Source organism: Oncorhynchus tshawytscha, linkage group LG07 (assembly GCF_018296145.1).
Source record: "Oncorhynchus tshawytscha isolate Ot180627B linkage group LG07, Otsh_v2.0, whole genome shotgun sequence".
Lineage (NCBI taxonomy): Eukaryota > Metazoa > Chordata > Actinopteri > Salmoniformes > Salmonidae > Oncorhynchus > Oncorhynchus tshawytscha.
The window spans coordinates 48,833,869-48,891,319 of NC_056435.1; the positions used below are offsets into that span (position 1 = coordinate 48,833,869).

Genomic DNA, 57,451 nt, shown 5'->3' on the forward strand with positions numbered 1-57,451 from the left:
TGTACTCTATATCATCGACTGCATCCTTATGTAATACATGTATCACTAGCCACTTTAACTATGCCACTTGGTTTACATACTCATCTCATATGTATATACTGTACTCGATATCATCTACTGTATCTTGCCTATGCTGCTCTGTACCATCACTCATTCATATATCCTTATGTACATATTCTTTATCCCCTTTCACTGTGTATAAGACAGTAGTTTTTTTGGAATTGTTAGTTAGATTACTTGTTCGTTATTACTGCATTGTCGGAACTAGAAGCACAAGCATTTCGCTACACTCGCATTAACATCTGCTAACCATGTGTATGTGACAAATAAAATTTGATTTGATTTGATTTGGAATGATGTGCGTACACGCCTTACATACAGACATTGCAGAATGAAACACGCACGTGTAGGGGGACTGGGTTCAGAAATCTAATCAGAGCTCTTGAGAGAAGATCCGGGGGGTTACGAATCGGCCTAATTGCCACATAACTGCAAAATATGAGATCTGCAATAACACAAAGAGAGCAACTGGACGAGTCTGACAAGTCTGTATCTGAGTGATAAGGACTGGAGATTAGGATATCAGAAACAGAATCGTCTAACTGCCACACCAGTGGAGAGATGCCAGAGGGTGTGTTGCAGTGAGTGAGCTGTGGTCTCTCCTGTCTCTGTGTCTCTCATAGAGATGGTAGTCGAGGTGAATAGTGTCCGTGACATTTGGACAGATCCCATAACAAGGAGTGTAACCTGCTGTGAAGAAAGGCTAAATGACAACACAAGGTGGAGGGACAGAAGAGAGAGGATATGAGGTAAGACGGGGGCGGTGTGTGATGTGTGTGATGAAAGAAACAGTATAGGGAAGGTAAGGAGCATTTTTTAAATTTGTGAATTAGGGTGCAGGAGAGGGAGGAAGCTGTACCAAAACATGGTCTGCCTGTCTCCTTGAGGCAGGAAGTGGCTCTGCAGACAGACAGAGGAAATAGGGCCAACCATAGAAATAGAATCAAAGCAAACACGTGACTAGTAACACAGAGAGGAAGTGGCTTGATGTGCAATGCTGTAAGGATGAGGAAAGGCTACCATTTTTAAAGGTGCAATATGTAGAAATCGCTCCGTCATTTCCTCATTTGCTAAAATTCGAATAGTTAGCCTAATTTCAGTTCATGTGACAAAACAAGAAAAACAAGTGCAGAGAATCATTACAACATCTAAACCACTGTGAAATGTATTTTCCATAACCACTTTTTGTTTTCAGCTGTTTGAAGCTGGTGTGCAAAACTGAAACTTAACAGGAAGCATAGAAATAAAGCATAGAACAGATCTTGAAAAAAAAAAATGACGCCGGAGAAGAAGTCTGATGTTTTACCTGTCCCCAACTGATTATGTTTTTTGTTTGTTGATTTGCGTTGTTTGTAACTTATTTTGTAACTTATTTTTTTAATTTTACCTCCTATTTCGTGGTATCCAATTGTTAGTAATTACTATCTTGTCTCATCGCTACAACTCCCGTACGGGCTCGGGAGAGACGAAGGTCGAAAGCCATGCGTCCTCTGAAACACAACCCAACCAAGCCGCACTGCTTCTTAACATAGCGCGCATCCAACCCCGAAGCCAGCCGCACCAATGTGTCGGAGGAAACACTGTGCACCTGGCGACCTTGGTTAGCGTGCACTGCGCCCGGCCCGCCACAGGAGTCGCTGGTGCGCGATGAGACAAGGATATCCCTACCGGCCAAACCCTCCCTAACCCGGACAACGCTAGGCCAATTGTGCGTCGCCCCACGGACCTCCCGGTTGCGGCCAGCTGCGACAGAGCCTGGGCGCAAACCCAGAGTCTCTGGTGGCACAGCTAGCGCTGCGATGCAGTGCCCTAGACCAGGTGGAGAAAAAGGGGCCAGAGAGCGTGCTGCCTTCTGAGGATTCATAGGCGATCGGGAAAAAAACTCCACTTCCTTCCGTTCTGTTAGCAAATGTGCAATCTTTGGAGAATAAAATCGATGACCTACGTGGAAGATTAAACTAGCAACGGGACATTCAAATCTGTAATATCTTATGCTTCAAGTCGTGGCTGAAACAAAACACTATCAACATACAGCTGGCTAGTTACATGCTGTACCGGCAGGATAGAACAGCAGCGTCTGGTAAGACAAGGGGCGGCAGACTATGTATTTTTGTAAATAACAGCTGGTGCAGGATATCTAAGGAAGTCTAGAGCTATTGCTCGCCTGAGGTAGAGTATCTCATGATAAGCTGTAGACCACGCTATCTACCTAGAGAGTTTTCATCTGTTTTCATCTGTATTTATCATAGTCAGAGGCTGGCACTAAGACAGCATGGAATGAGCTGTATTACTCCACACACAGAGACGCATTGGTCAGATTTGCCAAATGAAGGGCGAGGGAGAGCTTTGTATGCGTCTCTGTGTGTGGAGTAAAGGTGGTCCAGAGTTTTTTCCCCCTCTGTTTGCACATTTAACATGCTGATAGAAATTTAGTAAAATGGATTTAAGTTTCCCTGCATTGAAGTCCCCGGCTACTAGGAGCGCCGTCTCTGGGTGAGCGTTTTTCTTGCTCTCGCAACACAGCTCATTCCATGCTGTCTTAGTGCCAGCCATGGATTACAGGCAACATCCGCACTGAGCTAAAGGCTAGAAATGCTGCTTTCAAGGAGCGGAGCTCTAACCCGGAAGCTTTTAAGAAATCCTGCTATGCCCTCCGACGAACCATCAAACGGGCAAAGTGTCAATACAGGACTAAGATCGAATCATACTACACCGGCTCTGACGCTCGTTGGATGTGGCAGGGCTTGCAAACCATTACAGACTACAAAGGGAAGGACAGCCGAGAGCTGCCCAGTGACACAAGCCTACCAGACGGGCTAAACTTCTTCTATGCTCGCTTCGAGGCAAATAACACTGAAACATGCATGAGAGCACCAGCTGTTCCGGATGACTGTGTGATCACGCTCTCCCCAGCCGATGTGAGTAAGACCTTTAAACAGGTCAACATTCACAAGGCTGCAGGGCCAGACGGATTACCAGGATGTGTACTGCGAGCGTGCACTGACCAACTGGCAAGTGCTTTCACTGACATTTTTAACCTCTCCCTGTCCGAGTCTGTAATACCATCATGTTTTATGCAGACCATCATAATGCCTGTGCCCAAGAACACTAAGGTAACTTACCTAAATGACTACCGACCCATAGCACTCACGTCTGTAGCCATGAGTACTTTGAAAGGCTGGTCATGGCTCACATCAACACCATCATCCCTAGACCCACTGGAATTTGCATACCACCCCAACAGATCCACAGATGATGCAATCTCTGTTATTATATGCTATTCATTGACTACAGCTCAGCGTTCAACACCATAGTGCCCTCAAAGCTCATCAATAAGCTAAGGACCCTGGGACTAAACACCTCCTCTGCAACCAGATCCTGGAATTCCTGATGGGTCGCCCCGAGGTGGTAAGGCTAGGTAACAACACATACGCCATGCTGATCCTCAACACAGGGGCCCCTCAGGACCTCTATACCAGGCGGTGTCAGAGGAAGGCCCTAAAAATTGTCAAAGACTCCAGCCACCCTTGTCACAGACTGTTCTCTCTGCTACTGCACGGCAAGCTGTACTGGAGTGCCAAGTCTAGATTCAAGAGGCTTCTAAACAGCTTCTACCCTCAAGCCTTAAGACTCCTGAACATCTAATCAAATGGCTACCCAGACGATTTGCATTGCCCCTCCCCCTCTTTTACACCGCTGCTACTCTCTGTTATCATCTATGCATAATCACTTTAATAATTCTACCTACATGTACATATTACCTCAACTAACCGGTGCCCCTGCACATTGACTCTGTATCGGTACCCTCTTGTATATAGTCTCGCTATTGTTATTTTACAGCTGCTCTTTAATTACTTGTTACTTTTATTTCTTATTCTTATCCATATTTTTTTTAACTGCATTGTTGGTTAGGGGCACATAAGTAAGCATTTCACTGTAAGGTATGCATCTGTTGAATTCGGCACATGTGACTAATAACATTTGATTCTATTTGATTTGATCTACCGCTTCTTAGACTTGTTATAGACAAATCTGTAACTCACATTTCTATGTGAAATTGGTCGGGTCGCCCAAAAAGTTACATATTGCAGCTTTAGCCAAAACAGCAGCAAAAATAAAGTAACAAAGACATTCTGTAAAGGAAGAGAGATATAAGGTGTTGTCTGCATTACTTGAAGGAACATGAATTTCTGTCAACACAGCAGGTTCACACTGAAACATCAGTGTCCCTCTATACCTACTGTCTGTTAGCAGTCCTGTCTCAGTTTCTACTGTAGCTGTCGCGTAGTGGGCTGACTGAGACGGGGCGTGACCAATGTTATTATAGTTTTGTGGTTTTATATTCATTTTTATTTCTGTTAGTTTTTCGATTTTTATTTCAAATTCAGTTTAGTCTCAATTAGTTTTCATAGATGATTTACTAATTTTTCTTTAGTTTGAGTTCTATAAAAATGTATATATTTAGTTTTTATATTATTTTGTTTCAGTTTTAGTGTTAGGGACACAAAGTAGTGGATGTCTTCCCTGTTAGCTGGTGATAACTAGTGATTGTGATACACAAGCTAGGCCTTTTTGAAACATCGACATCTCCTGTCATAATTTACCTGGCAGATTCAGAAGCTTGAAAGCCCCATTTGATTTTTGCCCAAAGTTTAGAAGAAAAAAAAGAAAAACATAATTCATGATGGTTTTTATTTTACTTTTGTTCTTTTTGGAGTCAAATATAATAGTTTCAAACAGGTCTGTTAATTATTTTATTTCAGTTTACATTTTTTTTTCATCTTTAGTTCAGTTTTAGTTTACTATAATAACCTTGGACCTGACACACACCTGGTTAGAAACTGAATCTGCATCCTATGGGCACTCTATTTTTTACATAGTGCACTACTTTGGACCTAGACCCTGGTCAAAAGTGGTGCACTATAAAGGGAATAGGGTGCCATTTGGGACATAGGCCTACAAAAATACTAAAATGTGGGCTTTGGGGTGAATACTGTGGGTTCATTGATCACTCGACCTCTGCAATTAGCATTCCATCTCTAACTCTCAATCTGTTTGGTCTCAAGTTGAACACACATCATACAGATACTTTATTAGAGTCAGATAAAAGGCAAGTATGTATTTCTCTATGGATACTGGGTGTGAACAGGAGCTGAGGCAGTTACAAAACCATTTTGGGTGGAGGTCAGCTAAGTAGAGTGAGCTCTAATATAGGACTTCCACTCTCAGCTGAAGTGAGGAGACAATGGGATAAAAAGAGAATCAGAGTGTTCAGACAAGCCTTGGGTCGTTCGGTCTCTGAGTCAAAATAGAATCTCAGTGATGAAGTATAAATAGAGAGTCTGAAGCTGCACTTCGGTGAAAACAGTCTAGACATCACTTCAATTTCAACAGATATTGATCAAGTATAACACAACAACAAATCATGTCCCAGTGCCTCATATTTATAATATACATTATGTGCATCCATATAAGGGTATGAATATTGGATGTGCATTTTCACATATGCGCACACACATTTTCTCATGTCATAGAAGCTATTAAAAATGAAAATGCTATTACCAGTAAAAAGTGAGTACAGTGGCCTATTTTAAAGAGGTTGTACAGGGTAACTTCCTTCCCTTTCTGTAATTTAGGCTCAGGCCTACATATTATGGGAAGAGTGATGCTGCAACCTCTCTCTGCCATTTGTAAATAGGTTCTCAAACACTTACTTCTTGCTCAGTTATCATAAGTTCTCTGAAATTACACCACATTCAATAGAAACTATGGAGGTTGTCGGTCATGGCAGGGACATGGGACATGACAACCCTAGCTTTCGAGAACCCATGGGGCCTGTCATGCCAAATAGTGTCCCCTCTACGTCACATTGTTATTCGATAAACTATTAGTGTCCGGTGTGACAACCTAATGATTCGAATTTTGGAGATCATTACAAACTATCATCGCTATGCAAACAAGGCTGATTTCCGAGACAATTTCGCTGTTTAAACAAGTTTGTTTAGCTAATAAAATGGAAACATTAATTTGAACTACTTGTGGGCACCTTGTTATCATTACAACATGAAATCCCTGTCTTAAACGTCGCTACGTTGCAGAAATGGCAAAGAAAACAATCTGCTTGACACATTAAAGTTACATACATTACAGATCATGAAGTCAGCTAATTTCCACTCTATTCATATGCAAATCCCTTTGATTCATACACTGGCTTGTCTGGCTGTCATGTTTTTATCTTAAACTGCACTGAAATAATATAATTTCAGTAGTCCTCTATTTTTTATATTATTAGTAGGTTCTAGGATTGTTAGGAAATTATGATTAATATGACTGAACAAATCATTTTAAATGGAACTGTAAGTAAACTTATACTCCGTTTTATTATATCTGATTAACAATATGAGTTCATAAGAAGGGATTGTGAGACACGGACAAGGAGTAATAAGTTAATGAACACCATTCCGACTAGGCAGAAACAAATGGGTTGTGGACTGTGTAAACACATAAGGTCGTTAGCCTATGGTTGACCCTACTGAAACTTAGCTCTGGGGTTTTTAGATAAGTCAGTGAGTGCATTCCTAGGTTTTCTGTTAATTAAAACTGTCAGTTCAGTGGTGATCGATAATGTTGAGGGGTCAAAAGTTACCTGGGAGTGTGTTAGTAAGTTAGAATGAACTTTTCACCTTACTTTGTCCTGGTCGAGAGGAGGGGATTCTGTTAAAGCAGTGAAATGACATCATGATCTGTATATAAACTGCTGCACATGTTTAAGTGGTAGCGCGCTCCGAGAATAAATTCTATTACCTATTATTTAAAGACTGGTCTGCGTCTATTTTATGCAAACAAGAAATCTTACAAATTCTCATAAAATAGATTAAGGGCTTTCAATTGATGAAAGCACATTGGCATAATTAAATTACAGTAACAAGGATACAACAATGAATAATGTGGAACAAATAAATACCATCAAAAGATACCTTACAACTTACAATAATGATGAAACTTTATAGTTTTTGGTAGTTATATCATTAATTTATTTCCACATATTTTTTGTACACTCACATGGCATTCATAGACTAAAATACTGAATTCTGGTGTGTGGAATTCTGCCTGTCACTTGTTCTCAACAGGCAGCGTCTCAGAAGGGGGACTTGAAGAGGGAGACAGCAAAGTCCAGGCACTGCTGCTCTCTTTGTTCTAAGTGTTTGCAGTGCTAGTGTTTTTAGTTCATCTGTGGATCTCACATATTATGTGCCCAGAATGATAAGAGCAAGAAAACTCTTAACAGATAATGACAACATGACAACAGTAGCTGTAGATGATGTAATGAAAAGTTGGAGGGTGGTTGGTAATGGAGGACATAAGGTGGATCCACATCTGGGTGTTGGGCAGAACCCCTAGGTACTGGAGAACAGGAGCAGAGTTAAAATGAAAAAGGTAGGAGACAGAGAAGTAAACAAGCAAACACACAGGTTCCACTTTACTTTGAGAAAATTTGATGGATTACTGCAGCGTTACAACATAAATTAACAGCGGGCAATCATTTTTCCTGGTCAAAAACCTCCACATCTGACACGAATCCCGCCGAAGATGGTGCCTCTTCCTGTTCGGGCGGGGCTCGGCGGTCGTCGTCGACAGGCCTACTAGCTGCCACCGATCCCCTTTTCTGTTTAATTTAGTTGTGTCTGATTAGTTGCACCTGTTTTGGGTTTAGGTTGTGATTGTGGGCTATTTAAACCCAGTAAGCCCGCCGGCTTTTGTGCGGGCTTGTTTCTCTGTTCGTTTTGTGGATGTGATATTTTCTGTATTTCTCCGGACTGTTTGTGTCCTGTTTTTGGGCCGGTCATTGTATGCGCCCGGTGTTTTGGCGTGACCTACTTTTCTCCGGAATAAATACAGTTGTCCTTTACCCTCTGCTCTCTGCGCCTGACTCCGCACCCACTACTCCTAGATGTCATAACAACATCCTTCTCAGTCTGAAGGTGGTACTCGAAGGCGTTCTAACCTGGATCGACAACTTCCACCACATCAGGTGGGGTTTCAGAGATCTGAAAGTAAGTTATACAAAAATAGCAATAGACAAACAACACTAAAAGTCACTCACAAATTTGAAAGACTACAGTATATGCAATAATTCTATATACAATTGCATTGTTTACCTTAGACAACAGCTGCGGCTCCCATCCATACTTGGCCTGGATGCTGTTGTGTGCAAAGAGAATTACCTTCAGGTTGTTCTCCCAGCCTTCCTGGTATCAAGGGACTTGAGGGTCTGGTTTGTCCATCCACCATACCCGGTGGAGGGGGTAGAAAAGCGATATCTATTGACAATGTAAGATATTAAAATATGTCTGATTATGTACCATGGAATAACAAATTGTAAATAACAAATAAAACAAACCATTGTTGACAAAATATAACATATTACATCCGTACCTTATTCCAGCGTTCATGACCTCGGTCACTCAAGATGACCTCAGGAGAACCGTGGGTGCTGAAGATAGTCCACTATCGCCTTGGAGGTGGTCTCGCTAGTCTCGTCCTTGATGGGTATCATACAAAACAAAAATCTATTTTTGGTTCCAAGCACCCTTTTAAATGGGTTACATTAGGGAATTTAGAGTTAAGCACATTCTCTTCCTTTACTGACCTTAATGGGCATTGCCTCCACCCACTTGGAAAGTGATCGGTCGCTGGAAGACACCAGCTGTTGTCATTCCTGGATTTCGTGAAGGGTCCAATGAGTTCCACCCCTAACATTTAAAAAGTGTTAGAGAGAAGATTACTTTATTCTTACCTGTATCTGTGTCATACAGTCTGCAGATTGTTGTATTTGTAAGGATACTGACACACACACTATAATATTGAACCATGCTGTGGTCAAAAAAATAAACCATTCCAAAACAACTTACCAGGGCAAAATTTGAATTGGGAGACTTACCGATCATGTGCCATGGTGAACCGATCATGTGCCATGGTGAAACAACTTTGATGGGCTTTATCTCCAGTGCCACAGTCTTCGCCCTCTCAAACTTCTGGCAGGCTAGACAGGGTACTGACCTTTAAGCAAAAAGTGACAAATGTAAAGATTGTGTGCTCTCTGATATGACATTAATTGAAATCATAATCATTTCAGATATAATAGAATGTGATTGATAAACAAAAGGTTATTTTACTTGCCCAGCTATCCACCTCCTTGACAATTTCACGTCAGAAGAAGAGTAGGTTGATTTTGGCATTCATGCGCTTCACTCCAAAAATGTCCACATGCATCTCTGTCAGGATGGCCTCCTTCTCCTCCTTAGTAAAAATCAACCTTCTGTGTGGCTGGCCATCCTTCCCCGTAGGTAGATATGATTGCCTAACAAGTTGGAAGAGAAGAGTTGTTGAAATACTCAAGTCTAAGTATATTTGCACTACTGTCTTTCTCTCTCTGTTTCTCTCTCTGTTTCTCTCTCTCCATCTGTCTTCCACTCTCACTCCCTCTCTCACTTTCATTTTCTTCCTCCCCCTCTCTGTCTGTCTAGTGAAGACACCAAGTTTAAACCTATCCATTTGATTGATCAGGTTTAACTTATAGCTAGACACCTCAATATGACATACAATATAACTATATCAGTGGAGGATGCTGAGGGGAGGATGGCTCATAATAATGTCTGGAATGGAGTCAATTGAATGGCATCATCCACATGGAAACCACGTGTTTGGTACCATTCCATTTACTCCATTCCAGACATTATTATGAGCCATCCTTCCCTCAGCAGCCTCCGCTGAACTATATGTATAGCTAACAACTACTATAGCTAACGTTAGATGGAAAATGGTTGTTGAAAAATGGTTATACATAGCTAAATATGTCCAGTTATCTAATTGAAGTTAACTGCTTAACGTTACCCTGAATTTCTCTGAATGTTGCGCCTCTTGTCGACATCAGTGGTGTCTTCATAGTACTTCCTCAGGTTGGAAAGAGAAAAGAAAATCTCCTCGAGGGATGGCATTGAAGTGCACGCTACATACAAACAGAAAGCTGCAATAACAGTTATAGTAGCTTGCTTGCTATCTAGCTAGCTAACGTTAGCTTAGCTAAATAAAACTGTCTGGCTAGGCATGCTGAGGTATAGAAGTACAGTAGCTAGCAACGTCGATCTATAAAAACAATAAATTATGTATTCCTATTTGACAATATGTACAAATACATGGTAAAGAAAGTGTTCTCTTTCCAGTCCTCTGAGGCAGCAGGTAGTCACCGTCAAATACACCATCCTTGGAGAGCAATTTTGAGGTAATAATTTTGCGCGGACTAAGCGAGCGTTTAAACGGTGAAATATAACACGAACTGCCCGCATCCCCTGCGAGGTCAAATAGAGCCAAGCAACCAGCATAGCAACCAGCATAGCAACGGACGCTATGGTTCATTACGTATTCCGGTCAGAATTTTGCAAGTTAATGCAATAGCCCTAGCAACAGAAGCTAGAATGTATCGAATCCTATTGTGACGTGAGGGGGACGCTATTTGGCATGACAGGCCCTCTTTTGGGTTCTCAGCTGAAAGTATGGACCACAGATGGTTCCAGGTGAATTACAATCCCCAGACTCTATTTGGAACTTAACTTTCATACCAGCGAGAACGAATCTTTCAAATACAAAAGATACACTTACTGTATGCAGTTTAACAAAGTTGCATCTGGCTATAACAGTCTCCTGCCGAGATATGACACATCTTCTCACCTTGTGCTGGCATTTCCATTGGACCATTCCATATTTCTGGTTGCAAAAACGTATTACTCAAAACACAGCCAGGTGCAACTTTGATAAACTGTTTACAGTAAGTGTATCTTCTGTATTTATAATTCATATGAAAGTTCCAAATATTTCCAAAACATTATCGCAAGGCGTATTTTAGTTTAGATCTAGCATTTTGGCAGCGTCGGGCATTTCCCTCACAAGGCTAAAGGGGACGTCCAATGACCCAATGTAATACAATGTAATTGGAGTCATGATATGAGCTAGCTAGACACCACCCTGGCTAAAGGAACAGATGCAATGCCATATCAAGCTGCCAGCACTTTTAAATGAAGTTTTAAATGGGTTCATTTTCGTTACAGGTAGGCTATAATTTAATGTCAATGTAAATGCACCCACGATTTTTGCGTGATAAAGTAGGTTGATGGGAGCCAATAGCATGCCCTGGGGCTAGACCTATTGCATTGCTTACCTTGGATGCTGTGAAGGTAAACTTTTAAACCAGAGCGAAGCTGTTGGTCGTCGACCCTCTCCAACTGATTGAAAACTTTGGCAAAGTTGTTCTGTACAGTTTCATGCCGCCGTACCTCGGCCCGAATCGCATTGCAAAGCGATAACTTGTTACTGCTGTTCATCTTGACACCTGTCTCGAGAGATAACAGGCGCGAGATTGTCATTCGTTATCCAATTGAGCGCGCTTCTCCAAACACTTCAAGCAAGGCAAATCGAACCTTTGCATTTAGCTTGAGAACGTCTGTCTGTAGCCTACATCATTAATAAAAAAATACGTTATTAATTTCAGCAAATTTCCTGTTGCATGTTGAAATATCTCCGTTTGTGCCTTACAATGTCTACTTCCTTGTTTTAAAGCACCGCATTAATGGTGATGAGTTTTGTTTTGTCCTCGGAAAATATATGACTCCATATGAAGAGATTGTGTGTGTGGCTTTGTTGCTATACATGTGAAGTATATGGCATATGATATGTTTCAAGTTTTAATGTCACGTGCACAAGTACAACTAAATGCCTTTCTTGCAAGCTCTAATACTAAAAATAATATAAGGTTGAACAAAAACACACGATAAATAAGATATAAGAAGAACACGTGAAAGTAAGTAAGCATACTATATCCATGGTCAGTCAGTTCCAGTACCATATTTACAATGTCCAAATCAAAGAAAATTGTCACATGCTCCGAATACAACAGGTGTAGTAGACCTTACGTGAAATTCTTACTTACAAGCCCTTAACCAACAATGCAATTCAAAAAATTGAGTTAGGAAAATATTTACAAAATAAGTTGAAGTAAAAAATCTAATTAAAAGTAACCCCACTCACCACCTCGCTCAATTCTCGTTGCTGCGACTTGCTTGCTAGTTGAGATTTCACTAGTAATGTCAAGTCGGTTTGGCTATTTGTTTCAAGTGTATTAGTCTATAAATAAATCATTTTGCCAAAATTCGTCATCCCTCCCGTGTCCTATTCGACTGTAGATGTTCTGAAATTTTACTCCCTCCTCTATGTTTAATATAACACACATACATTAATTATTCATTTAGGTTGCCTATCGTTTGTTCTATAGAATGTATTTGACTTTGATATGTGCCACAGAAAGTATTTGACTCTAGTTACAAAATTAAGGAAATTAGAAGGGCGGGTGTTCGGCAACGCCATTGCGGACCCAAGCCAAATATTTTCAGACTCCTGAGGGGGAAAAGGTGTTGTCGTGCACTCTTCACGACTGTCTTGGTGTGTTTAGACCATGATAGTTTTTTGGTGATGTGGACACCAAGGAACTTAAACTCTCGACCTGCTCCACTACAGCCCTGTCGATGTTAATGGGGGCCTGTTCAGCACTCTTTTTTTCTATAGTTCACGATCAGCTCCTCTTGTCTTACTCACATTGAGGGAGAGGTTGTTGTCCTAGCCTCTGACCTCGTCTCTATAGACTGTCTCATCATTGTCGGTGATCAGGCTTACTTACCACTGTTGTGTCGTCAGCAAACTTAATGAGGGTGTTGGATTCGTGCTTGGTCACCCAGGCGTGGGTGAACAGGGAGTACAGGAGGGAACCAAGCACGCACCCCTAATGTGTTGTTGCATACCCTTACCACCTGGGGTGCCCAGTCATGAATTCCATGATCCAGTTGTAGAGGGAGGTGTTTAGTCCCAGGGTCCTTAGCTTATTGATCAGCTTTGTGGGCACTATGTTGTTGAACGCTGAGCTGTAGTCAATGAACAGCATTCTCACATAGGTGTTCGTTTTGTCCAGGTGGGAAAGGGCAGTGTGGAGTGCGATTGAGATTGCATCATCTGTGGATCTGTTGGTGCAGTATGCGAATTGGAGTGGGTCTAGGGTTTCCAGCATGATGGTGTTGATGTGAGCCATGACCAGCCTTTCAAAGCACTTCATGGCTACCGACGTGAGTGCTACGGGGCGGTAATGATTTAGGCAGGTTACCTTTGCTTTCTTGGGCACGGGGACTATGTTTGAAACATGCAAGTATTACAGACTCGATCAGGGAGAGGTTGAAAATGTCAGTGAAGACACTTGCCAGTTGGTCCGTGCATGCTTTGAGCACACGTCCTGGTAATCCGAATGGCCCCGCGGCTTTGACCTATTTAAAGGTCTTGCTCACATCAGCTACGGAGAGCGTGATCACACAGTCGTCCAGGAACAGCTGGTGCTCTCATGCATGCTTCACTGTTGCTTGCCTCGAAGCAAGCATAAAAGGCTTGTCTGGTAGGCTCTCGTCACTGGGCAGCTCACGGCTGGTTTTCCCATTGTAGTCCATAATAGTTTGCAAGCCCTGCCACATCCGACGAGCGTCAGAGCCGGTGTAATAGGATTCAATCTTAGTCCTGTATTTGGCCGGCAGGGATGTTCTTGTGTAACAGTACTCTTCTTGAGTTGTGTACAATCAGTCATCGACACGGAACTCCAATATGTAGCACCAGTCATGTAGCTTTATTCTGATAGGAACGACACAAAATTGCACGTCATGCAATGCTCGTCTCACCATCCAACTCTGCACTCACGCACTGTACAAAATATATGAACCCCCCCCACCTGACACAGTACGTTGCTAGCTAGAACTGGCAGGAATTCTTTACAACAAAATGCACAACAAATATTCTCCAAAAACCGCTGCATCTTATGTGTGATGTTCGAATAACATTTACAAACAATTTGATATAAATTGTACATTTAAATCATCACTTGAGTATAAAAATCACTTTTGATGTACAGTGCTTTGCAACCAACAACTTACCGCTGGTTTGGTGCTTGTTCACTGGGACGATTCAAACTGGAACATCCCCCCTCGTAAGCAAGCTACGCAAACCAGCCAATAAGATGCCATGGTGAGTAGGTGAAGGCAAGACAAACTCAAACCAAAAACCCATTGGCTTAACAATAAAGTGGCAAGGGGAATCACCAATATAACCCTATTACACTCCCCCCTACTGAATTCCACTTGCCAAGAAAAATAACAAAATACAAAACGGCACTGTGCAAACATACCAGATACAGAGACACACAACATATGTACAGAATAATCAAGAGAAAAAAAAAATATACTACCTAATAGAGAAAACTAAAGGGTAAAGCTGTGTATATCAAGGATGCACACCCTGCTTTAAATCAGTCACTAAATATTCCAGTCATTAGACTATTCTCCTTGAGAATTAGAGTGAAAAGCGGTTGATCAAACCCCTTAGCCCTCATAGGTAAACATGCCTGTCACATGTTAAGTACACTCAGTGACTTTAAAACATCCAAGTAATAAAATAAACCACCATAAGAGACTTTATCATATGTCACATTACCATCCTGCAACCTCTAATCATGGTCACAATGATGTAAAAGCAAAACAAATAAAAGATGTCAATACCATTGACCCTCTATTCACATATTTAACCTTCAAGAGCTAACTTTCTGCTGATTCATAATCTCAATCAGTCTTGACACTGGTTTAAATAGCCTTCCTGCCCTTGACCTAATATGACCCCGACTACCTTCAACTGCATAAGGGGTAACAGTGTTGTGTACTGTTGCAATAGTGTGTCCGTCAACACAGTCAGTACGTAACTGATCAGGTAAGGAATGGTCCGCGTTTGGTAGGTCAGTACGGATATCGTAAGCAGACTGGTCAATTAGCTCACTCACTACACTGTTACAGTCTCGGTCAGATTCTTGAAGACTCTCTGATCGAGGTTCCAGCTGCAGTAGATCATCCACGGAATCCAAAGGTGGAATATCCTGAGCATCCAAGGATCACACATCACCCTCCAGGCTTGTGTCACCTGTTCCTTCAGAAGACAACTCTGACACCCACACTCTGGTTCTGTACTCAGCACCATCATCCACTGCAGTGTCCATGGCAGCTGAGACCACTAGGCTGTCATTCATGTCCTCAGACTCTGTTAATCCAGACATGTCTGTTCCCTCCTCAACAGCAGCATGGGGAAGAGGAAGAAAGTTGACTGGCATTATCAGGTTGCGATGTACCGTCTTCTCCCGTCCAGTGGAGCTGTTCTGAATCTTAAAAGTGTGACTGTCAGCATTCAATCCAGTGACAAGGTAGACAGTATACTCCCAACGGTCAGCGAGCTTCCGCTTTCCCCGCTCCCCCTTGTTAGCCAGCAATACTCGATCCCCAATCTCCACTGGTGCTCCTCTGACTCTTCTGTCATATAGGTCAGCATGCCTCTTCAACTGCTTCGCTGCAGATGCCTGTGCTGCATTCATGGCTTCTTTCAGATCTCTCCTCAAAGACTGAACAAACTGGTCATAGTCGACAACTTCTGGGTTCTCTATGACAGAGCCAAAGACTATGTCAACAGGCAGTCTTGGCGTCCTCCCAAACATTAGCAGGAAAGGGGCAAAGCCTGTGGTCTCGTGGATTGTACAATTGTATGCAAACGTAAGGGACTTCGGCGCCTGAGGCCATCTGTGCTTTGCTCTCGTTGGCAGGGCCCGGATCATGTTACCCAAAGTCCTATTCATCCTTTCGCAGGACCCGTTCCCCATCAGATGGTACGGCATGGTGTGAGACTTCTGAACGCCTGCAACACTCAACAGTTCGGCTATTAAAGCGCTCTCAGAGTTGGCTCCCTGGTCTGAGTGTATACGGCGAGGCATCCCGTAGACACAGAAATAGTTGTTCCACAACTGATGAGCTACTGACTTAGCAGACTGGTTCGGACACAAGAAGGCATGAGCTAATTTGGTAAAGTGGTCAGTAACAACGAGCACATCCAAGGATTTGTTTGAAGAATCTTCTGCAGACCAGAAGTCTATGCACACTAGTTCAAGAGGCTCAGTTGTTATTATGCTCTCAAGAGGAGCTCTTGCTTCCGGATCAGGAGTCTTGCTCACCACGCATCTCCTGCAGCACTTCACATAAGCTTTTACCTCCCTCTCCAGGCCATGCCAGAAGAATCTCTGTCTTGTCAGGTAGACTGTTCTCTGTTGGTCTTCTCCCCCTCTCAACTCAATGGTCTTCTCCCCCTCTCAACAAAGAAGATGACTTTGCTGATCACGTTGTCATCACGCTGCTTACTCATCAGTAGGTCGTGTGGCAGAACATCGACATCGGTCTGCTCTAATGGCATAACAGCCTGTGGGAGCTGTGGCAACAGCAGTGCATGTGAGCCCACTTCACCCACCCAGCACCTGTGTGAATGAAGAACAGCTGCAACTTCATGTCTTGATAAAGCACCAGATGGGGGGTAAACAGTAGCCTGACAGCTAATGACCACTTCGTTGGAGTCAGAGGCTTTGTCAAAGGGGTGGCTGGACCAGCGAAACACATCTTGCACTCTGTCTGTGCGCACAGCGTTGGCTTCAGCTAGTAAGGTCTCGTACGGGACCCTTGTCAGGCGATGGAGTGCACTGGGTCGTACGAAGGGCTCTCTGCTCAAAGCATCTGCAACAACATTCATTTTCCAGGGATGTACTTAATGTCAAACTCGTACGGTGCCAGCTTGGCGACCCATCTCTTTTCACAAGCATCAAGTTTTGCTTTGGTCAGAATGTATGTCAAGGGATTATTATCCATCCATACCGTGAACTGCTGTCCCCGTAGCCAGTGGTGGAACTTGTCACAGATAGCCCATTTCATGGCAAAGAACTCGAGCCTGTGCGCAGGATACCTCGACTGTGCATAACTGAGGGACTTGCTCGCGAAGGCTATAGGTCTCGCTGTAGCTCCCGGTTCCTGTACCTGAGATAGCACAGCACCTAAGCCATTGCTGGATGCATCCACCGAGAGTAGGAAGGGTTTTTCGAAGTTGGGGTGGGCCAACAAAACCTGGTCCAGTAAGGCTTGCTTTAGCTGGAATAAGGCCTGTCTGCATTTTGTTGTCCAGTCAGCAGCCGTCAACTTCCTGACAGGTGAGCTTTGATTCTTTTTCCAGCGTGGAGCCTTGTGTCCAGTAGTCAATCCAAAGAGAGGCTTTGCAATGGTCGAGCAACCTTCAATGAACTGTTGATAATACACCACCATCCCAAGGAATGACCTCAATTTCTTCTGAGATGGAATGTCAGTGCCATCTTTCATCAGATCAGCTTCTGTTACTCCTGTAATGGCCCTCACCTTCTCAGGGTCTGTAGCTACACCATCCGCACTAATGATATGCCCAGAAACTTCACAGACCTCTGCAGAAAGTTACACTTTTTTGGCGCCAACTTCAGGTTGTGAGCCTTGAGACGCTCAAAAACCATTTCCAGGCGCTGTATAGCCAGATCTTCAGTGGGCGCATAGACCAAGACATTGTCAAGGTAACACAGCAGGCTAAGAAAGTTCTGATCCCCAAAGATGTTTAGCATCATCCTCATAAAGGTTGCAGGACTATTACATAACCCCTGTGGCATTCGATTGTATTCATACAATCCAAATGGCGACGTAAAAGCTGTGAATCTCCAGTCATCCTCGTGCACTTCCACATTGTAGTAGCCAGAGGTAAGGTCCATTGTTGAGAAAAGGGCATTTCCTCCTAACGCAGCCAGCGCGTCAGCCTGGTGAGGGAGTGGGTGGGCGTCTTTGATGGTGCGAGCATTGAGCAAACGAAAATCAGTACAGAGTCTCAGGTCTCCAGACTTCTTCCATACAAGGACAAGGGGAGAGGCGAACTCACTACTAGACTTCCTTATGATATCACGTTCTTCCATCTCATTCAATGCTTGTTTGAGCTTCTCAGAATTATTTGGTGAAAGGCGTCGGTAGGGCATCCGAAAGGGTTTCTCATCACTCAGTTGAATGCGGTGAAGACATCCGGAAGCTTTTCCACAATCCAACTTGTGCCTGGAAAAAATAGACTGGGACTCAGCTATGAGCTGGATGAGTTTCTTCTTACCAGCAGGAGACGCTTGACAGGAGGAGACATCAATATCAGTCAAACCTAAGTCACGTAAGACCTCAGGATCGCTTGAACTGTCAGGTCCGTCAGTATCGTGAAGTTGGCTGGAACCGTCAGTCAGTGACTATATCAGCCGTTCTCTGCACTTGCTGCTGTAAAGCTGCTGATGAACCATCATTCACACACGAACAGTCAAAGTCCTCTAGAGCCATGCTAGGAAAGACATCGGCTAGAGTGGCGTTTCGTCTCAATGTCACTGTCTTCTGAGAAGGGTTTATCACTCTAACAGGGAGCCACCCATCCCCCGCAATAGAGCTACTGTCCTCCCTACCAGTATTGACCTTGGTGTTGACCTTGAACTGCTGGGCTCAATGACAACAGCACTGCCAGCTGATAGATTCTGAGTGTTTCGTAGTCTACCCCAGATTAAGTGCTCCTGCATAGGCTCTAGAGTCACAGCCCCTTTTAGTCTCACAGTTCCAACTTTGTCAGGTACTTCACTGTCTCTCCATCTCTCCACATTAGCCATCATATCGATTAGCTTGCTCTCCTCACCCCCGTCACACACAGGAGTATAAACCCTCTTCCAGAGATCTCCATCCGTCTTCAGGTGGCGAATCAAGTGCTTTAGGAGATTGCTGCCCAAGATGAGGTCACCACTCTGGCCTTCAACCACCAGTGTAGGCACAGCAACTCTACATCCGTACACCTCCATCTCACATACTCCCAAAGGCCTCGTCTTCAACCCACCACAACCAACCAAGACTACCTCTGTAGGACTCAATGATGGACTTTTCAACACTCCTGCATGCAACAGTTCAGGTAAGACCCTAGAGCTCAAGGTACAAGCCATGGATCCACTGTCAAGCATAGCTCTCACTTCCACTTCTCCTCCTATTAACACCTTGGCATAGAATAAATCATCATACGGGGAAAGTCTCTGTGTGTTCTGCATTATGATACTCTTCTCAGTCTCCATTTCGTCACAAACACTTTTATATACAGACTCCAAATCAACAGCTCTCACTGATGGTGACTCTACAAAAGGCCCAACACTCGCCCCTTCTACATGCAGGCCTACTAGTTTTCCGGAAGCTGAGCAGTGATTACTGTAGGGACTCCACTAGCTGTGCTCAGGGCTGTGGCCTTGGGGCACTGAGAGCGTGCGTGGCCAGCTACATGACAAAGAAAGCAGAGGTGATTGGCCCTGCAGTGAAAGTAAGTATCATGTCCAGCATCCCCGCACACGTTACATGGCCCATTAGACTTCACTTTGCTCCTATTCCCTTTTTGGAACTTATGGTCAGACTGTTGTGGCCTCTGCTCCAGCACACGCTCCAGCATTGCAAGGATACGTTCCATCGGCTCAGCTGAGCCCTGAATAGTCTGGGCTGGGTAAGGCAACGTATTGGGTACTTCCATGTGGGTTCTCACAGCAGGCATGGTGATCGGCATGACAGCGCCAACTTCCTGCTTCATTGTTGCGATGGCTGGAGTCAACTTCGATAAGTGAGAGTACCTCCGCTCCCTCCTGTAGTCATCCAGCCTCTCATGAACATCTGCAGCAGTCCACTGCTGTAATGGCTTGCACTTAAAGATAAGCGACAGTTCAGCATTAGGGCAATGTCTGATGAACATGACTGTGAGCTCACGAGATGAGTCTTCAACCCTTTTTTCTGTCTCTTTAGACAATCTTCAGCAACCTCCATAGCCCTGTTCAGTCTGAGCCAATATTCAAATGGTTGTTCATCAGTCAGAGGTAATGTGGCATAAAAGTCAGCAAGGGGCATGCTTGAAAAAACAGTGTCACTAAAATGTTGTTTCAGTATGTCAAAGATGGGACTCGGGCATTTAGATAAATCAATGGAGGGATTGCTGCGTATGCCAACTTGTCCAACATCGCGGGCCCTTCCCATAAGCCTGCCCATAACCTCAACTGCTTGGTCCATCACAGACACGCCCCTCTTACGCATGTAAACCATTACCATATCCTCCCACTCATGCACTGTGCACTTTTCAGAGCCATCCCCCCGAAAGTACACCGGTTCCCTGATATCAGACTTCAATACCAGGTTCAGGCCTGACACATCCATACCCCTCGAGCTGCATACACTCCCCATAACATTGTCCCCAACTTGTCCAACATTTGCCTTTGACTCCAAACAGGAGGCAATGTTCTCCCCAATGGAAGACCAATCTGCTGTACTATGTCTGCTATGAAATCCATGGAGACCTCCTCACTCCCTGTATTTGGCAAAACTCTTTCATACACATCCTTGGGCGTGTCCATGGGTAAACTATCATCAAAACCCTCCAGTTTGGGCATAGGTGTAGAAGTAACTGGAATTTTGGCTGAACCCCTACCAACAGATGGTGACAGATTAAATGACAGGAAACCCCTACCTCTCCCAACACCTTCCATTTTAACAATGGGAAATCAACACCCTAATAAAAATGTAAATAGCAAAACATGTGTATATATATATATTTTTTTTAAACCTCATGTCAAAATCTAACCTATATCTAGTACACTGGTAAAACTCACCCTACTTATATCAGATATACATTAGAATTGCAAATAAACAAGTAACACAAAAGTTATCGTTTATCTGTGAAGAGCCTCAGCCAGAGAAATCATCAATTTGAATAAAACGTTCTAGTGGCGCCCTCTTGTGGCGAAATGCGATATCGCCATAAACTGCACCAGCAACGTCTTATTTGATTCTTCAACAGCAACCAGGGCGAAGTTCTGAGATGGAAATCCAGCGGAGGATGATCCGATCCAGAAGAACGGTCACGGCACCACTGTAACAGTACTCTTCTTGCGTTGTGTACAATCAGTCATCGACACGGAACTCCAATATGTAGCACCAGTCATGTAGCTTTATTCTGATAGGAACGACACAAAATTGCACGTCATGCAATGCTCGTCTCACCATCCAACTCTGCACTCACGCACGCTGGTTTGGTGCTTGTTCACTGGGCTAGTTACCAAAATAATACAATTACAATATACAATATAATATCTTTAACAATGTACCTGATAGGAACAATGCTCGTCTCACCATCCAACTCTGCACTCACGCACTGTACAAAATATATGAACCCCCCACCAGACACAGTAAGTTGCTAGCTAGTACTGGCAGGAATTCTTTACAACAAAATGCACAACAAATATTCTCCAAAAACCGCTGCATCTTATGTGTGATGTTCGAATAACATTTACAAACAATTTGATATAAATTGTACATTTAAATCATCACTTGAGAGTATAAAAATCACTTTTGATGTACAGTGCTTTGCAACCAACAACTTACCGCTGGTTTGGTGCTTGTTCACTGGGACGATTCTAACTGGAACATCCCCCCTCGTAAGCAAGCTACGCAAACCAGCCAATAAGATGCCATGTTGAGTAGGTGAAGGCAAGACAAACTCAAACCAAAAACCCATTGGCTTAACAATAAAGTGGCAAGGGGAATCACCAATATAACCCTGTTACACTTGTCCCATTGCGCACTAGCGACTCCTGTTGCGGGCCGGGCGCAGTGCACGCTGACATGGTTGCCAGGTGCACAGTGTTTCCTCCAACACATTGGTGCGACTGGCTTCCGGGTTAAGTGGGCATCGTGTCAAGAAGCAGTGCGACTTGGTTGGGTTGTGTTTCGGAGGAAGCATGGCTCTCGACCTTCGCCTCTCCCGAGTCCATACGGGAGTTGCAGCAATGAGACAAGACTAACTACCAATTTGGATACCACAAAATTGGGGAGAAAAAGGGGTAAAAGTAAAAAGAAATGTAAAATACAAAAAATATATAATTATAAATCCCAAAGCATATGTGTTGACATATGCATGGATATATTTGCAATATTTGATCATTTATTTGTAGTACATGGTCTCGACCATGATGATTGGTTGAAATATATAATCTAAACCAATGACAGACAAGTGAGAGCATCTCTCACCACGCCTACTGATATTGACAGAGACAGGATAGAGGGCTGTATTGTTGAAAGAGTGAGCGGTGCTTCCTCAAGCTTCGGTTTCGTGAAAGTAGACAAAATAGTGAACAACAACCAGAGGGAAATATTCCTTGTAGTTGGCAAAGTTAGATAGAATATCTTCAAGATGGTTTGTGGGGGATTTACGTGTTCTAAAAATGCTCTTTGTTCTCTCAACGTGGTGTACATGGTAAGTGTCGCTAACTGGCTGTTGCTAATGTTTCCAGCTAACGTTAGCAGAAGAATGATGATGCTAACAGTGGTAGCAGCAGTACTAGCACAGAGCTAACTAGGATCAATGTCCACTATTGTTTCACTGAGATTTAGCTAGAAGCAAACAATGGACTCCAATTTACTGTCATCTGCAAATGTTGTCACTATCAACAAGTTAGTTACTAACATTTATCTATGATTTCTGAAGGAGTAACGTTCACCAGCTAACGCTAGCTAGCTAACATATGATTTCACAAGATATTGAAAATGATTACACACGGATGTGTGGCGCTTATAACAGGCAGTAACGTGACAAATCATTTCTGATGATTGACTTGATTACCCGTTAGAGGTTGAATTGTATTTGTGTCGGGTATAAACATGATGGAAGGGTAGCTAGCTACTGTACGCTAATTAACATTTGATTGTATTTGTACCCATTCAGAGGGCATCAGATATGCTCTAGCTAACTCTATACTTTACGTTTGTCAGATGACATAGCTGATTCTGTTGACAAGTGACGGGTAGCTAGCTATGTCACAGATCTCGTGATAGTAAACATAGACAACAGCATTATCTCTGTAATGTCAACCACAGCCATAACTAGAAATGATCTGTATGTACGAGTCATTTGAGGGTTGAAACTCCAGTCATCATACATAGCTAACTGTTATTGTGCCCTTTAATGACCATAACCATAATAATAAGTGTCATTGCATTGCTACTGCACAGGGAACACATTGATATAAGATTAATTATATTGCTGCACATCTTGACAAGTGTCCATATCCTGTGTTGGAAAATCTAAATGGTTTACATAGTCAATTTACACATAGCACTGACACACTTACCTCACCAGACATGCCACCAGGGATATTTTCAAAGGCCACAGGTCCAGAACAAATTCAAATTAACATACAACATTATACAGAGCCAAGATTGCATGGAACCTCCTTCCATCTCATATACCGCAAGTGAACAGCAAACCTGGTTTCAAAAACCAAATAAAGCAACACCTCACAATGCTTCTCCCCCATGTGACATACCTTTTGTGTGTTTGTACTGACATGTATGTGTAACTGATAGATGCACATGGACACTATATGTTAATGTTTTTAAATGTATGTAAAGTATTTTGTCTGTAATGTCTTTTTCATCATGCGTCAATCCCTAGTAAGGCTAGCTTTCGCCATTGCTATCAGCTAATTGGGATCCTAATAACATTAACAACAATCTCATGTATCAAATCTGTTGCATACGACTTGACACAATTAGATCATAGACATGTGAAGGTCTTGTGGAAAAAATAAATGTTAGCCAAGCACACATTCACAATAAGGTCTTGTCTCGTACCTAGAAGGTATATACCCCCTGACTGTTTTGGGGACAACCATTTTAAAATAGCAACCAATAGTCTCTGTGTTCAAGGTACATATTAGATTAGCTAGGCCAATTTTCTTTTTTTCTGGTATAGCCTGGTTGTCACTAAAAAAGGTTTACTTGTAGTTCATAGACACCAAGATGGACAAAAGTGTGCGTGCGTACGGGCAATAGTCAGTGTCCGTTTCTTTGCCCATGTCTGTGTGTATTAGGGATTCATATTTTCCCGAAAATCAACCAAATTACAATAACGGGAATAATTCATATTTATCCTATGGGTCCTGGGAAATACTGAAAAGATTATAAGTGCCCATTTTAAAGCTTTTAAAAGCAAGATATGGTCACTATGCCAGGGTTCTCCTCAAATAATGGGTGCTGCACTGCCTTGTTGGCTTGGCTGCACCACTATGTAAAGATTGTAAGTGTTCCCGGGACAGTCCCGGGATCCCGGTTACTCATGTTATTCTCTAGTGTGTAATGTGTCAGTGTTTGTCTCATTCTCCCCTCACTTAGTTTCTCTCTCTTTAACCCCAGTTGGTTGGTCTGTTGCTGATTGGCGTGGCAGCGTGGGGGAAAGGCTTCGGCATCGTGTCCAGCATCCACATCATCGGCGGGGTCATCGCAGTGGGCGTCTTCCTACTGCTTATCTCCATCGTGGGTCTCATTGGAGCCCTCAACCACCACCAAGTCATGCTCTTCTTTGTATCCTTTATGTAAAGGGCGTTTACAATCGCAACACACTTTACAATAAAACAATACAATTAAGGAGATCTTCACTGTCGGCCCTTTTCATACCAGTATGGGCAGGCAGAGTTGGTCTATAATGTTCCAACAGTCTTTGGTATGGGTCACTGTGCGAGTTTTGTTTTACTTGACTGAATATGGGTCAGTAGTAAAAATGTATTCTCTCAGTCTGTGTGTGCAGCCTTTGAATATTGGTCTGGTTCCTTGACTGCTCCTCTCTCAGTACATGGTCATTCTGTTCCTGGTGTTTCTTTTCCAGTTTGGTGTGTCCTGCTCCTGCCTGGCTATTAACAAGGGACAGCAGGTAGGTGTGTGTGTGTGTGTGTGTGCGTGCGTGCAATCGTTTTACCTCTTCCAGCTCCTGTTTTCTATCTTATGTCCCATCGCTCTCTGTCTTTCTTATTGCACACTGCTCTCTATATATGGACGTGTGGTTGTCCCTTGCCTACTTCCGGCGCTTTCCTAGGAAACTATGTAATTTTTTTAATGTGTTATTTCTTACATTGTTACCCCAGGTAATCTTAGGTTTTATTACATACAGTCGGGTGGAACAATTGGATATAAGAGCAACGTCAACTCACCAACATTACGACCAGGAATACGACTTTCCCGAAGCGGATCCTCTGTTTGGCCTACCACCCAGGACAATAGATTGGATCCCAGCCAGCGACCCAAAACAACGGCGCCGTAGAAGGGGCAGACGGAGCGGTCTTCTGGTCAGGCTCCGTATACGGGCACATCGCGCACCGCTCCCGAGCATACTTCCCGCCAATGTCCAGTCTCTTGACAGCAAGGTAGACGAAATCCAAGCCAGGGTAGCATTCCAGAGAGACATCCGAGACTGTAACATTCTTTGTTTCACGGAAACATGGCTCACTCGAGACACGCTATCTGAGTCGGTACAGCCAGCTGGTTTCTTCACGCATCGCGCCGACAGAAACAACCATCTCTCTGGTAAGAAGAAGGGCGGGGATGTATGCCTAATGATTAACGAGACGTGGTGTGATCATAACAACATACAGGAACTCAAGTCCTTTTGTTCACCTGACTTAGAATTCCTCACATTCAAATGCCGACCGCATTATCTACCAAGAGAATTCTCTTCGATCATAATCACAGTCGTGTATATTCCCCCCCCAAGCAGACACATCGACGGCCCTGAAATAACTTCATTGGACTCTATGTAAACTGGAAACCACATATCCTGAGGCTGCATTTATTGTAGCCGGGGATTTTAACAAGTCTAATCTGAAAACAAGGCTTCCCAAATTCTATCATTGTGCTACCAGGGCTGGCAAAACCCTAGACCACAGTTATTCTAACTTCCGCGATGCATATAAGGCCCTACCCCGCCCTCCCATTGGAAAAGCTGACCACGACCACGACTCCATTTTGTTGCTCCCAGCCTATAGAGAGAAACTAAAACAGGAAGCACCCGCGCTCAGGTCTGTTCAACGCTGGTCCGACCAATCGGATTCCATGCTTCAAGGTTGCTTCGATCACGTGGACTGGGATATGTTCTGCATTGCGGCGAACAACAACATTGACGAATACGCTGATTCGGTGTTCGAGTTTATTAACAAGTGCATCAGTGATGTTGTACCCACAGCGTCTATTAAAACATTCCCAAACTAGAAACCGTGGATTGAACTGAACGTGCGAACCACTGCTTTTAATCGGGGCAAGGTGACCGGAATCATGACCGAATACAAACAGTGTAGCTATTCCCTCCGCAGGGCAATCAAACAAGCTAAGCGTCAGTACAGAGACAAAGTGGAGTCGCAATTCAACGGCTCAGACACTAGAGGTATGTGGCAGGGTCGACAATCACGGACTACAAAAGAAAAACCAGCCCCGTCGCGGATCACGATGCCTTGCTCCCAGACAGACTAAACAACCTTTTTTCTCGCTTTGAGGACAACACAGTGCCCCTGACACGGCCCGCTACCAAAACATTTAAACGTGTTAACCCTCACAAGGCTGCAGGCCCAGACGGCATCCCCGGCCGTGTCCGCAGAGCATGAGCAGAAGAGCTGGCTGGTGTGTTTACAGACATATTCAATCAATCCTTATCCCAGTCTGCTGTCCCCACATGCTTCAAAGTTAAAGTAACTGAGCTAAATGACTACCGCCCTGTAGCACTCACTTTCGTCATCATTAAAGTGCTTTGAGAGACTAGTCAAGGACCATATCACCCCCACCCTACCTGACACCCTAGACCCACTCCAATTTGCTTACCGCCCCAATAGGTCCACAGATGACGCAATCGCCATCACACTGCACAATGCCCTAACCCATCTGGACAAGAGGAATACCTATGTAAGAATGCTGTTCATCGATTACAGCTCAGCATTTAACACCATAGTACCCTCCAAAGTCGTCATTTAGCTTGAGACCCTGGATCTCGACCCCGCCCTGTGCAACTGGGTCCTGGACTTCCTGACGGGCTGCCCCCAGATGGTGAGGATAGGTAACATCTCCACCCCGCTGATCCTCAACACTGGGTCCCCACAATGGTGCGTTCTCAGCCCTCTCCTGTACTCCCTGTTCACCCACGACTGCGTGGCCATGCACGTCTCCTACTCAATCATCAAGGTTGCAGACGACACTACAGTGGTAGGCTTGATTACAAACAACGACGAGATGGCCTACAGGGAGGAGGTGAGGGCCCTCGGAGTGTGGTGTCAGGAAAATAACCTCCCACTCAATGTCAACAAAACAAAGGAGATGATCGTGGACTTCAGGAAACAGCAAGGGGGGCAGCCCCCTATCTACATTGATGGGACAGTAGTGGAGAGGCTGGAGAGTTTTAAGTTCCTCGGCGTACACATTATGGACAAACTGAAATGGTCCACCCACACAGACAGCGTGGTGAAGAAGGCGCAGCAGCGCCTCTTCAACCTCAGGAGGCTGAAGAAATTCGGCTTGTCACCAAAAACACTCACAAACTTTTACAGATGCACAATCGAGAGCATCCTGTCGGGCTGTATCACTGCCTGGTACAGCAGCTGCTCCGCCCACAACCGTAAGGCTCTCCAGAGGGTAGTGAGGTCTGCACAATGCATCACCGGGAGCAAACTACCTGCCCTCCAGGACACCTACACCACCCGATGTCACAGGAAGGCCAAAAAGATCATCAAGGGCAACAACCACCCGAGCCACTGCCTGTTTACCCTGCTATCATCCAGAAGGCGAGGTCTCTACAGGTGTATCAAAGCGGGGACCGAGAGACTGAAAAACAGCTTCTATCTCAAGGCCAACAGACTGTTAAACAGCCATCACTAACATTGAGTGGCTGCTGCCAACATACTGACTCAACTCCAGCCACTTTAATAATGGAAAAATGTATGTAATCAATTTATCACTAGCCACTTTATATAATGTTTACATACCCCTCATTACTCATCTCATATGTATATACTGTACGCTATACCATCTACTGCATCTTGCCACCTTGATGTAATGTATCACTAGCCACTTTAAACAATGCCACTTCATATAATGTTTTCATACTCTACATTACTCATCTCATATGTATATACTGTACTCTATACCATCTACTGCATCTTGCCTATGCCGTTCGGCCATCACTAATTTTATATTTTTATGTGCATATTCGTATTCATTCCTTTACACTTGTTTGTGAAATTGTTAGGTTATATTACTTGTTAGATATTACTGCATGGTCGGAACTAGAAGCACAAGCGTTTCAATACACTTGCATTAACATCTGCTAACCGTGTGTATGTTACAAGTCATTGCCAGCACTCCTGTCGCTGTCCTCACCTGTGTGTGTTTGGTCTCCAACCCAGGTGAAGCTGTTGAGTGCTACCTGGACATTGATGAGCAACGACACACGGCTGGGCGTGGAGAACAAGTTGAACTGCTGTGGGCTGCTGAACAACACCCAGAGCAAAGAGCAGTTCAACGAGGACGGAAAACTCTGCAATGCGGTGAGGGAGACACACCAGTTTGCTCTCTGCGTTCAGCCTTTAAGGCCTTTCTCTCTGGATGTGGTTCTCTGCATGTGGTTTAAGCCACTCTGGTTACTCTCTGCCCTCAACAGCTTTCCCAACCTGTCTTAACCATTACAGATCAAAAACAAAACCAGCACTGGACTGCCTATTATAGGTAGAAAGAAAAAAAAACAGGATCGCAGTAGACTGTAATCTTATGGTTGGCCTTTTACTCTTTATGCAGATGCAGTCGTATGTTTGGACTTCCTCTCTCTATGTGATTGTTGTCTCATTGAAGGCTTTCTCGCTCCCTCTCTGTGTAGCCCTGTAAACATAACAGGTTGTGTTTCACCTGTGGGGACTTGATGCTGCAGCACGCTGCAGAGGCTCTGAAAATCCTGGGTGCAGTAGGACTCTTCTTCAGCTTCACAGAGGTCAGGAAACCGCTCCTGACTATACCTATAAGTGCTAAAATACACACATCATAACACTCACACTCCTCCCTAAATGCACAAAGGGGGGAATTCCGACCAGAGTTAAGCACATGTAAATGGATTGTAATTATCTTTTTTATGCACTTTTCTGTCATTGCGTATTCTGACCTTGAACTTAAGCACGAGAATAGCATTCTATTCACCGGCTATTCGTTTGGGTGGAGATTTAAGAAATGACGATGTAACACCGAATTCTGACCTTGACTTAATTCCCCTCATAATTCCACCACCTTTACACGCGATTAATAAGGTTGAGCAACAACATCTTTATTTTTTCCCGGAAGAACTAACACCATTCTCCATGCACGGTAATTTACAAATTGACAAGAGATCGATAAAAGCTAGGTAAATGAGTAAGCCATTTGGATAAGGGGATTGTAAATATAAATTACAATTGTTTGAGATCTATTTTATCTTATGATCACGGGAGACAAATGTGAAACCAGATATATGGCAGCAAACTGAATCATATCAACATATTACCTTTTCCACAGTGAAGTTATGAAATGTTGGTTTTATACAGTAACTTGGGATGAAATTTGGAGGCTCAAGCAAAAGGCTTCTGTAGCCATGTGCAAATGACAGTATAGCGCCAAACCTATAGAGTTGATTTATGATTTCTACAATGTTTTAATTATAAGGCCAGACTTTTCAGAATTATTTTTTTATGTTGTTATTATTATTATTATTATAATATATCTTTTTTTTGTATCGTGTTAGCCGCTTTCGGTAGCCACCATCAGTTATACCCACATTTTATAATTGTCACTGACTTTAGTGTTGGATTCCTTACATAATTCCATTACATTGTTAGTTTGTTCATGAGGATCACTAGCATTAGTGGGCCATATTAGGCTACCGTATTACAAGTTGTGCAATAATTTGGGACATGTAGTCTATTTGAGTCATTATGGAACTCAGACCACACGTAGCAGGTTAAACCTGGAGCCTGGCACACTGTTCACAGTGACTGGATTTTGTCACCACAGTTGCATGATTATTAGGGTAGATTTATAGGACTACTGTTCAACCCCTATTGTACACTTTTTTTCACCTTCCAATATTTCATGGATCGAACGATTGAATATGTAAACTTTCAGGATGAATCAAACCACTATTTGATTCACAAATGTATTTTGTGCGTAAAGGCTCTCTAACCAGCTTTTTATTATTCATAAATACTATCCTAACGCTAAATTGTATACAAGATCAGAGCTGCTTTTTTTTTTTACCAATTGGTGCTGAAAAGGAGACGCGTGTATATTTACATGGCTTTCTTTCATTGAGCCCTAATATTCTGAATTGTTCTCTCCATTTATTTTAGTGAATCTGTCAAATTCTAATCATAGGTAATCCATATTTAAAGGGATGACTTTCGATAAATGTACTGAAAACTCCACGGGGAAATCTGTTGGCTAGCAAGTGGGAGGGTTTTCAGCGGTTTAATTAAATATATTCAGCAGGCGCAAGGGCCCACGCCTGTAAAGCCCATTACACAGCTGCATAAGGTACATCTGAATACAAACTACGGAGAAGTGTGTAAGAAAGGCGTACATTTCCTTGGTCTGAATCGGGGCCCATACAGTACAGGTGAACATTATCACCATATACAGACACATGCACACTTCTCATGAATGTTGTTCTGTTTCAGATCTGGGGTGTGTGGCTGGCTGCACGTTACAGGAACCAGAAGGATCCAAGAGCCAACCCCAGTGCGTTCCTATAAGAGCAGAGCGTGAAGAGGTCCACAAGTTACGCACCATGATATAGACATACACCAGGGTACCAAACATACACACACACAAAATACAACATTGGAAATACACCGATGTGCCAATATGAAAAGAACAACACACACTCGCAGCCTGATGCCAATTGACAACCCACTAAGTACCTTCTGGTTCTCACATGTGCATACACACGCACTGGGGAAGAAAAGGCCATGTTGGTCTGTACAGTTTCTTCTCATGTATGATAGGATTGTTCAACAGCTTTTTTTTGTATAACTTCTGTATGTCAGTGTTTCTCAACCTCTGGTCTGTGGACCTGCACTGCTCTTTGGGATAATGGGGACCACTCCCTCAGATGCTAATACTTATTTACTTTGTTCTTAATTAGAAGTTTTAAACAACACAGTTCTCCAGAGGTATATCTGGTTCATGTTCATTAGGCACCAAACAGAAGAACATGTACAGAAACGAGGGACCTGCACTTTTCCAATAAGTTTTTATTTTCCTTTCTACGTTTTGCTACGGTGTGCTCTAATGAATATGAGCCTGTGCTCACTAGTCCCTGGGACCAAACCAGTTGAGAACGACCCCATTCAGAGACCCCTCTCCCTGTCTGTCCATGATGTGGTTAGACTACACAGACGCAGCACCCTGTGCACCAACTACCAGCATAGCACTGTGTGTGATGGCATACACAGAATTGATCTTATTTTAACCAAGAAAAATCATTTATAATTTAAGGGTTTTGTCTATGCCACAAAATGTTGCAATTGTGACAATTTTACATAGTAGGTTTCTGTTCATTTTTAACAAGATGTCATTGTGTGCGGTGTGGCCATCAATATTTATTGACAAAGAAAGCAGTGCCATATAGATCATGTCATGTTAGTGCCTCGGGTGGGAATTAGATTTTGTGCCAAACTATTGATTAAGAGGGGATACTGAATTGGATAGTCTATAGCGACATTTCTCTTCCTTTAGAGCTAAAACAACACTTTAATGGAGTTAAGAATGATGAGACAGTTCAGACAAATGTGGGTGTAATTCAGTTAACCCCCCCATCCATTCACATAGCACTTTATTCAACACATGCATTTGCTCCTGTATAATATTACATTTGTTTTGTTTGTGGTACTATGGACACTAGAGGGCTTTTGACACTGAGTAAAAGTTGTCATTAAACAATTCATCTGGACCACCAGAGAGTTAATTGTGGAGATGCTATGGGAAATGCAACATGTTTTTCTCACATCTCTCCTTGGCCTGTCCTGATATGCACCACCATCACCTCAATTGTCTCTAGACAGAGCTAGGACATTTTAACATATTTAATGAATGAACAAAACATGTTTGCCAGTGTTGATCGTTGTCACACACTCCTTCATAAAATAAGTGCAGCCAGTTTCAAAAGTTGAGACAAACTGTAGTCTGGAGATTGTAACACTTTGATTAGGAATATACAATGAAGGGAACATGTAGAACTACAGCACAAAGCAATGGGCAGCACAGTTTTTGGATGATCTAGCTTAAGTGGTGTTCCACTACCTGTCTTCATATATTGACATTTCAACCATCTGATCCTTTTCTGTGCATATTTGTTTCCACTTGATCTATTTTGTAATTAACCTGAAAGTGTTTTCCTAGTGGCACCTAAACAGGTGCAGCCTGATTTTATTTATTTGCCTGTCATTGGGGGAAATAATTTTCTATGGCCTAATTGTTGCGATCTTGGAGGAAGTTTAAAACTAGAGATGTGCCTGTAGCTTTTAACCACCTGCCTAAATACTTAGCATACCAGTGACTGTTCACAACAATTGTCAATTAGCAGAGTTGAAGAATGAGTTTTAAGTATTGCCCTTAATGGTAACCCTGCTAAAAGCCTTTGGTTGCACAGTGCCTCTGCACAGCAATGGGTTGTCAGAGTTAGTATTTTAGTCCCCTGTCACTTAAATTAGTGATGTGGCACTTCCAAAGGCTGTGAGACTGCCACTATACGTCCTGACTCAAGGTTTTGACCCTAAACATTTGAAAGGTTTTAGTTCCCTTAAAGTTTGTCCATGATTGACAGAATGACTCATGCTCACCCTCAGTGTTAACTTCCTGTTCTAGATTATGACAATGACTCAGCTTCCTGTTGCTTTTCACCCAAATGGCACCCTATTCCCTATATAGTGGACTGCTTTCAAGTAGTGCACTATATACGGAACAGGATGCCATTTGGGACTCAAATGTTCCTACTGTGGACTTGATTGCCTGCTTAACCTTAAGGTTTCTTTTTTGTGCAACATGTTTTTCCTATTAAATGTCATGATTCAGGAGCCTGGCTTGTTCAGTCATTTCATTCACTTCTTGATTTGTGAATCTGAAGTCATTTCAGATTAAAGAAGCAAACAAGACATTAACACACTTTGAATTAACCTAGAAATTGAAAAGGGATATAAAATGTACAGTTAAATGCCTGTTAGTTGATTGGAGCAGCTTTATTAGTCTTTGCAACACTGATACATTGGGAGGGATGCTTGGTACAGAAAAATACATTTGGCCTGTAAACCTGTTCAACAAATGCCTCTTAGCTACTGTGTTCGTGTGTGAATTTACAAAAATACATTAAGCTATAATAATAATGACTCAGGACAGTTATTCCGTTCCGTGTTGTATGTATGGGTGCACATTTCACTTGGGGAATGAACGAGTCAATCCCTCTTCAGGTTCATATCCATATGGTCCTAAAACCCCACTTCTCGCCTTACATTCTCCAGGCTAGCTGACTAGCTTATGGGTCCTTTAACAAAAATAATATCTTACTACACAACAGGAACCTGGCCTGAAATGCACTGAATGACAATTACACAAATGGAGTCAGGGTTACCATTCCTCATGGTACTGTCCTTCCATGTCATTAACTGCATTTCAACCATTGGTCACTTCCTCCTCATTCTCCTGGAAGTAAGGATGTTCTAGAGCATTCAGGGCAGAGATTCTTCTTAGAGGGTCAAAAGTTAGCATTTTCTGTGGGAAAAACAGAACACTTGAGTTTACAAATGTGAATCAAGTAAGACAATTACAAGTAGGGTTTGTCCTATCTTGTATAACGCCATAACTTTATTTTGTCAATCATAGCTTTTACAAGCATTGGTCTGGATAATAAAATAATACACTTTTGGCCAGGATTCACACTAACCCAAGTGGATCCTGGAAAGGTTTATACAATTCTACCATTTTGCATTTCAACGCTACCAAAAAGTTTATTTTCAAACCGAATACCCTCCACAGCTGGTTAGAAAACCAAGAAGTCTCACCAGCAGCAACTCTGTCCCCTGTTTATTGATCTCTGGAGCGTAGTCGGTGATTGGGCGGGGGCTGATAGGACTGAAGTTGTGTCGTGAGAGGGTGACATCAGCAGGCCACTCCTCCTCAGGTGGCAGGCCAATCACACTGTGGAATGGCAGGCAGGAAGGTTCAAGCCAGCCAGTCAGACAAGCGTTTCAGAAAGAATTGACAGAAGACTGATCCAAAGTGGCAAGACGGTAATGGCACTTGTCAAAAGAAGTGCACTATATAGGGTGCCATTTGGGATACAAACAGAGATTCCAGCCCATACTCACTTGAATATCTTTCCCAGTTGGTCCACTTCAGAGTCTCCACAGAACAATGGTCTACATGAGAGAGTTTGGATTTGGGTTAAAGTGCTGTTGGCCAATTTCCCCAGCTGTGAAACAAGCAGTAGCGTCTGTCTATATGCCCCCAAATGTCCCCATTTTATTGTACTGACCTATGGCCATGTCTGTGGGAGATTACAGGGGCCTGGCAGACCATTCTGTGTAGACTGGTGTGGCCTGGTCGTTAGTGTGGGACCATAATGATAAGATAAGAATCCCTGAGTGCCACAGCAGTAGTCTGCTATACTGCCATTTGACTACATGGTGGCAGCATAATCACAGAAATGAGTGCTCGGTCACACTACAGCCAGAAACAAATTGGGTTTGTCTTGCTCCATATGTGACTCGTTTCAGGAAACTAGGCATATGTCACGGGTCACTACTTCACAGGAGAGCCATTTGAACCCAATTTTTTTTTTTTAATCAAAATGTGTTTTTTGGCAGAAATGCCTTCTGAAACACGTGAACTTTCATGTGCCTTAATAACAAATGTGTATGCCATCTGTAAATACGAATACAATTGTTAAATTACGAGCTTATTTGGTTAAGCCACAAAAAAAGCGAACAACCTTCTCACTAACCATGATTGGCTGGGATAATGAGTGGGCTGGACATGCCGAGAGGAGTTCAGATTGGTCTGCCATACAGAAGGCTTCTGTCTAATTGAGCTGATAAGTCTGTTGGTAATCCTGTCGATTACAGCTTTTTTTCCTTTTTTTTTTAAATGTATCATGTAGTGGAGCTGCATAAGTGTTGATATACACTTTCTGGTGGATAGAGTTTTGAAATCATGGGAATTAGAGTATGATAGCTAAAGAGATGGAGAAAACCCCTGTTTCTGGATTACATCTTCAAACTAAGGGCAACCATGGCATAGCATCCAGGGCCCCCGACCTCCAGCGGGCCCCCAGATAGCATATGATAGCAAAAATGTGTAGAATTGGTCCAATTTCCTGCAATTCTACACATTTCTGCTATCATATGCTATCTGGGGGCCCCGGGGCATGTACCCTGGGTGCCTGTTCGGTAATCTGGCCATGAGTGTTAACTTTGCCATGTGTAATATTATCGATAAATCCAATGGGAATCATGTTAGAATGTCAGATTAAGGGCCTCCCGAGTGGCGAAGTGGTCAAAGGCACTACATCGCAGCACTAGACCACCTTTATTCCACACAGAGACGTGTACAAAGTTCTCCCTCCATTTGGCAAATCTGACCATAATTCTATCCTCCTGATTTCTGCTGTCAAGCAAAAACTAAAGCAGGAAGCACCAGTGACTCGGTCAATAAGAAAGTGGTCAGATGAAGCAGATTCTAAACTACAGGAATGTTTTGCTAGCACCGACTGGAATATGTTCCGGAATTCTTCTGATGGCATTGAGGAGTACACCACAACAGTCACTGGCTTCATCAATAAGTGCATCTGACGTCGTCCTCACAGTGACCCTAAGTTCATACCCCAACCAGAAGCCATGGATTACAGGCAACATCCGCACTGAGCTAAAGGCTAGAGCTGCCGCTTTCAATGAGCGGGACTCTAACCCGGAAGCCTATAAGAAATCCCGCTATGACCTCCGACGAACAACACAAAACAGGCAAAGCGCCAATACAGGACTAAGATCAAATCGTACTACACCGGCTCTAGTTCTCGTGCCCAAGAAAGCGAAGGCTACCTGCCTAAATGACTACAGACCCGTAGCACTCACATCTGTAGCCATGAAGTGCTTTGAAAGACTGGTCATGCTCACATCAACACCATTATCCCAGAAACTCTAGACCCACTCCAATTTGTATACCGCCAAACAGATCCACAGATGATGTTATCCCTATTGAACTCAACACTGTCCTTTCCCACCTGGACAAAAGGGCGGCAGGAAGGGGGTGGTGGGTACCCCAGTGGTTAGAGCGTTGGGCCAGTAACCGTACATTGACTCTGTATCGGTACCCTCTTTATATAGCCTCGCTTGTTATTTTACTGCTGCTGTTTAATTATGTTACTTGTATTTTCTATTTTTTACTTAACCAAGCATTGTTGGACATCCAGCCAATTTGATATAATTGGGACGCATTGGAGTCAACATGGGCCAGTATCCCTGTGGAACGCTTTCGACACGCTCCATGCTCTGACCAATTGAGGCTGTTCTGAGGTCAGGGGGGTGGAACTCAATATTAGGAAGGTGTTCTTAATGTTTTGAACACTCATTGTACATTACAAGTATCAAAAGATAAATACAGGTATTTCCCAGTACATCAAATAAGCCTTCACAAGCCCTGACCACTCACTTGCGTCGGAACATCTCAGCAAAGATGCAGCCCGTACTCCAGATGTCCACAGGCGTGGCGTAGGTGGACTGGAGCAGGACCTCAGGAGGCCTGTACCACAGAGTCACCACCTGAGAGTCATGGAGGAGAGAGTTGGTAGTATTATGAATGCATATTAATTTTAATGCATGAAAACTGAAATCTGCCATACCGAATTTATACCAGCATGTCACCTGTGCAATTAGACGCAAAAAAAACTCTAGATCACCTTTACTCCACACAGAGACGCATACAAAGCGCTCCCACATCATCCATTTGGCAAATCTGACCAGAAGTCTATCCTCCTGATTCATGCTTAAAAGCAAAAACTCAAACAGGAAGTACCTTTGACGAGCTCAATACGGAAGTGGTGCGATGAAACGGATGCTAAGCTACAGGACTGTTTCTCTAGCAAAGACTGGAATTTGTTCAGGGATTCATCCTGTTTGTCTATCCTGATTGCCTAGTCACTTTTACCCCTACCTACATGTACAGATTACCACAACTACCTCCCCTGCACATTGAATCAGTACTTATACTCTTTGTATATAGCCTCGTAATTTTTTTGTGCTACTATATCCTTTTATTTTTTGCACACACAAAAATACTGTCTAACTCTGCATTGTTGGGAAAGGGCTCATAAGTAAGCATTTCACCATAAAGTCTACCCTGTTGTATTCGGCACATGAGAAATATATTTTTTTAATTGAATATTTAAAACATACAATATACTTGCAGTGAAGCCGCTCAACAACTACATCACATTAGTGATGCAACCAGGGTCAACGTCCTGCTCAAGAGCACATCGACAGACCTCCCACAAGGTCAAAAACAGGGACCCGAACCAGCGATCCCTCAACCCAAGCTCCCAAACGCCAGCCCTCCAAGACCCCCCCCCCAAGTGTAAAGCATAAGTAAGCATTATGGTGAATGCACAGAGACCCCTTCAATGCTCAACCATAGTATGTGTCTTCCTACCACAGGAGTGAGGGCCATGTGGTAGCTGTAGATCCTTGCCAGTCCAAAGTCGGCCAGCTTCACCTGACCACGGCTGGTGACCAGGATGTTCTCTGGCTTCAGGTCCCGGTGCACCACGCGGTTCGAGTGGAGGAATGCCAGGCCACACAGCAACTGACGCATTAGGTCCTAACACACACAGGGGGACACATTTAACCTACGTACCATGCTCGACCCACTCAACAGTCTTCCATCACAACCAGCCAGGTAGAATGAAAGGGAAACCTATACTGACTGTACAGCTGGTCCTGTGTGCAAACAGGCCTGGATAGGGCTGTGGCGGTCATGAAATTCTGTCAGCCGGTGATTGTCAACTGCCGGTCTCACGGTAACTGACAGTTAAATAACAAACACATTTAGCAACTCCTAGCTTCCACGCATAGCGTACCAGCCATTGATGCAGACCTCATTGATGCAGACCTTTGGAACATCTACATTTTTAAAAGTCTAATAAATCCATGTAATATAACCTACACTATCACAATAAATCCATTACATATTTTAGACGGGTCTAAAGAAACATGATATGAAGAAAATGTAATGAACTTCAGAAGAACAGAATAGCATACTCTGAGTTGTCCTTATGTTAGGCCCTGATCTGGCTATGCCAATTTTTTTTTTTTTTTAACTAGGCAAGTCAGTTAAGAACAAATTCAGAAGACGCTGGGCCAATTGTGCGCCACCCTATACTCCCAATCATGGCCGGTTGTGATGCAGCCTGGTTTTGAACCAGGGTGTCTATAGTGATGCCTCTAGCACTGATATGCAGTGCCTTAGACCTCTGCGCCACTCAGGAGCCCTATGGCTGTGGGCTACACTAGTTCATTTAGCAGACAAGATTTGATTGGAATTTCGTGGCATTATTTTATAGTATGAATAATACATTTGAATATTGCTGAATAAGATAGAAAGGATGTTTTCTCTAAAAGATTTCTGAGGGAGTGCCACATGAAACTATTCTGTGTTGAGCAGTTAAGAAACAGGTCCCCCTATATGCTTCATTTAGAGTTATTTATGCAACTTTTGTTGGCTGCATGATGCGACTAATGATGATTTGAAAAAAGTTTCACGAAAGGCATGAGCCCTGCTTTGTTTCCTGCACAGGCTGTGCACACTTCATCAGTCTCTCATTCACAATTTGAAAAGCACTTGACAATGCCTCGAATTTCCTGGCGGCATCCCCCTAGTATGGCCGTAATGACCCCTAAAAAAATCCATGCTTTTTGCGACCAGTGGCTGTTGTGCCCTTGGGCTGAATATAATAATTTGTATTCCCTTCTCCCGGCTGAGTGTTCCGAAGCACCTCTCACTCAAATAAATGACTCTCTCAGATATCGCAATTCTAATTAGCCAATGCCCGTCACGTAATCGGGTTCTTCTCACAGGCATCTATCTCAGCTCCGAAGTAGGCAAGTGAAGACATACATCTGGGTTGCAAGTGCACGCTTCCTTCTTATCAAATTCTGAGATGTTAGAAGAACTGTCCACATTTCCCTTGTCGTCAGCCAACAAGATGAGTCGGCCTAACGAACAACAAAACCACTAGCCTATGTCAATCTACTAACCCCATAGTACAAAAGTTGACCTATTCTATTCATCAGTGGATTAATGTGCTTAATTTTAAGTAATTATTTGGCCACTTTAGTTGTCAAATCAAATCAAAATCAAATCAAATTGTGATACAGTTGTGATACAAACCTTATCAAAACATACAGGCCAATGGGCTAGGCTATATGAGTTGTGATACAAACCTTATTAAAACATACAGGCCGATGGGCTAGGCTTCATGAAGTGTGGGACTATGATTTGAAAAAGTCGCAAAAAAAAGGCATGCCACATTTTCTGCCTTACTGCACACAAGCTGGGCATCATTCACAAGTTATAGGCTAATATTGTCACTCAACAGACTATTGTTGATTAAATATTGTCTTTACAAATACTAAATAATATATGTGTGAAATTTGTTTTGATTTAGAATGGACCATTATCATGCACCTGTCTCGGAACAGGGGCAAAAAAAAAAAAAACATGTAATCTATACCCTTAAATAGTGAATGGAGGACGCTTTTCCTGTGGTTAATTTTCATGCCAGCCAGGTAGGCTATACTCCTGTTGTAAAGCAAAGCAATGTGCTTAATATTAGGAAAGTTGAGAAATAAATATAGCAGGCCTAGCCTATAGAGAGCTGATGGGATCCTCCTAATTTTAATTAAGGCCATCAAAACTCGTTCCGCACGCATTTCCATAGCCTATAGAAACGTTGCGCAATATGAGCTCATGGGCTCTCAAAGTGTTTGATTAGATTTTTGATTACATTGATGTCAGAGTGATTAGAGGGACAATAGAGTGCTGAGTACCAGGCAGTTAGCAAGTTTGGTAGGCTACTAATGACCATCAGCAGCATTAGAGCTTGGAGAAGCCTAGTTAACGTGACTAAACGGTCACGTGGAATTTGTCTGCGGTCATGACTCGTGACTGTCGGTAAAATGGTCACTGTAACAACCCTAGGCCGGGTTCCGTTTCAGTCTCTGGCCCCTAGACCTTACCGCTTCATTAGCAATGTGGCAGAAGTTCTACTTCAACTATTGGAGGTCTAGTACTGCTATCCAAACGCTTCTGATTACCAAACAATGCAGGTGAGTGGAGGCAAAGAGCAGGGACAGTCTTGGTCAACTGACAACAGCCAAAGTAGGTGGAAGATCATGCAAGTGTATAGTGTTGGGTGGACTACCTCTAACATGGTTTACATGCAGACGACACCATTCAGTATACTACTGGCCCTTGCTTGGACACTGTGCTATCTAACCTCCAAACGAGCTTCAATACCATACAACACTCCTTCCGTGGCCTCCAACTGCTCTTAAACGCTAGTAAAACCAAATGCATGCTTTTCAACAGTTCACTGCCTGCACCCGCACGCCCGACTAGCATCACCACCCTGGATGGTTCCAACCTAGAATATGTGGACATCTATAAGTACCTAGGTGTCTGGCTAGACTGTAAACTCTCCTTCTAGACTCATATCAAACATCTCCAATCTAAAATCTAATCTAGAGTCGGCTTTCTATTCCGCAACAAAGCCTCCTTCACTCACGCCGCCAAACTTACCCTAGTAAAACTGACTATCCTACCGATCCTCGACTTCGGCGATGTCATCTACAAAATAGCTTCCAATACTCTACTCAGCAAACTGGATGCAGTTTATCACAGTGCCATCCGTTTTTTTACTAAAGCACCTTATACCACCCACCACTGCGACCTGTATGCTCTAGTCGGCTGGTCCTCAATACATATTCGTCGCCAGACCCACTGGCTCCAGGTCATCTACAAGTCCATGCTAGGTAAAGCCCCGCCTCATCTCAGTTCACTGGTCACGATTGCAACACCCACCCGTAGCACGCGCTCCAGCAGGTGTATCTCACTGATCATCCCTAAAGCCAACACCTCATTTGGCCGCCTTTCCTTCCAGTTCTCTGCTGCCTGTGACTGGAACGAATTGCAAAAATCGCTGAAGTTGGAGACTTTTATCTCCCTCATCAAATTTAAACATCTGCTATCTGAGCAGCTAACCGATCGCTGCAGCTGTACATAGTCCATCGGTAAATAGCCCACCCAATTTACCTACCTCATCCCCATACTTTTTTTATTGATTTACTTTTCTGCTCTTTTGCACACCAGTATCTCTACCTGCACATGACCATCTGACAATGTATCACTCCAGTGTTAATCTGCTAAATTGTAATTATTTGCCTACCTCCTCATGCCTTTTGCACACAATGTATACAGACTCTTTTTTTTTCTTTTTTGCTACTGTGTTATTGACTTGTTTATTGTTTACTCCATGTGTAACTCTGTTGTTGTCAGTTCACACTGCTATGCTTTATCTTGGCCAGGTCGCAGTTGTAAATGAGAACTTGTTCTCAACTTGCCTACCTGGTTAAATAATGGTGAAATAAAAAATAAAAACATGACCTAATATGTTAAACACTATATATACAAAAGTATGTGGACACCCCTTCAAAATAGTGGATTCCACTATTTCAGCCACACCCGTTGCAAACAGGTATATAAAATCGAGCACACAGCCATGCAATCTCCATATACAAACATTGACAGTACAATGGCCTTACTGAAAAGCTCAGTGACTTTCAACTTGGCATCATCATAGAATGCCACCTTTCCAACAAGTCAGTTCGTCAAATTTCTGCCCAGGTCAACTGTAAGTGCTGTTATTGTAAAGTGGAAACGTTTAGGAGCAACAACGGCTCAGCCGCAAAGTGGAAGACCACACAAGCTCACCGAACGGGACCGGTGAGTGATTAAGTGCGTAGCGCGTTAAAAAAAAACATATCCTTGGTTGCAACACTTCCTACCGAGTTCCAATCCAAACTGCCTCTGGAAGCAACGTCAGTACAATAAATGTTCTTCTAGAGCTGCATGAAATGTCTTTCCATGGCCAAGCAGCCGCACACAAGTCTAAGATCACCATGCGCAATGCCAAGCGTTGGCTGGACTGGTGTAAAGCTCGCCGCCATTGGACTCTGGAGCAGTTGAAACGCGTTCTCTGGAGTGATGAATCACGCTTAACCATCTGGCAGTCCGACGGACAAATCTGGGTTTGGCGGATGCCAGGAGAACGCTACCTGCCCGAATGCATAGTGCCAAATGTAAAGTTTGTTGGAGGAGGGATAATGGTCTGGGGCTGTTTTACATGGGTCGGGCCCCTTAGTTCCTTCCAGTAAAGGTAAATCTTAACGCTACAGCATACAATGACATTCTAGACGATTCTGTGATTCCAACTTTCTAGTTTGGGGAAGGCCCTTTCCTTTTGGTCATGTAGTGTATTTAACATGGTTTTACGGGGACCTAATAGGTTATATTTAACATGGTTTACGGGGACCTAATAGGTTATATTTTACATGGTTTACGGGGACCTAATAGGTTATATTTAACATGGTTTACGGGGACCTAATAGGTTATATTTTACATGGTTTACGGGGACCTAATAGGTTATATTTTACATGGTTTACGGGGACCTAATAGGTTATATTTTACATGGTTTACGGGGACCTAATAGGTTATATTTTACATGGTTTACGGGGACCTAATAGGTTATATTTAACATGGTTTACGGGGACCTAATAGGTTATATTTTACATGGTTTACGGGGACCTAATAGGTTATATTTAACATGGTTTACGGGGACCTAATAGGTTATATTTTACATGGTTTACGGGGACCTAATAGGTTATATTTAACATGGTTTACGGGGACCTAATAGGTTATATTTTACATGGTTTACGGGGACCTAATAGGTTATATTTTACATGGTTTACGGGGACCTAATATGTTATATTTTACAGGGCTAACGGGGACCTAATATGTTATAGTTTACATGGCTAACGGGGAACTGGGGGGCTTCTTACTTGGATGCGGCTGGGGGGCAGTCCTGGGGCGGGGGCCTTCTCTAGGTAGGTCTTAAGGTCCTGGTCCACGTGCTCAAACACCAGGGTGACTTTAGTCTCCTGATCCGTCCTCAGGGTGGCACACACGTCCATGAGCCTGACGTACACACAAACACAGAACACACGCCGATGAGCCTGACGTACACACAAACACAGAACACACACGCCGATGAGCCTGACGTACACACAAACACAGAACACACACGCCGATGAGCCTGACGTACACACAAACACAGAACACACACGCCGATGAGCCTGACGTACACACAAACACAGAACACACACGCCCATGGGCCTGATGTACACACAAACACAGAACACACACGCCCATGAGCCTGACGTACACACAAACACAGAACACACACGCCCATGGGCCTGATGTACACACAAACACAGAACACACACGCCCATGAGCCTGACGTACACACAAACACAGAACACACACGCCCATGAGCCTGACGTACACACAAACACAGAACACACACGCCCATGAGCCTGACGTACACACAAACACAGAACACACACATCCATGAGCCTGATGTACACATACAGAGTGTGTGAGTGATATGCACACATCCCTAACTTTCACACTAGTGCTGGGCCATCCACAACACGAGATAGAGAGCAAGCCCATTGTGTGTGCTGCTCTCAAGGGATTTAATTTAACCTGCACTACAGTTCAGGTAACATTTCAGCTGCCATGCCTTCTCAGAGATTAGTCATTATTGTGGTGCAGGTTAAAATCCAAGCACCTGACAGCAGCACACATACCATGTGTGGGATCGCTCTTAATACACAGTCAAACAGACAAGTTTATGGTCATTCATCAAAATCTGAATGAGGCATGCCATGGTGAGTCTGTCGCTATCTAATAACCTTTATAGAACCTACTTATCAAAACATACCAGTCAGTCTTTACACATTACACAGTTCTGAGGCTATGTGGGCGGAGGGTTGTAGAGATACAGGTGATCAGGTCAAAACTGAAGTCTCAGGCTACAACAAAACCAACAACGACTGTGTGATTGAGAGCGTTTGTGACTGTGTTGATGTGTTTGTGCATGTTTATGCAGTTTAAAGGCGCTATTGGTGGAGAGGAACAATTTACGTGTATGGGTGTGTTGATTACTTTATGGCATTCATTCCCTTTTAAAATGCTTTTTTTTTCTTTCTCTTTTTCATGATATCCAATTAGTAGTTACAGTATTGTCCCATGGCTGCAACTCCCGTACAGACTCTGGAGAGGCAAAGGTTGAGAGCCATGCGTCCTCCGGAAAATGACCCTGCCAAGCAACACTGCTACTTGACACACTGCTCGCTTAACCCAGAAGCACCAATGTGTTGGAGGAAACACGGTAACGCTTGCAACCGTGTCAGCATGCATGCGCCCGGCCCCCCACGAGTCACTGGAGCGTGATGGGACAAGGACATCCTGGCCGGTCATACAAGCAAACCACACAGTCCAAATGTGCACTTCACATTTCCATATCTGAAAACTCATGTAATTTACAGCATCAACGTTTATGACTGCTTTACAGTATCAACATTTCCAAGAATGACTTGTCAAACCCTGGGTCGTTCTGACATGAATTAACCTGTTTGTCGTATTGTGAAGAAAATTTGCCTCGGGAACCCACACTTGAATGCACTCATGACTCCATTCCTTACGCACCAAAATTACAATTTGTTTGTCTGAAGTGCCTTGTGAAACACTAGGATTGTATTTTATTACTTAGCTAGTCATTTTGGCAAGAAGTTTTCAAATGATGCCCAGCTGACCCAGATTGCAAATGATAATAAAACGATTTTGGATTGCGTAAACAGTAATTGTGTGATGGTGGGGACGCAGGACTGTGTTCCAAACAAAAAGTGTGCTTGCCTCAGTTCCTTCATGGCAGAGCTAGGAGAGCTAAAAAAAAAACACCTCATAGTTGAAGGCTCTTTCCTTGAGTCATAAAAGTGCATTGAAATTACTTAGGGACTGTGCACAGTTTGGAGAGGTGTGGCCACTTGGAGACACCAGTTAGACCTTTTTCCCTCAAACCCTTGAATTGTTCTTTCTTATGTTGCACCTACCCCAAAATGTACATGAATCTACTGACATTTGAAAGCAAGAGTATGTAACCAGTATGTGTGTTTATCGGTCATTAAAGGCCTATTAGTGTGTAGGTGTGTTGGTTTTCAGACCTCGAAAGAAGTCTCTTTACATTCCAAATGGGGTTGAGGCTTATACCTAGATCTACATAAAAGTTGCATGGAACGTGAACTCATCTGAAAACTAGACCTCTTTCCTGGCCTGAAAACATTTGACAATCTTTGATTTTGGTGTGAACTATCACTTTAAATAAAGGTTCAATGAATGAATGTGTTCTAACTTGACCACATTGGGATGGTCAAACTGCTCCAGTCTCTTCAGCAGGGCCACCTCTCTGACTGTGGAGATAGGGAGGCCATCTTGGTCCGTCTGGACGCGAACGCTCTTCAGAGCTACAAACTGGCCGCTCTCCAGGTCCCGAGCTTTGTACACCGTCCCGTATGCACCGCCTCCGATCTCTGCCACCGGCTCGTACTGGACCTCACTGCCCTGGGCCATGGCCTGGCTGGCAGACAGAAAGAGAAAAATAGGTACGGTATGACTACAATGTCCTTCTACAGTAAGACACTGTCCCCTCCCTGCCACGTGCTTTCCAAAATAGAGGTCCACCTGTCTTAGGTCCAGCTCATTACCCCTCCAACAACCTTTCACCTTCTAGAGCACTGGACCTCATTAGCTGGGGTAACCTCTGCATTCCAGAGTGGAAGAGGCTGTCAGAAAGATTGTGTATGTGTTAGTGATGCGCGGGTTGACTCATAACTCGTGGACGGTTTAGGGTCACTACTGTGTGGCTGAAGGGCGGGTGGGTGGTGTCTGTATAAAGAGAAACAAATGTATAATTCTTGTGCAATTCATATAGGCTACATTGAGGTTTTTCTGTCATTATTTTAGGCTATCTGGTATTAGTGCATAAGCCTAAATGTTATGGCTTAATTGTAAGCACACCAAATTGCCTACACCAAATAATGCTTTTGGGAACGGGCAGAAAAAGTTAATATAATTCCACAGAGGCAAAAAGGTAATTTTCGAAGTTTAACTCAATGAGACAAAAGCTGCAAAAGGAGAGTTGAAAATAAAGAAAAGGGAGTGCCAGAAAAGTCATGTTTAGAAACTATTTGGTGAAGTTTTAAAAGAGGATGATAGCAGTGCTGGCTGGCTATGTTATGTTTGATGATTGTGAGGCGCTATACAAATTCGACAGTCACAAGATGGGACTTGAAATAGGCCTATGGCATGTCAAAGGAACTGTAGCCTACTGTTTAGATGGGTTAAATGGAAACTGAAATCTAAAACACTATTTCAATAGAGATTCACCATATATAATGTCTAGGCTTAATCTGGGAAACCAGTCCTTAATGTTTTTACCAAGTTGCCATCCTTAGCTACTCCTAGAGCCAGCAAGTATACAATGGGTAGTCTCCTGGTTGAAAACCAGGCCAGGAAGGGACATATAACAAATTGGTATTTTTTCTATATTTAAAATGGTCCAAACAATGGTACATCAAATACATCTGAAATATTTCCTAATGTGGCTCTATATTCTACCCAAGAAAACAAAAAGTTGGACAACTTTCATTGTTAATTTACCTATGTCCATATAAAATGGTAATAACCATCATGTAATATGTAGTTGTCCTAGTATTTTATCACCACAATAAACTGCTAAGAAAGCAAAATTAGGTAACGCTAGCAAAATATTGGACAGAACGAACTTGTGGCATAAGGCAGGAAAACGAAAGCCCCCCCCCCGAAACGTGTGATTCCTCCAGAACTCTTTTTTTGTTAATTAAATCAGTAAACACAGAATCGATATACCACAATAACTCTTAAACGCAGTTTAAGACGTGCCAAAAAATATTTAATGTTAAATCATGGTTCCACACTTCGCTTTGGCATGGCAAACATTTGTAGAGGCAATAGGAAATCCCATGCACCAAGTTGTGCAGAACTTGTGTGGTCAGGCCTATGATCTGACATTAGTGCCCCCAAACTAGCTGGAATACTTCGCAGCTAGCGACATCTGGTTTTTAAACATATTTACAAGATTATGTGAACAGTGTTTTAACTAAATTGGATCTAATAAGCTACTTACCACGTTTCTTGATGTTTTCGTTAACGTTAACTGGCTATACTGCTACATTTAGTGCATGAACGAAAACATGTTTTTCACTTGGTTCTTTAGTATCAAACCACATTCGAGGTAGGTCGCACATAGATTTCACACTAAACTTGCGGATGTCTTCGATCAAATCCTTCAATTTAACTTCGGCCTTACTTCACTTTTCTTAAAACTGGCAAATCACTTGGTAGTGGAGGCGCTTCCTGTCGCCTTACAAGGCGGAGCCAAACATCTATTTACCCCCCCAAAATAATCATGACAGCTTTGCAACATATAACTTAGCCACCCACTAAGTAGTTCTGTTGTATGATACATCTGCCAATTAGCCTACATGTTCAAGTGTTTATAAACGTTATGAGTGAGTGAATCTTTAATAAATAAATAAATAATTCTATGACATACTAATTATTGAACTTTTTTTTCTCATGTAAAACATTACCTGGTTTATTTCCGTCATAGACAATTTACACTAGAAACATTGAAGAAGAGTTTGTGACTCAGGTCTGCCCCGGCGCGCGCAGAGCTCCGTGAGTGATGAATGAGGACCGCGCACCAAACCCCTCCCAGCTCTTCATCGCGCTGCTATTGGCGGATAACTGCTGTTGCTAGGCTCATCTACTACTCTGGTTTGCTGTGAGAGACCAAACCCCCATGCATTCCAAAGGAAGTATTCAGAATGAGTTATTCAACTGAAATGATTCTGTATATTCATTTGGTTAGTGCTCTCCATGATCTTGGGATGTCCATACCCTAACCCTATCTGTTTATTTTATTTTATTTGGATAACCATTAGCTTTTGCAGAAGCATCAGCTACTCTTCCTAGAGTCCACAAAAAAACACAAAACATGACAAGTAACAGAACACGGATAGACAAGAACAGTCATTTAAATGTAAAATACGATATACAAACAATACAACAATAAAAAAGAATACAAACAATACAACAACAACAACAAAAATACAAACAATACAACAACAAAAATGGTGTGTGTGTGTGTGTGTTAGAGTGTGTGTGCCTGTGTTTGTATATCCTGCTGTTCTATGAGGTGTTTGCTGTTTGCTTGAGTAATTGGAGATGGAAGGGAGTTCCATGCAATTATGGCTCTGTATAATACTGTGCGTTGCTGTGAATTTGTTTGGACTTGGGGACTGTGAAGAGAGACCCCTGGTGGCATGTCTTGTGGGGTATGTATGGGTGTCTGAGTTGAATGTTATTTGATTATGCAGACAATCTGGAATTGTCATCACAATAATATTTCTCATAAAAACTAGAAGAGAAGCAGTTAATCTCTCGTCGACCTGACTGGTATGCATGTTGTTGATTTCAGTTCTGTATGTGCAGTTAAGGGCAAGGCATGCTGCTCTGCTCTGAGCCAGCTGCAGCTTTGCTAGGTCTTTCTTTGCTGCACTTGACCATATTACAGGGCATTAACCATTAAAGATGGGAGAAGACCAGAACCGGAACAACTAGTTCAGGTGATTTCTGTCGAAATCACAGAACATATTTTTATGACAGACATACCCCTCTCCATCTTCACAACAACTGTGTCAATATAACTTGCCCATGATAATTGATCATCCAATGTTATACCTAGGAGTTTATCTTCCTCAACTTGCTCAATGGTCACACACTTTATACACAACTCCAGTTGAGGTTTAGGTCTTAGAGAATGTTTTGAACCAAATACAATGCTTTTAGTTTTAGATCTGTACATAAGACCAGTTTATTACCATTCTGATACTGATTGTAACCAGTGGTGGAAAAAGTACTCCATTTTTTTAAAATACTTTTGATACCTAAGTACATTTTAGCAACTATACCTAGACATGATCCCACAAAGCACAAAGGGGAAATGGCTGCCTAAATATGATCCCCAATCAGAGACAACGATAAACAGCTGCCTCTGATTGGGAACCATACCAGGCCAACATAGAAATATAATCACCTAGATGACCCACCCTAATCACACCCCGAACTAACCAACATACAGAATAAAAAACGCTCTATGGTCAGGGCGTGACATTCCAACTGGTTTGAAATTGTGAATGTCCTCAAATTGTTCAGAGAACATTAAGAAACAACGTTCTTCTTTGAGAATTTCAGTACTTCAGCATAATGTTTCCTTATGGTTCTATTTAAAGTCATGTTCTCACATTGTTCCAAGAACATTAAGAAAATATCCCATAAAAACCACAAGAAAACTTTAGTAACGGTCAGAAAACATTATACGAATTTTATTTAAAAACATATACAGTGCTTTCAGAAAGTAATCATACCCCTCGACTTATTTCAGATTTGTTGTGTTACAGCCTGAATTAAAAATGGATGAAATATACTGAACAAAAGTACAAGCACTACATGTAAAGTGTTCAGTCATATGTTTCATGAGCTGAAATAAAAGATCACAGAAATGTTCCATACGCACCAAAAGCTCATTTCTCTCTAATTTTGTACACAAATTTGTTTACATCCCTGTTACTGAGCATTTCTCCTTTGCCATGATAATCCCTCCATCTGACAGGTGTGGCATATCAAGAAGCTGATTAAACAGCATGATCATTACACAGGTGCACCTTGTGCTGGGGACAATAAAATGCCACTCTAAAATGTGCAGTTTTGTCACACAACACAATGCCACAGATGTCTCAAGTTTTGAGGGAGTGTACAATTGGCATGCTGATTGCAGGAATGTCCACCAGACATGTTGCGAGATAACGCAATGTTAATTTCTCTACCAATGTCGTTCTAGAGAATTTGGCAGTACGTCCAACCAGCCTCACAACCGCAGATCATGTGTAACCACGCCAGCCCAGAACCGCCAGTCTAGTATGGCATCGTGTGGGCGAGCGGTTTGCTGTTGTCAATGTTGTGAAGAGAGTGCAGTGGCGGTGGTGTTATGGTATGACCACACATAAGCTACGGACAATGAACACAATTGCATTTTATCGATGGCAATTTGAATGCACAGAGATACCGTGACGAGATCCTGAGGCCCATTGTCGTGCCATTCACCCGCCGCCATCACCTCATGTTTCAGCATGGTAATGCACGGTCCCATGTCGCAAGGATCAGTACACAATTCCTGAAAGCAGAACATGTCCCAGTTCTTCCATGGCCTGCATACTCACCAGACATGTCACCCATTGAGCATGTTTGGGATGCTCTGAATCGACAGCGTGTTTCAGTTCTCACCAATATCCAGCAACTTCGCACAGCCATTGAAGAGGAGTGGGACAACATTCCACAGGCCAGAAACAACAGCCTGATCAACTCTATGCGAAGGAAATGTGTCGCACTGCATGAGGCAAATGGTGGTCACACCAGATACTGACTGATTGTCTGATCCAGACGCCCCTCATTTTTTAAAAGGTTTCTGTGACCAACAGATGCCTATCTGTAATATATTTCAGTTGACTGATTTCCTTATATGAACTATAACTCAGTAAAATCTTTGAAATTGTTGCACATTGCGTTTTATATTTTTGTTCACTGTATATTTTTTCTCTCACCCATCTACACACAATACCCCAGAATGAAAAAGTGAAAACATGCTTTTAGAAATTATCGCAAATGTATTGAAAATTAAATACAGAAATATGTAATTAACATCCGGATCCACACCCTTGAGCCAAAACATGTTAGAATCACCTTTGGCACCGATTACAGCTGGAAGTATTTCTAGGTGAGTCTCGAAGAGCTTTGCACACCTGGATTATACAATATTTCAACATTATTATTTTTTTAAATTCTTCAAGCTCTGTCAAGTTGGTTGTTGATCATAGCTAGACAGCCATTTTCAAGTCTTGACATAGATTTTCAAGACGATTTAAGTCAAAACTGTAACTAGGCCACTCAGGAACATTCACTGTTATATTGGTAAACAACTCCAGTGTATATCCAGCCTTGTGTTTTAGGTTATTGTCCTGCTGAAAGGTGATTTTGTCTCAGAGTGTCTGGTGAAGGAGAAGAGGACCAAGGTGCATTTTAATAAACAAAATAAACTGAACACTGAAATGAAAAAAATAATAAAGAGTGAGAATGAAAACGAAACAGTTCTGTAAGGAATACGCACAAAACAGAAAACAATCACCCACAATGGGGAAAACAGGCTACCTAAGTATGATTCTCAGAGAGACGGAGAGACAGCCTGGTGCGTGGGACTGCCACCGGAGGCCTGGTGCGTGGAGGAGGCACGGGATGGACCGGACCGTGGAGGCGCACTGGAGGTCTCAAGCACCGAGCCTGCACAACCTGTCCTGGCTGGATACTCCCCATAGCCCGGCAAGTGCGGCGGGGTGGAACAGACCGCACTGGGCTGTGCTGGCGAACCAGGGACACCGTGCATAGGGCTGGTACCATATACCCCGAGCCGAGGAGACGCACTGGAGACCAGATGCGCTGAGCCGGCCTCATTTCTCCTGGCTCGATGCCCACTCTAGCCCGGCCGATACGAGGCCTCACGGCATAACACGGTGCCTGCCCGGTCCACCTCTCTCCACGGTAAGCACGGGGAGTTGGCTCAGGTCTCCTGTCTGACTTAGCCACACTCCCCGTGTGACCCCCCCCCCCCAATACATTTTTGGGGCTACCTCTCGTCCCTGTTGCGCTGCCGTGCTAGCTCCTCATAATGCCGCCGCTCGGCTTTGGCTGCCTCCAGCTCTTCCCGGTGGCGGCAATATTCCCCAGCCTGTGCCCAGGGTTCCCTACCGTCCAAAATCTCCTCCCATGTCCAGGAGTCCAGAACCCTCTGCTCCTGGTTACCACGCTGCTTGGTCCAGTTGTGGTCGGTGATTCTGTAACGGTTTTCGTCTGGTGAAGGAGAAGAGGACCAAGGTGCAGCGTGGTAAGTGTTCATTTTAATAAACTAAATTAACTGAACACTGAAATGACAAAAATAATAAAGAGCGAGAATGAAAACAAAACAGTTCTGTAAGGAATATGCACAAAACAGAAAACAATCACTGACAACCAAAATGGTGAAAACAGGCTACCTAAGTATGATTCTCAATCAGGGACAACGATCGACAGCTGCCTCTGATTGAGAACCATACCAGGCCAAACACAGAAATGGAAAACATAGAAAAACAACGTAGAATGCCCACCCCAACTCACGCCCTGACCAAACTAAAACAGAGACATAAAAAAGGAACTAAGGTCAGGACGTGACACAGAGTGTCTGTTCAAAAGCAGACTGAACCAGGTTTTCCTCTAGGATTTGACCTGTGCTTAGCTCTATTCCATTAATTTTTATCCTAAAAAACTCCCTAGTCCTTCCCGATGACAAGCATACCGATAACATGATGCAGCCACCACCATACTTGAAAATATTAAGAGTGGTACTCAGAGATGTGTTGTGTTGGATTTGCCCCAAACATAACACTTTGTAGTCAGGACAGTTAATTTCTTAGCCACATTTTTTGCAGTTCTACTTTAGTGCCTTATTGCAAACAGGATGCATGTTTTTGAATGTTTTATTCTGTACAGTCTTCCTTTTTTCACTATGTAATTTAGATTAGTATTGTGGAGTAAGTCAAATGTTGTTGATCCATCCTCAAAGTTCTCCTATCACAGTCATTATACTCTGTAACTGTTTTAAAGTAACCATTTGCCTCATGGTGAAATCCCTGAGCGGTTTCCTTCCTCTTCAGCAACTGAGTTAGGAAGGACGCATATATCTTTGTAGTGACTGGGTGTATTGATACACCATACAAATTGTAATTAATAACTTCACCATGCTCAAGGGGATACTCTATGTCTGTTTGTTTGTTTTTGCCCGTCTACCAATAGGTGCCCTTCTTTGCGAGGCATTGGAATACATCCCTAATCTTTGTGGTTGAATCTGTGTTGAAATTACCTTACAGGTAATTGTATGTGTGGGGTATAGAGATGAGGAAGTCATTCAAAAATAATGTTAAACACCTAATATTGCACACGAAGTGAGTCCATGCAACTTATTATGTGACTTGTTAAGCAAATGTATACTTTGAATTTATTTAGACTGCTATTACAAAGGAGTTGAATACTTCTTAACTCAAGACATTTCAGCTTTTCATTTTTTATTAATTTGTAAAAATGTCCAAAACCATAATTCAACTTTCACATTATGTGGTATTGTGTGTAGGCCAGTGACACAAAATCTCAATTTAATCAATTTTAAATTCACGCTGTAACACAACAACATTTGGAAAAAGTCAAGGGGTGTGATTCACTGTGTGAATACTTTGTGAAGACACTGTACATTCCGTTCTCTGCATCAACAAAACTCTCTCTATCCTCTATCTTGTTAAGAGTGTTCAGGTATGTTGGCCATGGCCACTAATTAACTACACCTGATCTTAATGAGTGTTTGTTTCCTTTTAAATGGGGTCTGTTTGAGTAGACTGAAATGAACAGCTTTGTTTGAGTTTTTAAAAAACATGGCATACTAGATCCTTCCTGGTGGCTCAGTGGACTAATTCCATGGATTGAGAACAGAAGATCATAGGTTTACCTCTCACTGATGCCATGCCACAATAAAAAATCAATGTGTTTGCATGATTAATGCTTAGGGAAATAAATGTCTTTCTGTGCTTGGAGTTCAAAACAGTTAAGCTAGCAGTGTTGTTAAAAGTCTTACTGAAAAATGTTCTCAGAACGTTATTAAATTATCTTCAAATAAACTAGAATTTCCACTCTCAAACATTATTAAAACCCTAGGAAAACTTTCAGGGAACCATAGTAAAACATTCTGAGAACCTCATAGCAACTTAAAAATGTATGTTCCCAGAACAGATAAAATATTCACTTCCATTCTCAGAACGTTTAAAAAACGTCCAGTTTTAACGTTTAGGAAACATATGGCTTTGTTCCCAGAACCAATGGGAAACAAAAAGCCTACGTTCCCACAACTCCCAATGAACTAAATGTGCTAGTTTGGCACAAAAACATTTCTCTAATACCTTCAATGCTGTTCTATTTGTACTTAAGTTAACCAGGCTTCTTAATGATCCTATTATATACTTCATCATGACCCAGTTGGGTCTGAACACCTATAACGATAACATTCTGAAGGAGGGAAGCTCTTGTCTTAGTAAGTTACCAACACCATGGTGAAGTTGGATGCTCTCAGGCAAACAAGCACAGGGCCCTATTCTGTCTGCTGGGCCTCCAGTGGGCCCTCTGCCAGGACCCTCCCCGCCATGCTGGCCCATATGCCAGGGTATATTTCACTCAGAGTGGCTGGCTGCAATAACGGTTGCGGTAGCACCACTGAGTTGAGATGACCATCTGTCCACCAGAGAGCTAACAGGGCCTGGGCAGCCTGCAGCCTGTCAACTACTAGACCAGAGAGTAGAACAATCTCCAGTCAGTTTGTTTGAGGGACCAAGATTATCCAGTAATGCCTACTTTTAAGTACTCTTATAAGTCAGGGTTGTGGGGAGGGGGGAACGTATTAAGAGCACCCACAACATTCTGTATCCTATTTTGTATCATTTTCACTTTTAGAGTTTATTATTCCACTCTATTTGTTTGTTTCCGATGGTAATATATCAAAACCGCAGCAAATGACAAAGAGTAGTCAGGCTGATCATTGATTTGTAAGGACCCACAATAATGGGAAGAGGATAATTAGGTGAGAAGTTCAGGGCCAGGGAAGATAAGTCTTGGTGAATGTAGTATTTCTGGTAAACAAGCTAGACAGCTGAACTGAGAGAGTTTTCTTTGTACTTTGAACACGCTGCCTTGCCAGTACAATCTGTGTGCATTTCGTGTGGGTGACGTGGCTGAGTGTAGACAGACTGTACCCAGCCAGGGCGGTGTGTGTGTGTGTGTGTGTGTGTGTGTGTGTGTGTGTGTGTGTGTGTGTGTGTGTGTGTGTGTGTGTGTGTGTGTGTGTGTGTGTGTGTGTGTGTGTGTGTGTGTGTGTGTGTGTGTGTGTGTTTGTGGTTTGAGTGTCTAAGTGTCTGTTTTGTGTACCTGTGTCTGTATTTTGTCACTGTTTTTTTGTGAGTGTCTGTAGTCTTCTAGTGTGCTGGTGTGTGTTATTATTCAGACTGATGGTCACAAAGCTGCTCAGCCCTTGCAGATAACCTATGAGACATAATGGCGTTGCTTTGTTCTTGACCAATAGCCAATATTACTAATGTCTCTATGACATAACCACCACCCTCTTTCACCCTCTCTCTTTGTCCATCTGTTCCTTTAAATTTTACACTATCTTTGTTAATCTCTTCCTTTGAATTTTACACTATTATCTTTCTTCCTTTTGTTGTTTCTGCTTTCTCCCACGGTAGTTATCTCCCAATTACCTAGCTAACATTGTGTGCTGTAGTGGTGTCTCTCCCACTGACAGAATCTCAGAGTTAGCCTGCCTGGACAATCCACTGGCCTTTTCAAAGGACATTACATTTGACATTTATATTTAGCAGACACTTTTATCCAGAGTCAGTGCATTGATGTTATAGTCAACAGTTAGCCTGTTGATGTCAACTGACTGAGCTTATTTAAACTTCATGTTCTTAAATAGATAGTATGAAATGTGATGTAGGCCTACCTACCGGTTGTTGATTTTTTTAACACTCATACAGACAGTGGTTGTCAATTTTCCATTGTAGACTCTAAACCTAAATCTATTTTTCTCTCTACTTCTGGGTCTCCCTGTCCTCTCTTGGCTCTTGTCCTCCACACAAATGATCTAATTTCAGCACTAATATGTCAGCATATAATGAATTGTACTGGTTACAATTATCTTTAACACTCTTGTTTCATCTGTTTAATTGATTAATACATTTAGTGGATGGGAGAGTGTGAAAATACTTGAAGTCACTGAAAAGTTTGTGTTATATTGTAACGCTGAGTATAAAGCTGAGTTATTGAAGTTTAAAAAGTAGGCACATTAGTGATCATGACACACAATGTTTTGAAGCTGGGTGCATCCATATACTGGAGAGATCCATTTTAATGTTGGCCTCCACACAGTTTGCCCTTTATCATGAGTTTGATTAAGAACCCATTCTGTTTTACAACAATGACGACCTGTCGACTGTTGCAGTGGGAAGATGAGGATTCAAAATGACGTAGTTTAAAACTGCCAGCAGGTTGATTTGATAGCAATCAAAACCAGTATCAGAGGCCAGGTAAGACATTGGGTCAGGACACAGGGGTAGCCTACTCCTCTATCCAATTGGTTTTAGTATTACATGTTTTGTTTAGTTTTTTATACAGTTTTGTCAACTTTGGTCCCTCAGGCCCAGGAGGGACCTTGCTACGGAATGTAGCATGTTAGAATTTAATGGTCTTCATTTCAGAACCAAGGACAGCGTCCGTTAACCGGATGCCCCCAGGTGGACGAGGAGCTTCTGAAAGCACTGGGTGAATAAATGGAAGAGGAAATACACAAAATGTCCTAACAAAAATCTCTGATGGATAATTGTTTGATTCCCTAAACATATCTTTTGCTAAGCAAAATAGTTTTTCTTGTCACGTGACCATGGAAATGCTTGCATATTTTCTATGAATTATTATTTTAATGTTCTTAAAATAAAATAATGTGCTTAAATACTTGTTTTTTTTTTCCCCTGTTTCCGTAGGCGAGTTTGGTAGTTTTGTGCCTTACAGAGGAATCACTAAACTGCTTTATTTTTCCGCTAATTTATTGAGTTTAAATCTGTGTACATGTGGGTTCGGCTCCATATAGGCTGCTGCATGTGAAGCCGACAGAGAGCATCCGCCCCCTTGAGAGTTCGATCCGGGGTGACTCTCGGCGGGGGTCCGGCCCCGACAGACAGCGCTCACAATACACAGAGGCTTTACCCTCCTCACATCCTTGCTTTCATATCTCTGTGACTAATGTTTTCATATGGCTGTGATTCAACTCTAATCTAGTTATGGCATGGTTAATCTATTCAGTCGTTGGATGCTGCTTGGCCAAGTTCTTTGAAATTCGTTCATCATTTTCTTTGTGGCATTAAATAACACATGGCTGAACTTCGTGAAAGAACACAACAGTGGTTGGGTAGCCAGTGAAGCAATGTGTATTAGTACAACATTCATGTAAGCCAAGAGCCTAGTAACTGTTTAGATGATAGGCCTAGACTTGTTTGAGATAACGTTGAATAAACTATGCATAGGCA

At 42.8% G+C, this 57,451-nt stretch overlaps 2 protein-coding genes and 1 long non-coding RNA gene across 11 annotated transcripts; 1 reads left to right on the top strand and 2 right to left on the bottom strand.

Annotated features, from left to right (window-relative positions):
* Nucleotides 1-7,077: 7,077 nt before the first annotated feature.
* Nucleotides 7,078-12,337, bottom strand: LOC112254692. Of its 7 annotated transcripts, XR_006083775.1 has the most exons (8): nt 12,142-12,337; nt 11,276-11,446; nt 9,955-10,014; nt 9,237-9,421; nt 9,002-9,120; nt 8,711-8,813; nt 8,497-8,602; nt 7,078-8,381 (listed from the first exon to the last, which is right to left on the bottom strand). It is a non-coding gene; the product is annotated as an uncharacterized LOC112254692 (long non-coding RNA). The 7 variants fall into 7 exon arrangements; XR_002954187.2 differs by lacking the exon at nt 12,142-12,337 and having other exon boundaries at nt 11,276-11,697; XR_006083778.1 differs by lacking the exons at nt 11,276-11,446; nt 12,142-12,337 and adding an exon at nt 10,308-11,242.
* A 9,794-nt stretch (nt 12,338-22,131) lies between these two features.
* Nucleotides 22,132-32,998, top strand: LOC112254693 (tetraspanin-31). Its single transcript, XM_024427477.2, has 6 exons — nt 22,132-22,353; nt 24,291-24,458; nt 24,724-24,804; nt 28,313-28,453; nt 28,780-28,890; nt 30,602-32,998. The coding sequence occupies exons 1-6, from the start codon at nt 22,291-22,293 to the stop codon at nt 30,674-30,676; spliced, it is 639 nt and encodes a 212-aa protein (XP_024283245.1). The 5' UTR covers nt 22,132-22,290; the 3' UTR covers nt 30,677-32,998.
* A 143-nt stretch (nt 32,999-33,141) lies between these two features.
* On the bottom strand, nt 33,142-47,881 carry LOC112254694 (cyclin-dependent kinase 4-like). 3 transcript variants are annotated; one of them, XM_042324561.1, is made up of 8 exons: nt 47,777-47,881; nt 45,499-45,723; nt 43,085-43,220; nt 37,620-37,787; nt 36,624-36,733; nt 34,286-34,336; nt 33,980-34,115; nt 33,142-33,689 (listed from the first exon to the last, which is right to left on the bottom strand). In XM_042324561.1, the coding sequence occupies exons 2-8, from the start codon at nt 45,714-45,716 to the stop codon at nt 33,591-33,593; spliced, it is 918 nt and encodes a 305-aa protein (XP_042180495.1). In that variant the 5' UTR covers nt 45,717-45,723; nt 47,777-47,881; the 3' UTR covers nt 33,142-33,590. The 3 variants fall into 3 exon arrangements, with proteins under 3 accessions (XP_042180495.1, XP_042180494.1, XP_042180496.1); XM_042324560.1 differs by lacking the exon at nt 47,777-47,881 and adding an exon at nt 47,311-47,570; XM_042324562.1 differs by lacking the exons at nt 37,620-37,787; nt 47,777-47,881 and adding an exon at nt 47,311-47,572.
* Nucleotides 47,882-57,451: the final 9,570 nt, after the last annotated feature.

Coding starts and splice junctions, on each gene's coding strand:
- LOC112254694 (XM_042324561.1), bottom strand. CDS start 45,716: ATGGCCCAGGGCAGTGAGGTCCAGTACGAGCCGGTGGCAGAGATCGGA. Junction 43,221..45,498: donor GACCATCCCAATGTGGTCAA/GTTAGAACACAT, acceptor TGTGTACGTCAG/GCTCATGGACGTGTGTGCCA. Junction 34,116..34,285: donor CAACTGGGAAAGATATTCAA/GTGAGTATGGGC, acceptor GCCATTCCACAG/TGTGATTGGCCTGCCACCTG.
- LOC112254693 (XM_024427477.2), top strand. CDS start 22,291: ATGGTTTGTGGGGGATTTACGTGTTCTAAAAATGCTCTTTGTTCTCTC. Junction 22,354..24,290: donor CTCTCAACGTGGTGTACATG/GTAAGTGTCGCT, acceptor CTTTAACCCCAG/TTGGTTGGTCTGTTGCTGAT. Junction 24,805..28,312: donor CTATTAACAAGGGACAGCAG/GTAGGTGTGTGT, acceptor TCTCCAACCCAG/GTGAAGCTGTTGAGTGCTAC.